Here is a 60,948-nt window from a genome sequence, read left to right on the forward strand (position 1 = left end):
TCCCTTCATCCCAGTCCAGCGGGAGCTCACTCCCTCTGGCATTTGGTTCTTCACAGCCTGGTTCCGGTCATTCTGAGCGGTGCATCTTTCCATTGTCACCAGCGGTACTTCCTTGATGCTGATTCCAGTGACGGAGTCACTAGGCTTTTCTTGACCTGGCTACCTGTTTCTGATCTGTTTTGCTTCCTTATATAGAGAGAGCGGGTCACACACACACCATGCACCCCACACTGTCCTGAAACTTCTGATCTCCTGCCTTAGTCTCCTCCAGGTGCTAAGATCAGAGCATGTGCTCCTTAGATAGATGTGAAGTCTGCAGTATGTTATATACAAACTCTGCTCGTCAGTATTTTATATCGAACATTCCTGCATTTTGATACCTTTAAGGGCACTTTACCCACTGAGCCTTGTCCCCATCTGCTTTTCTCTTTCTTTCTTCCTTCTTTTCTTTTTCTTTCTTCCTCTCCATTTTTATTTCTCTCACCTTCTCTTTCCTTCCTTACTTTCTCTCTCTCTCTCCCTCCTTTCCCTCCTTTCCTTTCTCTCCCTCCCTCCCTATCTTAACGTTTTATTGTCTGTGTGCCACCTGTGTAAAGAGGTCAGAGGACAGACAACCCTGGGCGTCGGTCTCCCACCATTCTGACTCGTTTAAGACAGAGTCTTATTGTTTACTGCTGTGTACAGCACGCTAACTGCCCCATGAACGTCTGGGAGTCCCGTTCTCCATCTCCCATTGCCCACGCCGGCAAAGCTCTGTGGTTACAGAGTGTGACAGCGCATCTGGCTTTAGGTGCGTTTTGGAGTTCTGAGCTTACTTCATGCTTCATGCTTGAGCAGCAAGAACTTACACATTGAGCCTGCTCCCCGGCCCTGTACCTTCTCTTTCTCAGGAGGCAGAGGTGCTGTGGCTCTACCCCGAATCTCTGCAGATGCTCTTGTGCGAATGAGAGCCCAGCTCTGTTTTCCTGCGCCTGCGTGGCTGGCTCCAGGACCACCTTGTGTTTGTGTTCCCTAGTTGCCTGCCTCATTTCCTTTCCTCCTCCCTCTGCTCCAATAGAGCACGGGTGTGGAAGCCTCAGGCTGTGATTTCTATGGAGCCCAGGCTAAGTCAACATTCCAGAGGATTTGCAGAGCAAGCAGGGGGAGGTCACTGCTGGAGATAAAAATGGGGAACTTAAAAAGCATAGACAGCTCTTGGTATCCATGGGAATTAATAATCCCATGACATCCTCCCCCCCACCCCCAACACTGGGTACCGAGACTCATAGAAAGTTAAGTTCCCTAATATAAAATACTACAGGATGAACATGCAACCTGTTCACACCCTCTTGCTCTAGATTGCTTATACTTAATATAATGAAAAAACGATATTTTTAATGCATTTATTTATTGTTTTTCAAAGACAGGGTTTCCCTATATAACAGTCCTAGCTGTCCTGGAACTAGCTCTTGTAAAACAAGCTGGCCTTGAACTCACAGAAATCTGTCTACCTCTGCCTCCTGAGTGCTGGAATTAAAGGCATGCACCATCACTGGTGGGCTGGTATCTTAAAGGCTATTGGCTGAAGGAGCTCCCACAGAACCTCCCCCTTTTGTTTAAATAAGAGAGTTCCAAATCCAATACAAAACTATGTATATTAGGAACAGATATCAAGTATAAAGTTAAAATTACAACCAGCATAAACAATATTAAGCAAAGAACATATCCTATTGTTTTAATAAACATTCTATCCTATGGAGTCTAAATCTTGTATTGTAAATGGCTTGGCTAGATCATAAGAGGAACAGTAACTACAACTATCTAATCTTCAACCCAATCGAAGGCCTGAGAAGGGAGATAATATTACTTGAGTAGACAGGAAGTGCAATCAAGCAGCTTCCAAAGTGTGCAGTAGATGACAGAGACAACCGGCTGCCTGAGCAATCACCCAAAGTCTCATTTGCAATGTTGAAGAAACCAACTTTGGCTAAGGCCTAGAGTAACTGACAGACCATTTTCAGACGCAGGAAAATTTTCAGAAGTGTCTAACCCTGTCTTGGCAAGATTTGACAGTCTTTTTTCTTATATCCTGCTTGTCCAGTCTGGACATCATGCACTTTGTCAGTGGTTGAGGCAGGGGCAGTTCCTTGCACAAAGGCCAGTTGTGCCAAGAAGAGAACAAACTTCAAGTGGATTGTCTTTGGTGCTCAACACTGTCTCAGGAATAGAACGGTGCTGCCAGGAGCAATTGTGTCTCACATCAACAGAATTCTAAGTTATTTAAATGCCATGTTCTACAGATCTTTGAAAATTACCTATCTATGCAGAATACAATCTCTATGTATCTAAAGAACCTAATTAGCCTGACTAAAAGTATAACAAACATGAATGACTATTGACCTATATTTAATACCTATATAACTTTAAGATTTCATATCAGAATATTAAACAATCTTTAAACAACTGTACAGTAAAGACCTCAAAATGTAAACAATGTACAAGTATCTTGATCAGAGGAAGAAATATATAATACAATATGATAGATATATCCTAAAATGGTATCAATATACAAAATGTATTAAACAGAGGTAGAAGCATGCTTGCATACAATCTAACAAAATAACTTTGCATAGGTGTACAAATATTGTAAACAGAAATAGTATATTCACTATAACAAATATAATTTGTACTTGTATCAGTATACAAAAATTTATACCAATGTAAATTGTCCATAAATAATAGCTCACAAGTATTCATTCTATTATTCACTATTATTATTGTAAGTTCACACTAATCTACCTATTATCCCATTCAATTTTCCCTATTTTATTTTGAGATCTCTGGGCCTACACAATTTCCACCCCAATCCTCGACCCTATTAGAGTTATAATCAACCCCTAAATGGTGTCCCTAACCATGAGGACAAACTTTGTTGGGAGAGGGGGTGTCATCTTCTAGAATAGCTTCCAGCTGTCGTGGGATTTCTATGGAATCCTGTAAAAGTAAAACGATGGTTAAGTTTCAAGATTGCTGTTTTGTATAATTGGTCTCTGAATAGTCAATAGGGTTTTTTGAAGTTCTTATTTGGAGTTCTGGCCAGAATGCTGTAAGAAGGTGCAAGAATGTTGTAAGAAGGTGCACCATTTTGACTGCTGGTACCCAAAAACCAGTCTCAAAGTAGCACTATCAGCATCTTGACATCACAACCAGGTGGAATCGTTGTGGGGCCCCACCTTCTTCCTGGAAGCTTCAAAGATTCCTGCAGGAAAATTTACTGTTCATTGTTGAAAACTTAACCATCATTCATATACACACATATTCAACAAAAGATACAATATGAACAAAATGGGCATGGAGAAAAGGAAAATATTTCCTTAAAATCTATCTTCTTTCTGTCCCATACCAGATGAGACAGAAATTTTGAATTTTTCTTTTAACAACATGCTTGGATTTAGAGAACAGCCACCATCCGACTCCAAAGTCAGCTCTGATTTTTAAGTATAGCTGTATACATGTCCAGATAATCAAATTTTGTCATGCAGATGATACAGCATCCTAAGTCAGATTTCTCTTTGCTTAGTGATCCTTTCTGGATAGCTATCTTTTCATCTTTAGGTATCTAGATGTCCAAGGTCTCTCAGCTCTTTGAAGATGAGTGTTTTCTGCAAAGACAGGAACAGAACCCTGCCCCAACCCTTATGAGGTTTTCTTACCACCTGTATGATTTGTCACCTCTGTTGATGAGCCGTCATTTCTCTTCCTCAAGAGGTTTCTCTTTTTCAAACTGAATCCTTGTTAATTTTGATGATATCCATAGCTTTTCTTCTCCTGTGGAAACAAGAGCAAAACCCCTTCCCCTATGTAGCCATCTGGTTTCCATTGTGAGGTCAACACATCCTTTAAATATACCAGTTGATTTAATTCAGAAGTTTTTCCTATTATCCAATGTCTCTCTGTGCTGTTGTTCCTTTCTCATTAGCGTTAAGAAAATTCAAGGTTAATAAAACAATATCCAATCGATTTTGGGGGGTATTTTCCATCTCTTTCTGTTTGTTTAGCATATCCTTTATAGTTCAATTTGATCTTTCTTTTTTTAAACATTATTTTATTTTATTTTTATGTGCATTGGTGTTTTGCCTGCATGCATGTTTGTGTGAGAGTGTCAGGTCCCCTGGGATTGGAGTTACAAACAGAGCTACCATGTGGGCATTGGGAATTGAACCTGGGTCCTCTGGAAAGATGGCCAGTGCTCCTAATCCCTGAGCTATCTTTCCAGCCCCTTGATTTTATCTTTCTATAACTGCCTGACCTATAGGATTGTTTGGTATAACTGTAATATGCTTTATAATAAGCAAAAAACTTTCATGTTCTTAGACACATATGTTGGACCATTGTCTGTCTTTATTTGTGCAGGAATACCCATGATGGCCATAACTTCTAATAAATGCATGATTACTGAATCAGCTTTTTCTGAGCTCAAGGTTGTTGCCCATTGAAAACCTGAATAAGTGTCAATGCTGTGGTGTACATATTTTAATTTTCCAAATTCTGTAAAATAAAACATATCCATCTGCCAGATCTTATTCTTTTGAGTACCCTTTGGGTTATTCCCTGCAGGTAAGGGTATCTGGTTATAGAAAGAGCAAGTAGGACATCTCTTTATAATTTCTTTAGCTTGTTGCTATGTAATACAATACTCTTTCTTTAAACCTTTGCTATTGACATGATGTTTCTTATGAAATTCTGAGGCCTTCAGCATACTTCCAATCAATAATCAATCAATTTCTGCATTACCTTGAGCTAGAGGACATGGCAGATCCATATTAGATTGGATGTGTGTTATATATGGGACAAAGCCTTTTCCTGATGTCTTGAACCTGAATGAATAATGAAGTCAATTCTGTATCATCTGGTATAAATTCAGCAGTTTCAGTATGCAAGACAACTATTTCTGCATATTGCAAATCAGTAACTATATTGAGAGGTTATTTAAAATCCCTTAGTACTATGAGAATAGCATATAATTCTGCTTTTTGGACAGAATTATAAAGGCTTTGTTCCACCTTCCTTATTCTTCTGCTTTGTAACCTGCCTTTCCTGATTTATTTGTATCAGTATAAAATGTACGGACTCCAGTTATTGGTGTGTCATGTACAGTTTGGGGAAGAATCCAAGTAGTTCTCTTTATAAGGTTAATTCTATCACTTTTGGGGTAATTGCTATTAATTTCTCCCCAAAAATTAGCATAAGCTCTTTGCCATGGTTTATTGTTTTCACATAATCTTTTTATTTCATCAGTAGTGAAGGTACTATAATCTCTGCTGGGCCTATACCTGCTAGTTGATGAAGTCTCAATTTTCCTTTTATAATTAATTCAGAGATTTTTCCACATAAGTTTTTAATTTTTTACTTGGTTTATGTGGTAAAAAGATCTATTCTAAGATAATATCTTCTCTCTGCATTAAAATTTCTGTAGGGGAAATTCTGAAAGCCAATATGACTAAAATACAATTAAGATTTGGATTCACCGTATCTACATGTGCCTCCTGTAGTTTCTCTTCAATGACTATCAATTTTTTTTCTGCTTCAGCTGTTAATTCCCTGAGACTACTTAAGTCTTTGTCACCATCTAAGGTTTTGTTTAAATGAATTATTAGACCAGGTGTTATCCCATAGATTGGAAATATCTCCTAACCAGCTTTGAAAGTCACTAAGAGTCCACAATCGGTCTCTCCTAATTTGTGCCTTTTGTAACCTAGGTAATTGACAGAATCTCCTCTTTGTATTTTTTCAGGAGCAATTTGTAATCCCCATGTAGGCAAAACTTTCTTTATTTCTTCAAACATTCTTTCTAAAGTATCCACATTTGAGTCAGATAACAAAATGTCATCCATGTAATGGTAAATTATAGACTTAGGAAATTGCTTGCATATTATTTCCAGTGGCAATCGCTGACTTACAAAGTATTGTCACAGGGTAGAATATTGAGCATCCCCTGTGGGAAGACAGGGGCTGGAGAGATGGGTCAGAGGTTAAGAGCACTAGTTGCTCTTCCAGAGGTCCTGAGTTCAAGTCACAGCAACCTCATGTTGGCTCACAACCATCTGTAATGAGAAACGAGATCTGGTGCCCTCTTCTGGCATCATCAGTGACAAATACAAGCAGAAAGCCTTGAGCAAGCCTAGGAGTGACAAACACTTTGGAAGAGATGGGTAACTCTGCCATCCACAGCCACTCTTTCTAGAAGAAAACAGAAACCTCTGGCAACCACAGTGCTGCGGGACAATGGTCTTGTACCCTCTAAAGATTTGTCTCTTGTACTTGTTTAGTAAAAATGCTCATTGGCCAGTAGCCACGTAGGGGGTATAGGTGGGACAACCAGAGTAGGAGAATTCTGGCAAGAGGAAAGGCTCAGACCGTAGTCATCACCCAGAGGCAGAGGAAGCAAGATGAGAATGCTTCACTGATAGAAGGTACCAAGCCATGTGGCTGACACAGATAAGAATTATGGGTTAATGTAGGATGTAAGAGTTAATAAGAAGCCTGAGCTAATAGGTCAACCAGTTTATGATTAATGTAGACCTCTGTGTGTTTCTTTAGGACTGAACGGTTGTGGGACTGGGTGGGGCAGAAACTTCTGTCAAAACCTACCTCTGCCTCCTGAGTGCTGGGATTTAAGGCGTGTGCCACCACCACCCAGCAAGCTCTTGTTCTTTGCCTGCTTACCCTCGCTCTTGCTAACAAGTTCATTCTTTCACTGGTATTAGAGTCTATTTCTTCAGGATTCCAGTGTATACTGAAAATCAGCTGAGACATCCAGCCTCATGGACTGAACAGTTCCTGAATTCTTGGATCTTCTGTTGATAGACAGCCATTGCTGGACTATCAGCCTAGAAGTCATTCCAATAAATCCTCTTTCTCTTTATAGACTCCTCTCAGTTCTCTTCCTGATTAATACACAGGTGGAGACATCAGCATTGTCTACCCCTTTCCCTAAGGTTCCAACAACAAAACAAGACATGATTTCGCTGAAGTTCACTCTGGGAAACCAATGTTCCTGGGTTTTGGATTCTGGTGTGGCTTAGGGTCAGAAATGGAATTTTAAAGGCAGCCCCACAGGGAGAAGCAAAGGAAGGTTAAAAGTTGTCTTTTGGAGCTTTTGGGTTAGGCCGGGCTTATTCAACCTCAGGAATTCTTGATAACCAAGGTCAAGGTCAAAGTGACTATGGACACCACTGCCCTCTGCTGGAGAGATTGGCATCCTGCCCAAGACCTGTGTTTGGCTCAGGACCAAGATGTGTGTGCATGTGTGTTTAACTCTTTTTACACTAGGTCCCTTTGAAAATGTGGAGAAAGCTTGGATATGCAAACCCGTACGGTAATGTTTGCATAAGGGCTGGGCTCATAGCTCAGTGGTAGAGTGCTTACCTGGATTCTTGATGCCTTAGGTTCTGCCCCAAGAATGCAGAGTGAGATTGATATACCTAGACTTACAGTGATTGACAGGCAGACCCTCTGGAACACATCCATGAATGACTTTAGAAGCTAAGAGGTCTGGGGGTCTAATTCCTGCACTCAGGAGGGAGAGGAGGAAAAGCAGGAGTTCAAGGTCATCCTCTGCTACATAGTCTGGGCTACTTTGCCTCCAAATAACCAAAACTAACCAACCAAATCAATAAACAAGAGTTTAGTGCCAGCTCAGGTCTTCTCCAGTTGTGAAACAGGAGCAATTAAGGAGACACTCGGTCGGACAGTGGTGGTGCACACCTTTAATCCCAGCACTCGGGAGGCAGAGGCAGGGGATCTCTGTGAGTTCGAGGCCAGGCTGGTCTACAGAGTAAGTTCCAGGACAGGCTCTAAAGCAACATTAAACCCTGTCCCCCAAACCAAAAATAAGTAGCCATTCTTTCCAGATGGTGGTAGCACATGCCCTTAATCCTAGCACTCTGAAGGCGGAGGCAGACAGATCTCTGAATTCAAGACCAGCCTGGTCTACAGAGTGAATTCCAGAATAGCCACAGCTAATAGAGAAACTATGGAAAAACTCGGGGAGAATAAAGCAGCCACCACCCAAACCTTTTAGTTTTCTGCCAAAAAAAAAAAAAAAAATCCCTATCATTGGATTCCATGTTCAGAAAGATTTTCTCTATTAAACACACTACATTGCTTAAGAAGCCATTGTCTTTAAAAAAAAGAATGAAAGAAAGAAAAGAAAAGAAAAGAAACATAGAAAAGATCAAGGGCCAGCACGGGGCATGGCAGTGCACACCTTAATTCCAGCACTTAGTGTAAAACACCCCCTCCCACCCCCCTACCCCCCCACCCCCCCACCCCCCCACCCCTCCCACCCCGGTCTCTGGCCTCCATCTTTGGAGACCCTGTCCCTATGTCCACCAAGCCTTGACCCCTCCCTGAAGGAGTGTCAAGACAAGCCACCAAAATCTTGAACACTCCTCCAGTCTACTTAAACTGCTTCCCCGAAGGTCCCCTCATGGCTCTTTCTTCTCCCCTTGGCGGGGTGGTCGCATGTTTGTGGCTTCCCAGTTCCCCCTTGGGGCCACCCAAGGCACAGGAATCCCATTAAACCTGGATATTTTTAATCTGGCTTGTTGTGATCTGGCTTGATTGGGATTTTTGCATCAGCAGAGAGCTCATGTTAAGAAAAATTCCTAACACTTAGGAGGCAGAGGCAGGCAGATCTCTGTAAATTCAAGAGGAGCCTAGTCTACAGAGTGAGTTCCAGGCAGCTGGGGTTAGAAAGAGGAAAAAGGGCAAGGCAGTGGTGGCGCATGCCTTTAATCCCAGCACTTGGGAGGCAGAGACAGTTGAATCTCTGTGAGTTTGAGGACAGCCTGGTGTACAAAAGCTAGTTCCAGAACAGCCAAGGGCTCTTATACAGAGAAACCCTGTCTCGAAAAATCAAAAAGAAAAAAAAAATTAAATTCCTGTTAATTATTAATTAAAGAACAATTAACTAAATGCTTGCCATATGCAACTACTGTGCAAATCATCAGGAATATAATATAGACCCCAGGCTGGTGGCCCATACCTGTAATCCTAACATTTGGAAGGTAGTGATAGGAGCATCAGGAGTCCTCTTCTACATAGCAAGGCCAAGGCAAAACTGGGCTATATGAGACCCTGACAGAGAAGAAAGGAAGAGGGATTGGAGAGATGGCTCAGTTGATAAAAGCACTGGCCATTCTTCTAGGAGACACGGGTTCAATTCCCAGCACCCACATGGCAGATCACAACTGTCTGTAACTCCAGTTCAATGTACGCACCAATGTTCCACACCAATGTACGCAAAATGAAGTTAAATTTAAAAGAGAGAGACAGAAAGAGAGAAAACAAAGGAAAAAAGGAAAAACAGAAATAATGAACCAGAGGAAGGCCCTGCCTTTGCCTGCCCTCTTCCCATCTTGCTACAGGAATGCTGGGAAGGCAGATTTGGCCATGAGACATCTGACTTTTTATTCCAGAGCATCAGGCTCACAAGGCAAGTGCTTTCAGCCACTGAGCCATCTCCCTGGCCCTTCATCTACACTTAGGTTTTTCAACCCCTTTTCTGTTTGTTTGTTTGGGGTTTTTGTTTGTTTGTTGTTTTGTAATTCGAGACAGGGTTTCTCTGTGTAGCTTAGGATCCTGTCCCAAAACTCGCTCTGTAGACCAGACTGGCCTCAAACTCACGAAGATCACCTACCTGCTTCTGCTTCCTGAGTGCTGGGATTAAAGGCGTGTGCCACCATTGTCCGTCTATCTCAGCACTTTTTTATGTGTGTGTGTTTGCTGTATATCCCCCCTCAGTGCCGCCACACACACACACACACACACACAAAGGGAGTCAAACAAAACAGTGGGTGGTAGCTATTCAACTCTGGGTGCATTCCAGAACAAGCACAATGATGCAACACCCTTTTTGGAGAAGGAAGATGGGGAAGAGAAGGTGTGAAGTCCCCTTTAAGAAGGAATTCATTTTTGATTGACAGGAAAGCATGAAAGGAGCCAAAGGCTCCTTATTTATGCAGGTGCCGTGCAATAAAGCCGTCTAATCACCCTTGTTAATGACCCTGACCTTACGGCCCAGTAGTCAGTCAGGGGGACTGTTTCCAGCTGTAGAATCAGTGAGATTAAAATCAACCCTACTTGTGGCACAGCTCTGGCTTCTACATTTTTCTTCAGTTCAGATACTGGTTGTCCTGATGTGAAATGGCTTTACCTCAGAAGTTTGTTTCACCTTTTGGAAACGCGAAACCAGTACCTGGAGACCAGAGTCCTGTTCCGGAGTGCAGCCAGCTCACTCCGGGATCAGTTAGGGTCAACTGCTCTAGGGTCACTTGTGCTCACTCAAAGTTTGGAGCCTGTGGCGGTGGCGGCACAGATCTGCTAAACCAGAATCTGGGAGATGGGCACAGGAGGACCAGGGATTCCTGACTAGATTTGGCCACATTGTGAATTCTAGCTTAGCCAGGGCCCTAGGGGATTCATCTAAAAAACAGAAGTGTGGGGCTGGGTGTGGGGCTGGGGGGGTTGGCTCAGCAAGACTACTCGCCACCCTCACAGAGTACCCAAGTTTCGCTCCTAGCACCCACATGCCAGCTTAGAACCCCCTGTAACCCCAGTTCCAAGGAATAGACACTCTTCTCTGCACACATCTCATGATGCACCTATACTCACAGGGGCGGGCATGCACACATGTGGACACACACAGACATACACCCCACACATACATGTAACTGAAAATCTTTAGTTCCTGGTGTGGTTGCAAACATCTTTAATTCCAGCACTCTGGAAGCAGCTGGGAGGATAGTGAAACTCCACACACACACACACACACACACACACACACACACACACACACACACTTTTTTTGGGGGGGGTTATGTGTGGTGATTTGAAAGAAAATGGCCTTATAGGGAGTGGAACTATTAGGAGGTATGGCTTTGTTGGAGGAAAATGTGTCGCTGTGTGGGTGGCCTTTGAGGTCTCTTATGTTCAAGCTAAGCTCAGTGTGTGACACACAGTTGTTTCTACTGCTTGATGATCAAGAAGTAGAATTCTCAGCTCCTTCGGTACCATGTCTGCCCGCATGCCGCCATGCTACCTGCCATGACAAGAATGGACTAAACCTCTGAAGTGTAAGCTAGCACCAATTAAATGCTTCCTTTGTAAGAGCTGCCACATGGTCATTGTAATGGTTTAGATAAACTGGCCCAGTTTATCTGTGGGAGACCATGGCAGGCCACGAGGGGAAGCCGGGTCCCAGGAGGAGCTGTGGTGGATGAGAGACAGAGATGGATAAGCACGCCATGCAGAGTGAGTTTGGATATAGTTTATTCAGTCAAAGGGAAGGGGCAGAGAAAGAGAAAAACAGAGAGGGGGGAGAGAAGAGGCCTCAGTTACCTCTTCTGAAGAGAAGAGAGTCAGGAAGAGAGAGCACAGGCTGGAAGCAGAAGGAAGATCTGCTTGCCTCGGTGGAAGGGGGGAGTGGGTGGGGCTTGTCTCTTAAAGGGACAGGACAGACCATTACAGTCACGGTGCTTTTCACAGCAATAGAAGTCCTAAGACAATATGCCACTGTCATCCTTTGAAAAGTTCCTGTTTTGTGACACAAGATACCCTAGATTTATCTTGTATCTTCCCTGTCCAAGCATGGGGTCTCAATTATTTTTCCAAGGACCTTATGTGCTTATTTATTTTTGGGACAGGGTCTCACTGTGTAGTAGTGGCTGGCCAGGAAAGCCTCTCCTGTGGTTTTAAGGGTATGCACACCATGTGTGCAGCTAATAGTGCCTTACTTAGGAACCTTTAAAGCAGTGGCTCTCAACCTTCCTAATGCTGTGACCCTTTATTACAGTTCCTCATGTGATAGTGACCCCCAGCCATGAAATCATTTTCATTGCTACTTCATAACTGTAATTTTGCTACTATCATGAATTGTAATGTAAATATCCACCATGCGACCCCTGTGGGGTCAAGATCCACCAGTCAAGAACCATTGTCTGAGAGACAGTGTGGCTATGTCTAAGGGGGAGAATAGCATACTCCCCAGGTTTGAACTCCACTGCCCACTGAAAATGGGGTAGTGGAGGCACACAGGCCCAGGAAATGGTATTTAGGATAAAGATCTAGGCTTGATTATCACTACTGGTTGCCACTTCAAGAAAGCCCTGGCTCTGGATGAGGTCAAGAAATAAGCATATACAGCCGGGCGATGGTGGTGCACGCCTTTAATCCCAGCACTTGGGAGGCAGAGGCAGGCGGATCTCTGTGAGTTCAAGACCAGCCTGGTCTACAGAGCTAGTTCCAGGACAGGCTCCAAGGCCACAGAGAAACCGTCTCGAAAAACCAAAAAAAGAAAGAAAGAAATAAGCATATACACTCACGTATACACATGAGAGCTACATATTTATCTAACTATTGTGTTTGTTGTATGTGTGTCTTAGTGAGTGTTCTATTGCTGTGAAGAGACCACAATCACAACAACTCCTATAAAAGAAAGTATTTAATTGGGGCTTGCTTACAGTTTCAGAGTTTTAGTCCATTATCGTCATGGCAGGGAGCATGGCAGCATGCAGGCAGACATGGTGCTGGAGAAGGAGCTGAGGGTTCTACATCTGGAGTCACAGGCAACAGGAAGAGAGAGCCACTGGGCCTGGCTTAGGCTTCTGAAACCCAAAGCCATCTCCCAGGGACACATTGCCTCCAACAAGAGCACAACCACTCCAACTAAGGCCACACCCTCTAACCCCTCTCGAATGGTCTCACCCTAATGACCAAACATTCAAATCCATGAGCCTCTGGCGACCTTTCCTATTCAAACCACCACAGTGTGCATGTGTTTGTGTGCATGTGACATCCAAAGCTGGCCATCAGGGGTCTTCGGCCACTCTTTGTCTTAGTTCCTTGAGACAAGGTGTCTTAGTTTGGGTTTTTATTGCTGTGAAGAGACAACATGACTATGGAAATTCTTTTTCGAGACAGGGTTTCTCTGTTGCTTTGGAGCCTGTCCTGGAACTAGCTGTTGCAGACCAGGTTGGCCTCGAACTCACAGAGATCCGCCTGCCTCTGCCTCCCGAGTGATGGGATTAAAGGCTGCGCCACCACTGTATCCAGGTTTCTAAGGCCCTTCAAGTTCCACCGGCAAAAGACATGTATAGCTGGGCATCAGACTGACAATTCTAAGAACAGGCAAACCATGGGGAGAAAGTGAACCATGTTAGAGTAGGGCTTCACTGTACATGGACCAGAACCACCGGCAGGGTCTAATTAGAGGAAGAACAAGACCAGACTTTTGCTGGTAGGATGAAATGTGGCAGGCTGGAACCAATGCCACAACGAAGGCCCTGGGTTAGAATAAGCTAGGCTTCAAAAAGAGACACCACTCCAATGGAACAAGGCTTTATTAGTTTGGGGGTTAAGATTTTCACAAATGTTTTACAAGTCAGGGGAGATCTTAAAAATTGAATTCCTTATTGTAAACACAAGTTTTACAGTGTTTGATAGAAAAGGTAGACACTTAATGATTTTTTTTAGATTTTTTGAGACAGGGTTTCTCCGTAGCTTTTTGGTTCCTGTCCTGGAACTAGCTCTTGTAGACCAGGCTGGCCTCGAACTCACAGAGTTCCGCCTGCCTCTGCCTCCCGAGTGCTGGGATTAAAGGCGTGCGCCACCACTGCCCGGCTCTTAAGGATTCTTATATACTCATACAAATGGGGTAGCCATTTCATCCGGAGCAATACAAGGCAACAGTGGTTCACATTACTTAGAAGCAGGGTTCTCAACCTTCCTAAGGCTGTAACCCCTTCATACAGTTTGTTAAGTCTCAAACCCAGGACAAAGGCTGAGGTGCCTATTTAATATATCAAAGTGGGCCTGGCTGCCAGATTCTCCCAGCATCCCTCAGTGCCTACCTGTTACAGGGTATGGCTAGCATACCCCACCCTTACTCTAAACACGGTGGCTGTCCTTCCCTATATAATCCAACCATTTTGGCTACGTGGCACCTTTGATCTACCCTTTACCTTGCTGGTCTCTTGGCCAGCGTCTTAGCCCAGGCTGCCCCTCTTTTGCTCTCTTTCCTCCTCTCTTCTCACATGGTCCAGCTCAGCACGGCCATGTTTACTCTGGACTCTCCCAGATGCCCCTTCCTCTGCCTATGCTCTCTCTTTATCTACAATAAACCTTTTCCTCCACCATACCTGGTAGCAGGCAGCTCCTTCCTTTTTCTTTTTGTTTTTTCATTCACTCAAGTTGTGGTGATCCCCAACCCATAAAATTGTTTCACTGTGTTGCTACTGTAACTATAATTTTGCTACTGTTAGGAATCATAATGTAAAAATATCTGTTATGCAGGATATCTGATATATGACTCCCAAGTTGAGAACCACTGATTGGTGTAAAAGAGCTTGGACGGAGGTAGGAGAACCAACATTCTCCACAGATAGAAAAATGAAAGTGAGTCCTGGCAGAAACTCAAAATCAGGGAAGAATGGGGTCATGCAGTTATGACTAGAGTATGAGACAAGAAGCTGGGGAAGTAGGGACACACGGGTTGAGGCTCCACAGGGTTTTTTTTGTTTTTTTTAAATCTATTTAAAAAAAATTCAGCGGGGCAGTGGTGGCCCACGAATTTAATCCCAGAGGCACAGGCAGAGGCAGACGGATCTCTGTGAGTTCGAGGCCAGCCTGGTCTACAAAGAGCTAGTTCCAGGACAGGCTCCAAAAGCTACAGAGAAACCCTGTCTCGAAAAACCAAAATAAATAAATAAATATTAAAAATTCATTTGTAAATTGTTCATATTCCAATAAATAATCTCCCACCAATCCTTACAAGTTACGCTATTAAATTTAGGGGATCCTGGCCAGTCCGAGGTGATGCATGCCTTAAATTCCAGCAGAGACAAGCCGATCCATTTGAGTTCGAGGCCAGCCTGGTCTACGAAGCGAGTCCTAGGGCAGTTAGGGTGGTTACACAGAGAAACCCTGTCTCGAAATCAACAGCAAAACCCCTCTGTGGATCCTATTAAAAAAGGGTGGGGGGCTTGTTAAGAAGGGGATCAGTGGATATGGGATGGGCATGAGAGATGGTAACGGAGATCGAATGATCAAAATATATACAAATATGAAACACAGGCGAGGGACGGCCTTCTGGACTCTGGGTGAAAATCAGGAAGCTGTACCTCTCCGCTACCTTTCGCTGTAGCTCCAAGGTCAGGGTCACCTCCGGCTTCCTGGCAACCTGTCACCTTGACGACAGAGCGACGACAACCGGAAAAGACGGAAGACACACGTGATCTCGCGGTATCTGGAGCGCCGGCTCCTGCCGGAAGCCTACGGCGGCGGCCGGCTCTCGCGAGATTGGCGATCAGGCGGAGCGCGGGGGCCGGCCCTGAGGAGCTGTGGAGTTGCCGGTGGAGAACATGTCGGAGTCCGACCTCGGCAGAAAGTGGGACCGGTGCATGGCCGACGCGGTGGTGAAACTAGGTAAGCGCTTTTCTCTCTGGTAGACCCCGTCCGGAGCCAAGCGGCCCGCGCGCGGACGGAAAGCCGTAGGGGTCAGGCTGCGGCCTGCTGCCGCCCCGCGGTGCGCACTGAGCTGCGGGGCGCAGACAGGTGACTGTCAACTCGGGTGACGGGGACGGCTGGCCGAAGGGCGCGGGCGGCCTCCGGGTTAAAGGTGGTGCAGGCCGGGAGGCGCAGTGGCGCTCTGGGACAGGGAAAGAATGCGGGACGCGCCGTGCAACTCTGCAACTCCATGCCACATGTCCCCTGGTCCGGGCGAGCAGCCTGCCTGAGCCCACCCCGCTCCCCAGCTGGGAGAACGCTGCCTTTGGAAGAAGGTCACAGGGGCGTTATGTAGCCTCCTCCGGGCCGCGGTGGGCATTGCTGTCAAGCGGGACCTCATTTATCTGAATCCGGAGATGTCGGGTCCGAAAGTGGAGACGGTGGTGATGGTTCAGAAGAACTCTCCCAGACAGTGTGATCGTGGGCCCTGCAGCCCTCCCTTGTTACTCCAGGTTGTCTTTTCAGCACGCGTTCTGTGACGAAACACTTTATGAGGTCATGGGGTTGGGGAAGGGGGAGGTGATGGAATCCCACTTAGCGTGGTACAGATGGTAGGCGCGTTGTTTAGCACGGTGACTCGTGGTTTTCCACGTTGTGAGTTGGGAATCCAGGTGAAGGAGTGTGCCTGGAATCGCGTTTCTAATCTGTGGCATAGTTGAATTCCCCCAGGATTTCTGGCTCCGGGTCTGGAGCTCGTTGCTGGTCCTCCCCTCTGCATCTTTCTCTTGTGTGTATGTGCGAACCGCTCAGCTGTGTCTTGCGGTGTTGGTATGTAGGTCAGAGGTCGATGTTGGGTATCTTCCTCAGTAGCGATTTACCTTTATTTCTTGAGACAGGATCTCAGTATGTAGCCCTGGCTGACCAGGAAAACTGTTGACCAGGTTGGCCTTAAACTCAAGAGACCTCTGCCACTGCCTCGGGAGCGCCGGGATTAAGGGTATGCACCACCACATTCGGCTCCACCTTCTGTTTTGAGCGGGAATCTCAGAAATTAGAACTCACCAATTTGCCTAAACTGGCTGCCAATTGAGGTTTTTTTTTTTTTTTTTTTTTTTTTTTTTTTTTTTTTTTTAATGCTGGGCTCCCCTTCCCCAGCACTAGGATTTTTGCTTAGGTGCTGAGGATTTGGGCAGGGGTTTTACCCACCAAGGTGACTCTTCTGTATTAATATTTATTATTGAAAATTAGATTTGTTTTTCCTTCAGACAACTTTTTCCTAGCTGGCCTCGAGTTAGCAGATCTTCCTGTCTCTGCCTTATAAGTGCTGGGAGTGAAGGTGTGCGCCATCACACATAGGTTCATGTTTTATACTTATTGCATGGAGATCTATTTAAGAGAATTTAGGATTATATCCTTAGATGGTGAGGTCAGGAAAGAATAAAATCGAAGCTCGGCAAAACCAGGTGTGTTTCCCTCCGTCCCAGAAGAGTGTAGTGTAGAAATTATTAAGGACGAATCAATATGTGAACGATCTGATGATCACAGTTACTTCCAGATTTTTCCCCACCAGTTCTGCAACAAGGGGGTAGCTAAGGCCCTGTGCCTGTTTGCCTGGTTTTAAGTTGTCAGTGACTATTGCTACCTTAGAGGATCTGGGAGAGTTCAATAGCTGCGTTGTTATTAGAAATGAGTAATTCTGGAAGTGGCCAACAATATTGCTGTTACTTAATGTAGACAGGTGATTTGCCTGTGTGCGTGTCTGTGCATCATGTACATGTCTGCTCCCGGAAGAGGTCAGAAGAAGGTGGACCTGCTAGAACTGGATTATTGAAAGTTAGGGGAGTTAGGAATTGAACCTGGGTCCTCTGCCAGCAATTCGAGTTCGCAAGTCCGTGGAACCTGTTCCTTGAGGAAGAGACCTGGGCATCCTCATCAACTCAGACCATGAAACCCAATATAAACGGGCTGCCCAGGCATGCTGCAGCATTGCTGGGGGCATGTTTCACTATTTCACTTCTGCAAGAGCAAGCAACAAGTGCTCTTAACCATTTGGTCTTCCCTTTAGTCCAAAATATTATTTTTCCAGGTCTATACAAAAAAGGAAACACTGTCTCGAGGAAATAAAAAATAAAAAGAACAAAAAGGAAAATTAAGCTGAGCGGAAGTGACGCACGCCTGTAATTCCAGCACTTGGGAGGCAGATGCAGGCAGATCTCTGTGAGTTCAAGACCAGCCTGGTCTACAAGAGCTAGTTCCAGGACAGGCTTCAAAGCTACAGAGAAACCCTGTCTCGAAAAACAAAAAACAAAACAAAACAAAAAAAAAACGAAAAGAAAATTTTAAAAAATTTTAATGGTTTGCAGTTTGAGAGAGGAGATTTAACATTTATATCCCAGCATTGTCCATGAACAGTGTGATGGGGAGTTTAAAATGCTGCTTGAGCTTATACAGATGAGATTTAGTCACTCGCTTTCTCGTCCTCACCAGTTCGTGTTTTTTTTTAAATCTCTTCAATCTGAAATGAAGATTAACCTAAAAAATTTGTGTAAGTGGTGGTGGCACATGCCTATAATCCCTGCACTTGGGAGGCAGAGGCAGGCGGATCTCTCTGAGGCCCCAAAGCTACAAAGAAACCTTGTCTTGAAAAATCAGAAAAAAAGAAAAAGTAAACTTGTCTTCCGCATTAATCCCATCACTCTGGAGGCAGAAGTAGGAGGATCACTGTGAGTTCCAAGCTAGTTTGGGCCATTTCACAGAGAAACCCTATTTCACAGAGAAACCCTGTCTTGGGGGGGGGGGATAGAGCAACTGAGCATGGTAGCACACACTTTTGATACCAGCCCAAGAGGTAGATGGCTCTCCTCCAGATGGAGGTCGGCCTGGGCTACATAGATTGACCCTCTCCCCCAAACAAACACCACCTCCACGTCAACCTCCAGGAGAACATAAATCCTTAGCTAGCAATGCTTCAGGCTGCCGCAGGAGGTGGTGGTGTGTGGTGTGCTCATGTTGCTGGGCATCTGAACTGACTTTGCTGCTGCCAGGGGCGGGGCAGGCAGAAGTGAGGGCTGTGAGGGCACTGGTCTCTGCGCCTCTGAATTGACTAGAGAGTGACAGAGCCTTCCAGGGATGGACATTTGTTTGATGACTTGAATGTGGGTATTTGGTTTTTTTTTTTTTTTTTTTTGGTTTTTCGAGACAGGGTTTCTCTGTAGCTTTGGTGCCTGTCCTGGAACTAGCTCTTCTAGACCAGGCTGGCCTCGAACTCCCAGAGATCCGCCTGCCTCTGCCTCCCGAGTGCTGGGATTAAAGGCGTGCGCCACCACCGCCCGGCTGTTTTTTAATTTTTAAATGAAAAACTTTGCTTGAGACTGCCCTCAAACTTGGTGTTATGGGGGCCTTGAATTCTTGATCTTTCTGATCCTCCTCCTGATCCTGTCTCAGCTTCCTCAGCAGGACCAGGTCCTCTAGACTGATGCAACTTGAATGGGTTTTTGTTTGTTGTTGTTTTCTGGTTTTTCAATACAGGGTTTCTCTGAGTAGCCCTGACTGTCCTGGAACTTGCTCTGTAGTCCATGCTGGCCTCTGACTCACAGAGGTGCACCTACCTCTGCCTCCTGTGTGATGAATTAAAACCGTAAGCCCCATGCCTGGCTATAAGCACATGAAAACTTTTTTGTTGTTGTTTTTCAAAAGTTTTTTTTTTTCTTTTTTCTTTTTTTTCTGTGTAGCTTTGGATCCTGTCCTGGAACTCTCTCTGTAGACCAGGCTGGCCTCGAACTCACAGAGATTCACCTGCCTCTGCCTCTCAGTGCTGGGATAAGGGTGTGCGCCACCACTGCCTGGTCATGAAAACTTTTAAGTCATCCAGTCTTCTCCTTAGAACAGGAACTCAGTCAAGGTGATTGTCTCTCTCCTTTCTCATCTGGTTAACTGCCTTCATTTCCTAGAAGGATAGCACCAAGGCTGGAATTTTTCTTTTTGGTATTTTTTTTATTTAAACATTTATTTTGGGGGCTGGAGAGATAGCTCAGTGGTTAAGAGCATTGCCTGCTCTTCCAAAGGTCCTGAGTTCAATTCCCGGCAACCACATGGTGGCTCACAACCATCTGTTATGAGATCTGGCACCCTCTCCTGGCCTGCAGGCATACATGGAGGCAGAATGTTGTATACATAATAAATAAATAAGATCTTAAAAAAAAAAAAACATTGATTTTGTATATGTTTGTTTGTGCCATAGTGTGCATGTGGAGGTCAGTGGGACAACTTGTAGAAATCAGCTAAGTCCTTCATAGTGTGGGTCCTGGGTTTCTAACTCAGGCCACCAGGCTTGGCAGCAAGCATGTTTGTTTACCTGCTGAGCCATCTCCCTGGCCCAGTTGTAAAGTGCTTGATCAGCATTTGTAAGTAAAACAGAAGGGGTACAGATAAGTCTCATCAGTAACAAGATGGAACTGATTGCACATCCCAGAGCATACCAGACCACAGTGAGCACAGGCCATGGATTTCAGTCACTTGTAGTGGTTGGGTTTGAGCATGATCCAGTAACTCTTTTTTTTTTTTTTTTTTTTTTTTGGTTTTTTGGTTTTTTCGAGGCAGGGTTTCTCTGTGGCTTTGGAGCCTGTCCTGGAACTAGCTCTTGTAGACCAGGCTGGTCTCGAACCCACAGAGATTCACCTGCCTCTGCCTCCCAAGTGCTGGGATTAAAGGCGTGCGCCACCACCGCCCGGCGATCCAGTAACTCTTGAGAAAAGGTTCTCGAGTTGAGATTCCAAGTGGGCTCATCCACTGATAGTGGGCTTAGAGAAAGAGCAGACACATAAAGCAGAGGAGGTATTGGAGAAGCATGGCTGCTTGTTGGTTCCCAGCTGCCTGGCTAGCTTAGACACAAAATAACTACAAAGAAACTGTATTATTTAGATCACTGCTTGACCCATTAACTCTAGCTTCTTTTTTTTTTTTTTTTTTTTTTTTTTTTTTTTTTTTGGTTTTTCGAGACAGGGTTTCTCTGTGGTTTTGGAGCCTGTCCTGGAACTAGCTCTTGTAGACCAGGCTGGTCTCGAACTCACAGAGATCCGCCTGCCTCTGCCTCCCAAGTGCTGGGATTAAAGGCGTGCGCCACCACGCCCTTAATGGCTAACGCTTACATATTAATTTAACCCACTTTTATTAATCTGCATATATCACCACGAGATTGTGGTCTACTAGCAAAGTTTCAGCACGTCTATTTCGTTGGCGGCTCCATGGCAGCTCCCTCCCAGCATACAGCCTAGCTTTCCCCACATAGTTCTGTTTTTCCCTGCCATAGGCTCAAAGCAGTTCTTTATTCATTAACCAATAAAAGCAACACACAGACAGTAGGACCTCCCACACCAAGGAGGCACAGCAGGTTGTGCCTGTTGGTCTCCAGACTGGGGACCCTGCTCTTCTGCAGCTCTCCTCTCCCCAGCCCACAGGTAGCAGTGTCACTCTCTGAGCCTCCTCGCCAAGTGCTTTCTTTCCTAGCACTTCAGAATGGAGATGGCGCCTCAGGGAGTGACAGTTTGCCCTGAGATGGGAGTAAGATGCAAGCAGGAAGGGTCACTGCAGCTTTCAGTTCTATTTGATGGTGATTTTGCTCTGGCTCTGTGGAGTGCAGAGAAGCCACTGTGATTGGATGGAAGCCACTGTGAGCCCCTCAGTGCTGGTGATGGAATCCAGGCCTTGCACTCTACCTCTGAGCTATACCTCCAACTGCAAGAGGGCTATTTTTATTACAACTGGGCACTTTTTCTTGTTTTTTCGAGACAGGATTTCTCTATGTAACAGTCCTAACTGTCCTTGAACTCACTGTGTAGACCAGGCTGGCCTCAAATTCAGAGATCACCTTCCTCTGCTTTCCCAGTGCTGGGATTAAAGGTATGTGCCACCACAGCCTGGCATAACTGGGTACTTTTAAGAACTGTTCTTAGCCAAGCAATGGTGGCACACACCTTTAATCCCAGCACATGGGTGGCACAGGCAGGCAGATCTCTGAGTTGTGAGACTAGCATAGTCTACAGAGCAAGAGAAACTGAAAAAAACAGAGAGAAACCTTATCTGGGGCGGGGGAGTGTTCTTCAGGCTGGAGATGGGCTCAGCAGTCAAAAGCACCTGCTGCTCTTTCAGAGGACCTGAATTGGTTCCCAGCACTTCCATCACAGCTCATAATCACCTCTAACTCCCACTCCAAGGGATCTGACGCCCTCTTCTGACCTCCTTGGGTACTGCACTTGCATGTACAAACCAGCTAATGCAGAGCCAGCTCTCCAGCCCTTTTTTTAAAAGATTTATTTTTATGTTTGTGTGTGTGTCTTCCTGTGTGGACCACTGAGTGTGGCTATCTACAGAAGTCAGACAGGGTTGGAGCCATTGAACTAGAGTTTGAGGCAGTGGTGAGCCATTTTTAACCACTGAGCTGTCTCCCTAGTCTCCAAGAGAAACAGCTCTATTTCCCCTGTTAATCCTAGCTTAAAATATCTATCTTGTTGCAGTTAGTGTTGAAGTATTAGTAGGTGATTTATGAGATAACCTGACATGGTTCCTGTCTTTGGATAGACAGAACACATCCTTGGACAGACAGTACCGAGGGACAGACAGAACACATCCTTGCTCATTCCATCCATTTTTCACATTTCCTCTCCTCGACCCTTATTCCTTTCCTTTTGTCCTCTGCCCCGACCCCCACTTGGGGGCCTCCTCCAGCATCTGGCCCTAGAGCATGTTAAACATGTTCTCCATGGCAGACCACATCCCCCACCTCACATTTTTACCGTCTATAAATATGATACTGATTGTGCTGACGACCCTATTGGTACTTAGGAAGTTCTTTAGTGTCCTGTATGCTGAGGTCAAAGTAATTTTCACTAGGAGTGGGTATTGTTAAGTGAATGGCATGTATTGCTGAGAATTTTGAAGCCCATGTTCTCTGTCCACATCTGAGATTAAGAGTATGTTTATTAAGCAGTCTTTTTCTCTTTTGGTTTTTCAAGACGGTTTCTCTGTAGCTTTGGAACGTGTCCTGGAACTAGCTCTTGTAGACTAGGCTGTCCTCCCTATTAGTATTTAAATTTAAAAAGTTAACTATAGCCGGGCGGTGGTGACGCACGCTTTTAATCCCAGCACTTGGGAGGCAGAGGCAGGCGGATCTCTGTGAGTTCAAGACCAGCCTGGTCTACAAGAGCTAGTTCCAGGACAGGCTCCAAAACCACAGAGAAACCCTGTCTCGAAAAACCAAAACCAAAAAAAAAAAAAAAAAAAAAAGTTAACTATATTTTAAGTGAATTTTTGCTAGTTCACATGTGTCTTTGAACTCTTGAGGATTTGTTTTTTTGTTTGTTTTATTTTTTCGAGACAGGAATTGCCATAAGTTCAAGTCCAGTCTGGTCTACAGAGTGATTTCCACACTAACCAAGGCTAAATGACAAGACCTTATCTCAAACAAAGAAAACTAAAAAGTGGTGTAAGAAATATTTGGGAGTGGCCGAGTGAGAGCAGAGAGCACTTTGGTATTTAAACAAGCAAAGGATGGTGTTGCTTTAAGAGAAGTGCCAGAGCCTTATTGCAGGAAATTAAAAAGGAGAGAATATTGCATTTTATGAATGGCATGTTCCGTTAGTTTTACATGAATGCGTCATTAATGGTTTTTACTAATTTTATGGATTTATTTTTAAGTTTTATAAGATTTATGGGTTGCTCTGGCTTTCTCCCCTCCTTTTCCTTTTATATGCTGAGTGGTTTATCCTATACACACCCACGAGCATGACAGAGCATGGCAAAGGCATACAGTGGTTTCAGTTTGTTTTTTGAGACTGGGTTTCTCTGTAGCCCAGGCTGTTCTGGAACTCACTGTGTAGACCTGGCTGACTTCATCCCAGAGATGGCCTGCTCTGCCTCCCCAGTGCTGGGGTTAAAGGCACGCCTCCACCACTCAGCTAAGGCACACAGTCTTTGTTAGTGGACATGGAGGGCAGAGTACCTGAGGACTGGAGGAGGCCTGATTGTTCTGGTCTCTGCAGATCTGGTACCCTCAGTTTGGATTTATCACTATGGGCTGCATGGGAGATTATTCATTTTCTTTGTGTGCATGGGTGCTGGTGCATGTTCCAGGTGTGTGTGGAGGCAGGGAAGGACCTTCAAGGCCAGCCTGGTAGAATGAGTGTCTGTCACTAGACTAAAATAGTGTACTTCCTCAAATAGTTTAAAACTAATCATTGTGATAAGTTCTGGGAGTGGAGGGGAATGCATGCATATTGAGGTTCTAGGAAAGAAGGGGTGACTTTTCTATATTGAGAATATGTAGACTTAGAAGGTGCATTTGGAGAAGTAAGTACTGCGTTCCAGGTCTTAGAAACTCTCCTGTGTCTTAGAGAAGAGAAGCTGGACGATGGTGGCGCACACCTTTAATCCCAGCACTCAAGAGGCAGCGGTAGATGGATCTCTAAATCTGAGGCCATCCTGGTTTATAGAGTAAGTTCCAGGACAGCCAGGACCACACAGAGAAACCCTGTTTTGGGGAGGGGGAGAAAAAGGAAAAAGTCTGGGTCATCGCAGGACGATAGGGTGGCAGCAGTGACAGCTCTTCACTGCACTCAGCTTGCAATCTCACTCAGCTCCTGTGCTCTTGAAGGGCATCGCTCAAATGGTGCCCATAGGGCTGAGAGCGCTAGCTGCATAGTGTGTTCAGCCCCTTTTGTCTGCCTCCCTAAGCCCATACTTGTAGCTACTGTTTATTAATGCTGGAGGCATGGGGAATATGTTAAAGAGCTCCTGTCGGAGAGGGATCAGAGTTGAGACAAGAAAGGTAGAAGGGAGGAGGTAGTTGAGGTGAGGTTGATCTGTTAATTTGAGGCCAGCCTGGTCTACAGAGTGAGTTTCAGGGCAGCTAGGACTACACAGAAAAGTCCTGTCTCGAAAAACAAGGAAAAACAAAACAAAACTCAAGCCCAAAACCTGCTTTGTTGAGGTGTATTTCAGGCACTGTTTATTCTGTTTAAAGTATTTACTCACAGAGTTGTGCATCTACCTCAATCTCATTTCAGAGTATTTGTTCCTACGACAGAAACCTCAGGCACCCTTGCTCCCATTTGGAGCTCCCAGCCCCAGCAGCTATTCCAGACATTTTGTGAAATGAAAATATACTGCATGTGGCATGTCATCAGTGTGTTACCAGCTCATGCTGCTAATCTCCACGCTCAAGGGGCAGAATCTGGAGAATTGGTTGGGGTTAAAGGCCAACCTGAACTACAGTGTAAGACCTGTGATCCTTGGTGTCTAGGGTATTTCACTTAATTTAATGTTTTCTTGATCTTTTTATGATTTATTTGTGTGTGTGTGTATATGTGTGTGTGCGCGTGTGTGTATGCGTGCAAGAGAGGGATTGGGGTTACAGGTGATTTTGAGCAGCCTGATGTGGGTGCTGGGAACTTGGGTCCTAGATGAGAACAGCACATACTCTAAGCATCCATTTCTCCAGCCCAGCTTACTGTTTTTACAGTCCATCCATGTGGTAGTATGTGCCATTATTTCATTATTTTTTGTTATAAATGATATGTAGTAGTTGGACAATACATGTCTTGTTTATTCATTTAAGTTGTTTATGCTGTGTGTGAGAGAATGTAGGCAACATTGAGTGTGTATAGAGGTCAGAGGACAACTTTCAGGAGTTGGTTAGTTTTCCTTCTACCTTGCTTTGAGGCAGAATCTCTTCTACCACCTCACTGTGGAAGCCAGACTTGCTGGCCGGCTGACTTCTGGGCGATTCTCCTGCCTCTGTATCCCATCTTGCCAAAGGAATGCTAGTTTGGTACTTTGTCCAGCTTTTTACCTGGATATCAGAAATCAGAACTTGGTTGCCAGATTTGTGCAGCAAATGCTTTCACAAATCACAGGGCTGTCCCCTTGATACTTTTGGCTGTTCTGAATAATGTTGCTATGATAAAGTGACAAGGGTTATGTGGACAAAGGTTTTTCTTTCTCTTGGGTATGTACCTAGGAGTGGAATTACTGGATTGTGTGGCAGCTCAGCTTAACTTTGAAGAAATTGACTATTGAGCCTTAATGGTAGAATTTCACATTTCAGAAAAATCATTCAAGCACATGAGAATAAATTGGTGGTGGGGCTATGGGTTATTGTGTTAAGATAAAGTCCTGCTGAGAGGATGAGTTGAACAGCAGAATCAGGAGCAGGAATCCATGGACAGCAGACTTAACCTGAATATGGCTGTTGTTGACTTGTGGCCTGGCTGCAGTGGGCCATCTGCAGCTTGGTCAGAGGTGGAAGTTGCCTGTTGTTTTTGTCCCTGAAAACAAGCCTTGTCCCTCCGTTGCTAGGAAAGCAGGACACTACGGTCTCAGCTTCTCGTTTAGCCTGCAGAGCCAATAATCAAGTTCACTTAGATTGATTGTTTAAAGCTGTTTACTAAACATTTTACTGAAAGAGGCCTTTGAATGAAGTCATGGAAAAAGAAAGCAGATTCATATGTTGCTTAAAGTACCAGTTAGTTCATCTGATGAGTTTGGGTTACCAGCATTGGTGGCTCACCAGGGAGTGCCTTTGGGTAATCCATGTTTGCAAACTGATGATGCCCGACTCTTCGTGGAGTATTATCAGTCAGGCTAAATACTTGAAAGGCTGTTGGTTCTGTATAGTTCAGGTTTCAAATTAGTCCCTGAGTTGAACTGGTGTTCACGCTTTGTTTGCTGTGTGTTTTCAGAGCAGTGTGAGCAAACTTTTCTGTTCGTAGCAGCAGTGCAACCCTTGGCCATTGTGATCTCGCTGGGGAATTTCCTGCAGGCATTACAGAGTAATGTAATTTGGCGCTATATGGGACTTGAAAACATTGAAATTTTGTCCTGCTGTGGTTTTATGCTTTCCTGAAATGTGGCCTGAAACAGTTTATTAGTAAATATGCTGAATTGCTTTCTTTGGCAAGTGAATTTCAGGATTGAGTCCAAGTAAAAATTTAAATATTTACTTATAGAAGTTTTTGGTGTGGTAATATTTTTACCGTGGCTGTTGACCCCCTAGTGAAATGTTAGGACATCGCTCCACTGGAGCTTGTCTGAGACCAGGGAGGGAAGAAGCAGCTAACAGTAATAGAATGTTACTGTGTTTAACTGCTGCCTGCTGGGTACGTGGACAGTTCACCTACTTGTTTTTTTCTTTCGTTTCTTTCTTTCTTCTTTTTTTCCCCCTTTCTTTTTGCTTCTCTAGAAACAGGGAGATTGATAATCTCTTCTCCTTTGAGAAAGGGTCTTACTCTGTAACTGTGGCTCACCTGCCAGTCCATGTTGGCCTCTAACTCATGTTTTTCCTGCCTCAGTCTCCCCAAGTGCTGGATCACAGGCATGTCCCTCCACACCCTGTTAGGTTTTTTTGTTGTTGTTGCCCCCCCCCCCTTTTTTTTTCTAGTGAGAGAATGACGTTTAAAACTTGTATGGGAGTTCAGAGGCTGACTTGTTGGTTTGGGTTTGAGTGCTGTGATTAATCCCCAGGCTGTGCTGGGTGCATGTTTGCTGTGTCTGCTGTATTCCTGAGCTGCCCTTCCTGACTTAAAATCTGCATGAGGGATAGCAGAAACTGTCCAGTGGTTGAGGGCACCGGCCACCCCTACAGAAGACCTGAGTTCGATTCCCAGCACCCACATGGTGGCTCACAAGCATCCATAACTCCGGTTACATGATTTCCAATCCCTTTTTACCTCAGTGGGCACCAGGTGTGCACATGGTGCACATACTTGCATGCAGGCAAAATATTTATATACATAAAATAAATCCAAAATTAAAGTAAGAATAAAATCTATGCAAAATGATAAACAGTTCAAATTCACAAAGGAGTTGGTTGTTACTTTGTTTTTAGACAGTGTCTCACTTTAGTTCAGGCTGGCCTTGACTTTGGAGCAATCTTCCCAGCACTAACTCCCAAGTACTGGGATTACAGGTGTTAGCAGAATAATTTTTAACAAGAACATAGCTGGAGACTTAATTATCCTGCTTAAGTACAAAGCAGGGTGGTGTTAGAGGAAGGATACACACACACAAGAATGTGTGGCCAGTTCACTTTTAACACACACAGTTTAATGGGGAGAGGAAAATCTTTTCAACAAACTACAGGAACAGCTGTGTCCACACAGACAGAATGGGCCTGGTCTGAGGGGAAAAGCTGAAGCTGCAAAACCTTCAGCAGGAAAAGTGGAGAGGAGTCTGTGACCTGAGGTCAGAGGGGCTCTTAGGACACGAGAACAAATAGCTCTTACAAAGACAAGGTGCACTGATTTGTTCACTTTAAACTGATTTCTGAGTGCTGGAGATTTTAAAGGCCTTAGAATGGGAGAGGATCCTAGCAGTGCATGTAGCTGACGGGGATTTGTTTCCGCATATGGGGAACTGAATCACAAGAACAGTTGTGGTAGGACTCTTGCAAAGAAGCTTTACTTACAGTTAACTGAGTACAGAAAGGACAGCTCCATCTGCACTCACAGGGGAAGGTGTGGTAAGATTAGGAGCTCCACTGCCAAGCTTTACAAGCTGTACAGTAGTGTTGCTGAGATAAGGGGCAGGAAGTGACGCTGCATACCTCTGGGGGAAGCGTGTTGGTAGGGACTGCCTTGGCCCAGGTCAGTGGACTTTTTTTTTTCCTCTTTTGTTTTTTTTGAGACAGGATTTCTCTGTGTAGCCCTGCCTGTCCTGAAACTCACTCTGTAGACCAGGCTGGTCTCGAACTCACAGAGATCTGCCTGCCTGTCTCCTGAGTGCTGGGATTAAAGGCGTGCACCACCACCTGACAAGAGTTTCTTATGAAGTGTGGTGTAACCACAAGGAACAAGGATGACACTCAGGAATGTTCCTAACTGCCCCAAACAGGAGACAGCTTAGGTGTCTGCCTGCTGAGGAGAAGACAACCAACTGTTGTGGACCAGCTTTACACGGAACTTGTGTGTCTCTGACATATATTTCCAGCTATATGTAAAACTCTAGAAAATATACTCAGCAATATAATGAAAGGAGGTAGATAAATGATTTCAGAAGACAAAGGGAGAGGAGGAATGAGGTATAGAGGGTACCAGTGATGGCGTTTGTGGATTTTAGTTCTGGCTGCACAGGCATGTACATATGTCAGAACTATAAAGTTTGACATTGTGTGTGTGCATGCTTGCACGTGAGGAGGTCAGGTCAGGTCAGAGGACAGCTTATGGGGATTGGCTCTCTACCATGTGTGTCCTGTATACCAGATTCAGGTCTTTCGGCTTGACAGTGATTGCCTTTACCTTGCTGGCCCCAAGCATGTATGGGGAGGCGGGTGTTGGGGTTGGGGATAGAATCTCATGCATGCTGGTCCAGTTCTACCACTAAGCAGCTGTATTCCCAGTCCATGCTTGGGTAAGAAAGTCTAGTTGGACCCAGTGGGTCACACACAAAGAAGATGTGAAAGGAGCAGGAGACTTGATGGGGGAAGAGGGTTTCAGCAGGAGAGAGGAGGGGTGAAAAGGATAAACAGTGAAAATTCAGACTATGACAGAAAACAGATGAGAATAGTGTTTTAAATCTGTATGTATGATTGTATATGTGTTCGTGTGTGTGAATTAAGCATGTGTGTGTCAGATGTGTCTAGAGGATAACCTTGTCTTGGTTCTTACCTTCTACAGGGTCTCTTGTTCCCTGTATGTATGCACAGCAGGCTAGCTGGCCCTGAGTCTGGAGATTGTCCTCCTTCCGCCTTCCTTCTCGCTGCAGGGGCACTACGATCACAGCCATGCACTGCTACCACATCCCTTTAAGCTGGTGCCAGGTCCTGAACTTGGGTCTTCATGCTTACTTAGCAAGTGCTTTGCCCACTGTGCTATCTCCCTATCCATAGACGAAAACCATTATTTATTTATTTATTTATTTATTTATTTATTTATTTATTTATTTATTTATTTATTTGGTTTTTTCGAGACAGGTTTCTCTGTGGTTTTGGAGCCTGTCCTGGAACTAGCTCTTGTAGACCAGGCTGGTCTCGAACTCACAGAGATCCGCCTGCCTCTGCCTCCCGAGTGCTGGGATTAAAGGCATGCGCCACCACTGCCCGGCTGAAAACCATTTTTAAAAAGAAAAAATTGAAACAGTGTCTCTGGTAGTTTGAATGTAATTACCCCCTCCCCCCCTTAAGCTCATGGGGAATGGCACTAGTAGGAGGTGTGGCTTTGTTGAAGTTGGTACGGCCTGTGGAGGAAGCATGTCACTGGGGCCAGGCTCTGAGGTTTCCTATGCCTAAGATACTGTCCAGTGTCATAGTCCACTTCCTGTTGCCTTCTGATCCATATGTAGCCAGCTCTATGTTTGTCCACATGCCAACATGCTCCCCTGTCATGATGATAATGGACTGAACCTCTGAACCTCAAGGGAGCCACCCCAATTAAATGTTTCCCTTATAAGGGTTGCTGTGGTTGGCCGTGCGGTGGTGGTGCATGCTTTTAATCCCAACACTTGGGGAGGCAGAGGCAGGCAGATCTCTGTGAGTTCGAGACCAGCCTGGTCTACAAGGGCTAGTTCCAGGACAGGCTCCAAAACTACAGCAAAACCCTGTCTCAAAAATCAAAATCAAAACAAAACAAACAAAAAAGAGTTGCCATGTTCATGGTCTCTCCACAGCAATAGAAACCCTAAGACTGTCTCACAATGTAGCTCTGGCTGTCCCGGTACTTGCTATATAGACCAGGCTGGCCTCCAACTCAGAGATCTACCTGCCTTTAATAGTTACTTTTGCTTGTCATTTTTAAAAGTACAGAAAGCTAATTTGAAATATTGGGGCAGCGCAGTGGGAACGAACTCAGGGTAGACTTGAGCACACAGGGATGAGTGCCGGTGGCTAAAGGAGTGTCCCTGGTGAGGGGGCACTCTCAGAAGCTTCTGGATCACTGGTGATGCATGAGGGGCCTGTAGGATAGAGTGATTCTCTCAAGCACTTTAGTCTTTCCGAGATAGTGAGAGGAACTCAGTGTCGACGGTTTGGAGAAGCCGAGCCCCAGTGCTTGCTTTAGTGTTTGCTGTCTGACTGAAGTCAGAGCACCTAGACTCTTCTTCTGCTTTGCTTTTCTTTCCCCTTCGATTTTTCAAGCAGGTTTCTGTGCGTAGCCCTGACTATTTTTTAGCTTGCTCTGTAGACTAGGCTGGCCTCCAACTCGGGGATCCACCTGCTTCTGCCTCCTGGGTGCTGGAAGAGAGGGAGAGCTGTTGAGGACAGAGAGAAAAGTGTAAGTTGCAGGAGAAGCTGCACACTGCTCCTAGGGGCTGTGGAAGAGCTTCTCCTAGATGCTTAGACCCTGGGTTCCAAGAGCTGTACCCCCAAATCAATCTGCCTCTCTGGAGGGAACTCTGAAGTCTGGATCCTTTCTTTCTCCTGCTATAGGGCTCCCCCTAACTGTTCTCTCCTGTCCTTTATGGTGCTTCTTGACTCTCCCCATCCTGCCAGAGCCAGCTGTGTAAAGTGTACATCTAATGGCCTTTTCTCCATTGTGAGCTTCTACCTTCCCCATTGCTCAGTGGGCAGCGCACGAGGCTGCAACTGTTGGTTAGCATGACTCTGGGTTAGCTCGCTTCATCTCCTCCCTCCAGCTGCATAACTTAGCAGCAGGGAGCTCCTGACAGCAGCTTGCACCTCCTTCTGCCGTGGCTCTTTATGCTTCCAGTTTCTGGTCATTCCCCATCTCCACACTGGACAGTGCACTTAGATGGAGATGTCATTGCCCAGCACTTAGAGCAGTTTGTATAATTAAGGGAATGTCCAAATTATTGCCCAGAATGTATTTTGGAAGGGATTAGTCTCTTGTGTTGAGTCTAAATTGACTATAATGGTTAAACACTTGCCAGTTTGGCCATGTGTGACCAAGGGCAAGTATTTAACCTTGCTGTGCCTCACTTTCTCTTCTCTTCAATGGGGCTCATAGAAGTTTATTATAAAGATTAAGTAAGGAAATCTAATCCAATAGTACAAGCACCTTCCTGGTGAGGGTTTTTCCTTCTGCTACTATGCAGTTCCTGAACACAATGTAAAAAATGTGTGTTCTGCCTGGTTACGTCTGTATACCATGTGTGTGCAGGCCTGAAGAGACCAAGAGAGGGCATTAGATCCCTATGAACTGGAGTTACAGATTGTGAGCTGCCATGTGGGTGCTGGGAATCTAGCCCAGGTCTCTGGAAGAGCAACCACTGCTGAACCATCTCTATAGCAACAAATGCTTTTGACTGTAATAGCATCGATAGAAACATGATTGACAAGAAAATGTGCCTATTATAAATAGGCCAATTTGTTTCAGCCCATTTCATTGCTGTTTTATTGAACAAGACAATGCTAGGGAAATCTTTTTACATTTTAAAGCAAAATGATATAGTTGAACAATAAAGCTGAAGGGATTCTCTGTTAAAGAAAAGAGTAAGGTGTGGTGGTTACATTATATAATCCTAGCACTTATGAGTTTGAGGTTCAAGGCTAGCCTGAGTGACATAGCACGACTGTATACACACAAACACTCACCCCTGATGTGTTCATATTGCTCTGAGTAGGAAAAGAACAGATTTTGAGCTGTGACTCATCTGATCAAAGTGATCCTGTGTGAGTCCGTGAGTTACACTCTGAGATAGAATGAACTATTATGCTTCTGACATCTTTGAGACCTACTAGAACAATGACAAGCTACTACTTCTTACTGAGCCTTTCTCTAGGCAGCACTAGAGACTGCAGTGCTGTTCTTGCTGGGGCTGAGCAGGCTGGGCTAGGGCTGGGAAAGTAACTGACCCAAGGTTGGAAAAGGACTGGGTTTGGTTCCCAGCACCCACATATGGTGGGTCACAGTCATCCTGTAACTCCAGTTCTGGGGGATCAGGTGCACACTTGGTGCACCTACATAAATGAAGACAAAACATCCACACACATAAAAATCTTTACTGTTAAAAACAAATATGCGCCTGGCATGGTGGCGCACACCTTTAATCCCAGCACTTGGGATGCAGAGGCAGGCGGATCTCTGTGAGTTTGAGGCCAGCCTGGTCTACAGAATGAGTTCCAGGACAGCAAGGGCTGTTACATAGAGAAGTGCTGTCTTGAAAAACCAAAAATAAAAAACAACCAAACAAACAGGCAAACAGTCTCAGACCAGTAATTGCTTAGTGGGTAAAGGTACTCAAGTTCTATCCCCAGGACTCTCAGGGTTAGAAGGGAGAACCAGCTCTTGTAGAGTCATCCTTAGGCATGCGCACAGGCACAATAATAATAATTTAAAGACTGGTACCAAGATGGGCAGTGGTGTTGCATGCCTTTAATCTCAGCACTTGGGAGGCCAGAGGCAGGTGGATCTCTCTGAGTTTATCTCTGGTCTACAGAGTGAGCTCCAGGACAGCCAGTGCTACGCAGAAAAACCCTGTCTTGAAAAAACAGTAACAACAACAACAACAAAGAACCCCTCAAACCCAGCACCAGATGACCAGTTAAAGAACTGCTCCACCCCAAAGAAGTGTTTCTTTGCGGATTACTGACACTCTCTCAGGTACCAAGCTTCAGCTTGTGCGGTTAAAATGATCTTGAATGTCTTTGAAAGAATTGGTGCCAATTCTTTTTCCTCTCCAAAAGAAATGGCTGCAGAGAACTTGGGCTCTGGGCCTAATGTCAATTCCATAAGGCTCCTCTGTTGTTTTTTCCCCTTGTCCCTCTTTGCCATGTGAGGATGTGTGCTGATAAGCCGCCCTCTCTGTACCTGAAGGTTCTTTGTCATTTCAGACAAGCATGGGCTTTTGAAAACGCCAGGGAGGCAAAGTTATATAAACTGCATTCATAGTTAAATATTTGCTTCCAGGTGGAGGTGAAAAATGCTTTGTACTTTTCTCTTTGGCTTTTTTTCCCAAAAGAACTTGTCGTGCAACAACAAGAAAAAGTGGCCAACGGCAGAGAAGGCTCTTCTCTTTCTGTGTTGGTTTGTTTTTATTGTAAGGCAAACCTTTCCTGTTGTATTGTTCTAAAGCTTAAACCTGGCCTAGAGGTGCCAGTCTTGAGTGGAAGCAGCTGCAGAGCCGTCCCGGGCCAGGTGGGACTGGCTTTGAAGCAGCATGCTGTCTTTTCAAAGAGAACTGTGGGAACTAGCGAGGGCTTGATTCCTAGAGCTCATCAGCATTCCTCTGTCAGCTCTGACTGCAAGGTTGATATTACAGGGGAAAAAGATAGAAGATCCCTTTTCATGTACAGAGTAATCTTATTTGTATCTTAAAAATACAGAAATGATGGGGAGTCACAGTTAAGAATTAAAAATGTAGCAACCCCATCTAATTAAGACCACAGCGAAGGTTCCTTGAAAACTGGGTTTGGCTTATTGCCTGAGATGTTGAGCTTGGTTATACTTTCAGATAAGTGCAATTGTCAGGAGTGGCCAGCTGGTCACATATCTGGACTCTTGAGGTGGGCCTTCTGGATTGGTGTGGGCATGTCTTATCCTTTGATTGAGTGGTGCTGGCAGCAGTGGGCTGAGCATCACTTGTGGTCTGCTGCTAGGAAGCATTGAGCACCAGAGAGCTTTCTCTCCTTGGGGAAAATGGAAGAGACAGGCATGGAGGCAAAGGGACTAGGAAAATGCTGAAATAGTTTCCTCTGGGCTTTGATTCCCTTGCCAAAATCTTGCCTCCAGTCGGATGCACAAAAACTCAGGTTGGAGGCCTACTTGCTTTCATTGGCTTGCCTCTGTGAGCGAGACCAGTCACCTCATTCTCAGTACTGACCTTGCTGACTGCGAGGAGTGAGGCAAGTTGCCACAAAACCGAACCTTCTGCTATTTTGCAAACCAAGCAAGCAATACCAGGTTCCTGGGCTTGGTATAGCATAGCAGTGGCTTCTGTCCTCTGAGGTTCTTGGGTCAGTCCTGCCAGGTAGACTAATTTGGGTGACATGTGTGGTAGGGTGACTCTGGGGAGAAATCTGAGCAAGCCCTGTTGGCTTTGTGTGGGCTTGTGACTAGCCTGGTTGCCTAGCACTCTGGCTGTTACATGGAGAGCATGGCTCATGTTTTGACTGTATCTTACTTCACTGCTTCTAGAAGTTTCTACTAGCATTGGTGGGTGGAAAATAGAGGAGAATCCTGTGTCTGGATATACTGGGGACAGTGGCTGAATTGAATCCGCTTGGCTCTGTAAGCAGCAGGTTGTTCTGGGCACACTATTTTCTGGGAACAAGATAATCTACCATAGAAGGCAGTTTGGGGTATTGTTTTGACAGGGGTCTCGTGTAGCTCAGACTTGTCTTGAGCTAGCTCTGTAGTTAAAGATGGCCTTGAGTTCCTTACCCTCTTGCCTCCCTTTCCCATCATTGGGATTTGTACTGTCACAACTGAGAAGGTTGTTTGTTTTAATTTTCTTGGGCTGTCTCAGTAGTTAAGAGCACTGGCTGTGTGTATGTGTGTGTGTGTGTGTGTGTGTGTGTGTACACGTGTGTATGTGTTTGTGCACACATGTGCATGTTCATGTTCAGATTCGATTTCCTGCACCCACATGGCATCTTAGAACCATCTGGAACTCCAGTTTCAGAGGATCCAACACCTTCTGGTCTCCATGGACAATAGGCCTGCGCATGGTGCACAGACATGCCTGCAGGCAAAGTACACATACCATAAAATAAAAGACTTTCCTTGGAAAGGAGGTGCTGGGTACTCAAGAGTAACATTCAGTGTTAATTCCCTTTCCTTTTCATTATGCCATCCTCGATTGGCTACTTACCAGACCAACTTTGGCAAGCTACTTTCCCATGAATTTTTTTTAATGGAAATTGGAGCAGCATTACTGGTTTTTCAAATACTGCATTTTAAATTTGGCACCAAAATACTTAATAGCACAGGGTCTATTGAACAGTGCCACCAGTGATTTTAGTTAAAATTCACACGACATAGAGGCGAGCTGTGTATCCAGTGTGTGTTAGCTGTGCTGCTGTGTTCTTAGAAATGTGTCCTTGAGCCGGGAGGTGGTGGTGCACGTCTTTAATCCCAGCACTTGGGAGGCAGAGGCAGGCGGATCTCTGTCTGTGAACCTCAGGAGCACATTACTGTGCTGCATGCTGTGATGTCGCTAACACTGGCAAGTGTCTGCCCAAAGCCATCTGAGCGTAAGACAAGGAGTCTGACCCCTGAGCCGTCACTACAGACTTCACAGGCATGGATGGTGTGCTCAGACTACACTTGTTTAAAATGTTTTTTTCATTAACAATGATCTCTTGGTATTTTGTTTTTAGAAAGAGAACAGACTTATTGGACACAGTGTAAGGAAGGGTCAGTGAGTGACTGGTCAGTAATATAAGTACATACAGCCTCACTCTGCAGCCTGGCTAGCCTGGAATTCACTCTATAGACCAGGCTGGTCTGAACTCACAGAGATCCTCCTGCCTCTGCTGGAATACAGACCACCATTTCTGGCAACCTTTTTATTCTTTTGTACTCGCATTTAGCTTAAAATACAAACACACTTATATAGTAAAAGTGTTTCCTTTATATTTGTATTCTGTAATCTTTTCTTTTTAATTTTTGTTTTTTAAGATAGGGTTTTTCTGTGTAGTCCTGGCTGTCCTGGAACTTGCTTTTGTAGACTAGGCTGGCCTCAAACTCAGAAATCTGCCAGCCTCCACCCGAGCGCTGAAAGTAAAGGTGTATGCCACTATTGCCCAGCTAATTTTCTTTTTAACATTAAAAATTATTTTTTGCTAAAATTTAAGACAGACACACACACACACACATACACACGTGAATGCATTGTCTTAGGCCTGAACCTATTCCTAGAGTCAAACTCATTCATAGAACCTTCAGCTCACACTCCACTGGGAGTTCAGCTGCAGTAGAGCACAGGGAGCCGTCCCTTCCTGTGGTGACACTGACACTTGTGGAGCACCTGGACGACCAGATTGAGGCGTCCTCTTTAGAAACACCAGGGTGCTTTGCTTTGCCTTTTCTCCCTAGTTTTGCTGGTAACAGAGAATGCACTATGAACAGCCTCTTGGTGGTGGTGGTGGTGGGGGTCCTGTAACTCTGTACAGAGCTAGTTGAATCTTCAGAAGGAACTGCCAAGCCCATCTTGAGGAATTCTCCTGACTTGTCTTCCTGCACTTGCCTTCCTCTGGTATCTTCTTCCACCTCTGGTTCCCGTTCCAACCCCATGGAAATCTATGGTACCAACATTACACTTCTGGCCTGTTCTTGCCACATGTTTTGTACTTGTCTGTCTAATGAAAGAAATACATCGTGGCCCCATGTGTGGTAGAATGATCAAAACCCGCTGAGCATGCTGGTACATGTTTTGTTGTTGTTGTTGTTGTTTTTTCTCCAGACAATGTTTGTATAACAACTCTGACTGTCCAGGCTGGTCTCGAACTCACAGAGATCCACCTGCCTCTCTTTCCCAAGTGCTGGGATTAAAGGTGTACACCACCATCACCAGTGGTACATACCATGACAGCCAGGGCTGCTTAGCAGGATGCTGCTTCAAAAGGCAGAAGAGCAATGAAACCCACCAGATTTTAGCAGCAGCACAAGTTTGGGAGAACCAGGACTTAATGTGATTTACTCATAAAGAGGTTGGCCCAAGGCTCTACTGGGCTATGGGACAGACACAGAACTTCAGAATAATCTGGGCATGGTGGTGCAGCTTAGAATCCCAGCAACACTGAGTAGGAGGATTGAGAATCTTTGTCTCAAAATCAGAACGGAGTACAGAGTCCATGAACTGAATGTGTTGGTCTGTAGAGGTTGGCTGTGGGGGAGAAATAAATTCTTGAATGCTTATGTGCAGTGAGGAACTTGTGTTGGTAGACAGTGCGGGGTGAGCCTTGTGAAGTGGTGCGGTAGCAGTTTTTCATGCATTGATGAGAACACAGCTAGTGCCTGAGCTAATCGCACCGAGTGTTATTTAAGTTGGGCTTCAGGTTACTCACGGATGCAGTATGTCTTTTTCTCTTTAAAAAAAAAAAAAAAATTAAATAATGGTGCAGGTTACATGTGGGCTAAGCAGAAATTTAGAAGCTGGCATCAGAAGTAGGGTTTGATAATTCTGACTCAACTTATCCTGAAAGGCAGAACTTTTTCTGAGCTGAGATCAGAGTGAGGTGTTACCAAGGCTCGGGTTGTAGTTCCACGCCACAACCCTTGCCTGTTATGTGAGGGCTTGGGATCCCTGGCTCCGGCAAAGGGAAACGCTTCTCCCTCTGTCTGGACCCTGACTTGTGTGACAGTGCAGCCGTAGAAAATTGTTCTGGATCATTTCTTCTTCCTCCTAAAACGGTGAGCATCACCTGGAGAAACAAAGTGACAAGGGGAGCTTCTTAGTGACTCCCGTGTGAGGTGAGTGCAGTCTGTCTGCAACAGTAGTCTTGGGGTCCTCACCCTCCCACTCTGCGGCACTCCAGGACAAAATGATAGGGAATAAAGGTTTTCATTTTCTTTTGGGAGGAGCGAGACCGGAGGCATCTGGAGTGTTGCCGTCAGTGAGGAAGGTTAGAATGGGAAAACAGGCTTCCAAGTCCTAAAAGTAGTCTGTTGTGTAAATCTTAGTTGAGCCTGTGTGTGGGGTCTCTGTTACTGCACTGTAACACTCTCTTCCGTTTCTGCAGGTACTGGTTTTGGATTAGGAGTTGTTTTCTCACTCACCTTCTTTAAAAGTAAGTGACTGTCCCCAGCTTCTCACTGCAGGGTCTGTACAAATGCTGCCAGCCCGTCCGTTGTAAAATGAGCTAGACAGAGACTGTGGACTCAGTCTATATGGGTTGGACATCTCCAGTGTTCCCTGGGGGCAATGAGTCAGGGTTGTCTGGTGTCTTAAACATGACATCCTTTCAAAAGCCTACGTTTCATGCTGGCCAGTCTGCATGCCCACATATTTCTAAAGTGAGTGACCCAGAGATGTGGCTTGCTGGTAATAAAGGCAAGTGGGAAAACTTAACTTTGAGTATTGACTAGAAGCCAAGCAGGTCAGCTTGACCTCTTTCCATGGAGAACTGGGAAGGACTGGGACTAGGGAATTGTAGATGTGTGTGAGTGAACTCCACAGCTTTCTGTGTATAACCAAAGTTTGTGGGTGTTGATTAGATTAATAATTCAAACACCTTATCAACATGTTCCTTCTGCCAAGGCTAGGAAGCTAGTTCAGGTACACAAAGATGCCCGACCGAGCTACTTGCATCATACTTAGCAGCCCCAGGCACTTAAACATGCTGGATTACAGTGCTGTGTGGGAGCCTGTCACCTGCCAGTCACCAGTGTGATGCCCACCAAGGGTTTGTGAATGCCAAGCACATATGCTGGGTGGATGCTTTATCTTAATAATTCCCTGTTGGGATTTCTCTCTTTGTGTTCACTAGGAAGAATGTGGCCATTAGCCTTTGGTTCTGGCGTGGGATTGGGGATGGCCTACTCCAACTGTCAGCATGACTTGCAGGCTCCGTATCTTCTACATGGAAAATTTGTCAAAGTACGTACAGAATTGATAGTTCTCTCCCTTGCAGAATTCTTCAAATTTTTACCAATTTTTTTTTTGCTTTGTGTTTATTTTCTGAGTATGGGTGTTTTGTTTGCATGTATGTCTGTGTATCAGGTGCATGCTGGCATCCATGGAGCCAGAAAAGGAGCATCAGATCCCCTGGACTGGAGTTATAGATGGTCGTGAGCCACTAAGTGGGTTTGGAGCCCAGGTCCTCTGTAGGAGCAGACAGTGCTTCTGTCTGATGTCAGTTCAGGAAGACTGACCTGGGGCAGACTGTTCCGCTCTCCCTGCCTCTTCACCTTCCTGGCATCAGAGCTTGGCTGAGGGTGGACAGCAAGGAGCAGGCATTGGGTCTTTCTATTGTTGTGAGTGTTTCCATTGTTCCAAGCTAAGTTGTCGTGGGTGATGGATCAGAGGTGATTGTGTGTATTAGATGTTTAATGGCTGGGAGGTGCTGTGGAAAATATTACGTTTTCTACAGCCTCGCACATGCTGCTCTAAAATGGCCTTGTAACTTCATTTGGACTTGAGTCTGTGCCTGGATGTTGTCATCCTTCTCACATGGAGGAACACCATCCCACTGGGGGCTCATGCAGCATGGCTGTATTGTGATAACTGCTGGCCAAGCCCTGACTGAGCCCTGTGCACCACCCTGGGGACTTTCTTCATAGCCTTTTCCCTCTCACTTTTCAGTGGATGATGGGAGAGATATCCTCACTCAGCAGAGGGGGAAATTCTTAAAGAGGCAAGGCCTGCCAGTGACTGAAGTCAGCAGCTGCTGGTCGGCTGTGCTTGGCGCTCACCTGTGACCTCCTGGGTCACAGCTGAGTGTCCAGTCATGCCTGCCCCTTCCTGTCTTTTCCCTCTCAGACTGGGGTCTCTGATGCAACAGATGCCAGCAGAAAGTTGGCTGTGATTGGAGCCCTTGGCCCTGGGATCTGACTGAGGCAGCAGCCAGTGATGTAGGAACATCTCCTGCCCATTTTAACCAAATGTCCTTGCTTCATAGGAGCAGTGACTTATGCTGAGAACATCCCAGCGGGAAGAAGGAAAAACCATGTTTATTCCTCAGGAATACTGAAGTGCCCTGGAGTGCGCTGACGTCCTGTGACAGTGTCCTCAGCAACGCTTTCAACTCCAGCCACTGTTTATGTGTTTGAAACCAAGTCTGTTTCTTTTGTATTTTCTCTTTGGAAATTGTAAGGAGGTGATCTTAAATAAATTAAAAGTGGGAAGCCAAGTGCAAGGCCTTCATTCCTTTATGTGGCAGGAGGATTCTCTTTGAATTGGCCTAGCTGACCTCTTCTCTGACCTCTTGAAGCAACAGTCAGGTGTGTCCTCCCCATACCCCTAACGCACGGCCCCCCATCCTTCCTTGAAGACTGGTGGTACCCTTGTGCAGTGATGGCCATGATAAAGTCTTGGTGGGTGCCCTCCTGATGCTGCTCTAGGCCTGCGCACTGCTCACCAGTGGACCATGGCTGGTCTGGCCATACCTGCTGTGCTAACATCTATACCATTGATGTCCATCCCAATACTGCACAGAGCTTCCTGCAGTCTCAGCTCCTGCTGGCAGTGTGGAGCTGGTGGCCACAACCTGAATGGAAGGACATGTTGAGGTTTGAGGACAAAGGGCCACTTCCTCTTGTGGGCTCGTGTGAGGCACGACATAGAGTGTTATCCATTTTCTTCTGATATGTCCAGCTCCCTTGTGCTCAGGCTTTTGTAGGTGTCCATGGTGGATGCTCTGGATGATGGATGTGCTCACAGCTGCGAAAGGACAAGCAGTTCGTGAGCTCGAGAGCAGGAGAGGCCAGAAGTGGCCGCTGAAGGGCCATCAGCCGGTGTCAGGACCTCAGGCTTTGAGTAAAGTCAGGGTGGCCTCTCCCCTCCCTCTGCTTTTTCCTCCCTTATTCTTTGTTCTACTTCCCTTTCCAGAAACATGTGCTGGGCTGTGAACCTGAATAGGCGGCAGGGATGCTCTGCCAAAGACAGGCTGTGCCCAGGCCAGCGAGTCCTGGCCATGGCATGCCTCAGCCACTTGGCTGTTTCTCACACGGCACAGCCCGTGCCATTAGAAGGAAAGGGCTGGGTTCTTCGCTTGTAGCTCTCCGTGTTTGCTTTACGTGTTGGTATCCCTTCTCCCAATTTTTCTGCCTTCAGAGTTAAAAATGACAGCCCCTCTTCCATCCGAAGAGACAAAGGGAAAGCTGCCCTACGTCTAGAACACGGCAGAAACCTGGCGTGGACAGGAGCGTGGACTGAGCTTCTGTCTCATCTCTGGCTAGGTTTTAGGCCTCTGTTTTGGGCATCTGGTCCCCCAGCACCCTTGAACCTCTGCTGAAGTGCCCAGGAACCAGTCCTCTCCATCCTCCCTCCCTCCCCAGAAGGAAATGATTCTGGGCTGAAGCCAAGCAAAGGAGCATCAGCTGTTTGTCTTAGTCCTAGCGCGTTTTGTATTCCCACCTTGTAGCTCTTAGCAGAAAGCATTAGAAGACAGAGCATGTGTGTGTGTGTGTGTGTGTGTGTGTGCGCACGCGCGCACGCGCGATCTCAGACAAGCCTTCACAAAATCCCAACTTGTTGGCAAGGAAAGCATTCTGTTCTACTTGAAGTTTCATTTGAAATTCAAGTCCTCTGGGGGCCCTGGACCCTCGTGGGATCGTGGAGCTTTGAGTTCACCTCTCCTCTGCCTTTCTGGAACCAAACACAAGGGGATACATGGGTTTAAGGAGCCAGTGATGGGAACCCAGCTGGGCACAGGATCCTAGGGCAAGGCTGTGGCGCCCCAAAAGTGGCCTGCGCTGCCAACATACATAAATACATACAGTCTGAACTTGACACTGTGTAATTTGGCCCAGAACAATATGTATTTTGAACTCATTTAGGTGAATGACTTTTGCATTCCGAGTGGCTGGGGAGCCTTTATTGGGACACATTTGCTGTCTAGAGAAGTATGCCTTTGTTCTGAGAAGTGGCCTCGGAACACTTTGCTGAGCTGTCCCTTTGAGTGAATGTCACCCTCTCATTGGTTTCAAAAGACCCAAGAATGCAGTCCCACAATCCTGCAGGAAGCAGACACTGGGGTGAAGGAGATGGCTTTTGTTTTTGCTGTTGGTTCTCAAACCTCTGTTTACATCTTTTTTTAATGTAACCAACCCATAATTGGATTTTACTTGTCATGGTTCAGTCTGATTGCATTGTTGGAAGGACTATTTTTGAGCCTGTCCAAATAAACTCTGCAGAGTATTTCCACAAGGATGTAGTCCACAGAGCTGGGGCTGCCTTCCTCCGGACTGGTCTGAGACTCAAATGGTTTCCTGTTGCATGCTTTCTAATTGCATAAACGCACAGGGGTGGAAGGGAGAAAGTGGAAATTCTAAGTGCCGAAAAAAAAATGTTAAATTTAGGATAATAAGCTCATCTGGAAGCCATCACCACTTCCTTCAAGTGTGCTGAGAGCGCCACTTCAACTCTGACACCAGTGAATGGTGTCAGGACACAATGTGGTCCTGCACAGGCGCAGGGGAGATGTCTGTGTCCAGCAAGCAAAGCAGCTCTGTGTGGGATAGGACCGTGATAAAGAGCAGGAGGAAGAGGGCAGATGAGCCGGAGCGGAGCGGAGAGTCAGGGCTGGACAATGGACTGCAGGCCTATAGGCTTGACTGTCAAGCCCTGGGCCTAAGCTCTTGCTCCATCCCTCACCAGCCAGGCACCAGGGGGAGGTTCCTAGCCTCCAGACTTCAGTTTCTTCTGTAAATGAGATCAGGGGAAATTCCAGCCTGTAGTCTTTGAGGCTCAAATGGGTGTGCTATTAGTACAAGCTTAAATACAAGCTTATAAAAATACCATCTAGGGCAGGGCTTGGTGCTCAGTGACACGCAAGGCCCCAGGTTCCATCCTTAGCACCTGGACAGCGGATGGTAGGGAGGACAGGTAGGTGGTCAGATTGTTTCAGAAAGGGTTGAAATCTGCACGTTCCCAGAGAGAGAGAACAAACGGGGTGAGCAGTGTGAGCCGTTCCAGGGCGGCCCGCTCAGTGGAAAATGCTCCATCCTCACCCTTCCCGCACATTGTGCTTCACTGTGGTGCGTACTCAACTAGACCACCGCGATTTCTGTCCTGAAATCCTGCGTAGCTTTCGGACTGTGTTGAACACATGGACTTGGTCAGTACCAGGCCAGGATGGGAAGAAGGAAAAAAGAATGGTAAAGATGCGGAGACCGTAAAACAGCTTCCAGCCTGGGTCGGAATTGTGCCACTGCACAGTCCAGGGTAGTAGGTTTTGGTTATTTGATCCTCACTTTGTGGGTTCAGAGCCAGAAGCCCAAGCTGTGTGTGTTTGGGGGAGATGTTGAGAATTCTTGGAGGAAGTGTGATAAATGAGGCCCTTCAATAGGGAAGAGAGAGAGGGTAGAAAGTTAGTGGCAATACCTTTAAGTACTCAGGAGGGAGAGGTTGGTGGATCTCTGAGTTCCAGGCCAGCCTGGGCTACATAATAAGACCCTGTCTCTATAAAAATTTTCTTTTAAAAAGTGAGAGAAGGCAGGGGGAGAAAGTTCACTTTTATTACCACCGTTTTCTCTTGTGTCTCGCCAGTTTGAGCCAGCATTACACACTTTGATCAAAGCCTTGGATGATTATATGGTTAACACTGAGCGTGTCACCCGGGCTAGTTACTGTTCTCACGTGTACCACACCCAGGTGCCATAGCAAACCCGTGAGAGAATAGTGTTTTCCTCTCTTCGTGAATGAAGGCAGGTTTCGGGAGCTGAATGAACTTAAGAAAAATCAGGTTGAGGGCAAGAATGCAACAATGCCTTTGGCCTCGACCCCACAGCCCAGACTCTTCAGCAGGCTCTGTGCTCCTCAGAAACACTGGGATGGGTTTGATTGTGTTTAAACTTGATTTGACTTAAACCAGTTTAAACATGATTTGGCACAATTAAGTCAGGTGAAGTTGGTAATGGCCCATCTCATTGAAATGAAATTGGTAAATAGTTCCAGTTTGAAATCACCTCAGATTCTGTTTGTTTTAAATGTCCATTTATTTTTCAGAAATAGTTTTTTATTTTGGTTTGGTTTTTCGAGACTGGGTTTCTCTGTGTAGCTTTGGAGCCTGTCCTGAAACTCACTCTGTAGACCAGGCTGGCCTTAAATTCACAGAGATCTACCTGCCTCTGCCTCCCGAGTGCTGGGAGACTCCGCTGCCCGACTAATTCTGTTTTTTGGTTTGTTTGTTTAGCTTTATTATTTTATTATTTTGTGTGTGTGTCAGTATGAGCTTGTGTGTCCAGGCGCATGCAGTGCCAACAAAGGGCACTGGATCCTCTGGAATTGGAGTTACAAGTGGCTGTGAGCTGCCATATGGCTGTTGGGGATCAAACTTTGGGTCCTCTGCGAAAGCAGCCAGTGCTCTTAACTGCTGAGCCATCTCCTCGGCCATGCTGGGTTTTTTGTGTAGGTTCTAGGGAACTAACAACTGTCTGTAACTCCGAGATCTAACACCCTCACACAGACATACATGCAGGCAAAAACACCTGCACATAAAATAAGTTATTTGCACATAAAAATAATTAAAAAAAATGTTTTCCATCTCCCTTACGTGATTTCATGTTTTACGTATTACAGGTGAAAAACAGATTATCCAAAGCCACTCGCTCCAGATTAGCAGGTGGTAATGCAAGATGGTCTTCCCAGACAGTTTTTTCACTGGCGGGCTGCAGGTTTGATTACAAAGGAAGGACCAATCACTTTACTACTTACCTTGGAAGGTAATCTTATAAGAAATATTTTATAATTTATTTGTTTTTATTTTATGTGCAGGAGTTTTGCCTGCATGTATGTCTGTGTGAGGGTGTTAGATCTTGGAGTTACAGACAGTTGTGAGCTGCCATGTGGGTACTGGGAGTTGAACCCAAGTCCTCAGGAAGAGCAATCAGTGCTCTTTAACCTCTGAGCCATCGCTCCAGCCCTCTTAGAAGGAACCTTAAAGGAATCACAAACCTAAATGTTTATACATGGAAAACATCAGTCAGCTCTAGTTTCAATCTTTAGGGTGCATACCCACTCATCGATAGCTTTTTCATCAGGAGATTGAGGGCAGAAATCGGTACAAGGAATTAATCATTATTTTTGGTCACCAATCAATCCTCTCAAGGAAAGTACGTCAGTTAGTAATAACTGGGCTGCTTTCTTTTTTGATCCCTAGCCTCAAAGCTATTCTCAAAACATCTTAATCTAACCTGAGGTCATCCTAAGGCTTCGTTTCAGCTGTGATGCACTCTGAAACCTGTGAACACATCTCCCAACATCAAGATTAAAAGACTTTGAGCCAGCCTGGCTCCTGGGACTCAATTGTTTTCCTTAATCATTAACCTGAACTTGATATCTCTACAGGTCCTCAGGTGAAACCCATAGGTTCTAGCTGTTTGACAGTCCCTTGTATATATTTTTAATCATCAAAGCTCCATTTAAACTAACACTATTATCAGTTAGCTGGTACAGCTTAAGAAATCATCTTCAAGATAATCTACAGGTAAAAATACCCAGTAGAACAGGATGTTTCCGTGAGATAAACACACTACATTACAGGGAGTGGGGATTCCCACACCCATTCACACCATGCCAGATAGCAGAGAAAGATGGCAACGGGAACCATGTGAAGAAGGCACAGCAGACGCAAAAGATATTCTGGAGTCTGTGATCTCGGGTCCTTGCCTACCCGAGACTCAGCCATCAGGGACTTTCCTCCCAGTGGGCTGACACCTCGAACTTCAGTTGCCAGCTGCTACTCCTACAACACGGCCACTGGCAGCAGAGCCCACGCGTGCTGTTTCCCGTGCACGGCCCTCAGTGGATCTTTCACGATGTTATCTATTCAAAGGTGGTACAAGTCTTTAGTCCCAGTATGTTGGAGGCAGAGGCAGGTGTTTGTCACTTCGAGGCCAACCTGGTCTACATAGAGAACGCAAGTCATCCAGGGCTACATAGTGAGATCCTGTCTAAAGATTAAAAACAAAATTATTCATTTATTCCCAGGGCTGGAAAGATGACTCAGGTTAAGTGCACCGTGGTTCTTCCAGAGGACTTTGATTCAATTCCTAGCACCCACATGGTGGCTCCCAAGCGTCTATAACTCCAGGTCTACTAAATTCAATGACCCCTTCTGGCCTCCGTGTACACTACATATGAGTGGTGCACAGACATAGGCAAAACACGACGCACAACAGAACAATTTTTAGAAAGTGTTCTCAATTTCATACATAGTTACACTTCACCATATTTCCCTGTTTCTTGCCCGTCCTGCTGAATCTGTCCTCCTCAGTAGGTTCCCTACAACTTTCATGGCTTATGGATGTATGTATGGATATATTTCTGTGACCCACATTACATATATTTTTATTGCTTTAATCATTTCTGCATGGGGGAGGGGCCTGGGCATATGAGTGCAGGTTCCTGAAGAGATGAAGCCTCAAATGGAGCTGGAGTTGCAGGTGTTTGGGAGTGTCCTGATGTGGGTACTGGGAATCCAGCGTGGGTCCTCATGAAGAGCAGTGTATACTCATTACCACTGAGCCACCCCTCCAATCCTGACCCAATAATTTTTTTGTTTTGTTTTTGTTTTCCGAGACAGGGTTTCTCTGTAGCTTTTGGAGCCTGTCCTGGAACTAGTTCTTGTGGACCAGGCTGGCCTCGAACTCATAGAGATCCACCTGCCTCTGCCTCCCAAGTGCTGGGATTAAAGGGATTAAAGGCCTGTGCCACCACTACCTGACCTGACCCAATAATTTAAGTAGCGCTGCCTACTCGAATCAGCGCACTTACCAGTGCCAACACCACTGGAGAAGATGCCCCACCCCCAGCCTTTAACTGCCTGTGTCTCTCCGTTGTGTCTCAGGAAATCACTGAGGTTCCTAATTGCCAGATGAGGATACTGAGGCTCAGCAAGTGCATCCCTGGAGTAAGGCGGGGAGGCTTTGTGCTAACACACCTGGACTCCATCCAGAGACTCTGAGTCCGGCGCCTCTGCTGCACTGTATATACGAACCTCCCTAAAATAGCTTTCATTTTATGGAGCACGTGCTGTTCTCCAGGAACTGTGCCCAGCATTTCACATCCATTTATCTCCTTCAATCCTGGCTCCTTCTCAGAATCTCACCTCAACCGTCACCTCTGCCTTGTTTTCTGGAAGCGGCTCACTAGCTCTCCCCTCCCCCACCACCTTACTCATCCCCGCTTAGTTCTCACTCACGAGCATGAAATCCTCCCATCTGTTGGCTTTCTATTATAGCCTCCTCCTCTCTGTTCTTAGGTTTCTGGAACGTTGGGTCTTTATTGGCTTAGTCCATTGTTGGGTCCCCAATATCTCATAGCTGCCTGGCACATAGGAGACCCAATAAATATTCGTTAAATGAATGAATGAATGCTAGCAACATGCCTGGACTATATGCTCTTCCTAACTGCATTTGACAGATTGAGAGACCTAGGCACAAGCATGGAATAGTTTGCACGGAGCCCCGGAGCCCGTGGATGATGAAGAGCGTGGAGACAGATCATGCAGGGAGACACCGGCTCTTCTCATCAGCGCAGCGATGACCGGGGTTCTGTGGATGTTTTCAGGCTGTGGGCCCTGAGCAAGAAGGAGGGCTTTTGGCTGCTTTCACTCCTCTTTCTCCAGGAGGCTGCAGAGGTTTGGACCCCCAAGGAGGCCAGGCTGACAGGATTAGAGGAAACAGCTGGCTCAAGCCCCATGCCCTGCAGGAGGGAGTTTACATTCCCCAAGGACCCTGGAGGGGGCAGCTCTTTGCAACCCAGTCACATTCCAGATCAGTCGTTTTCCCCGAGCCCAGATGTTTGCTAATGAGCTGGGGTGAGGGAGCATTCAGCCCTCGGCTCCAGCTCTGGGCACCGCATTACCTCGGCCCCAAGAGACTGGCCTGGGGCCAGCAGGCTCTGGCCATGAGCCTGTGCCCTGTGCCAGCCAGGCCTGCCTGGGCAGCTGGAGCTGTGCTGCCAACCAGGTGTATCTCCTGGAGCTTGAAGACTCTGACTTGACAGGTTCTACCTTTTCGGCTGGGGCCCCATTCTCCTGGATCCCAGGGGTGCAGCATCCCAATAGGAGGGGCTCAGAGGCAACCAAGAGTGTGGGGTGAGCACAGGACCATGGCTGTGCATTCAAATCGAGCCTTTGTCAGTCACTACCGATGTGATGATCTTGGAGGGAGGGAGTGGCTAATAACACTTTTTCCTCACTAGTACAACGGAGCAAGGGATTCTGGTAAAGAGTAGATGAGATTCCCAACAGACAGACTGCTTAGCTGGGTATAAAACGGTAGCTGCTAAAAAAATTTTAAGTCCCTTTTCTAGGTCCCCTACCCACACTGTAGCTTCCTGTCCATCCCTGGTCTTTGCCAGGCAGATATAATCAGCTGTAAACACCATGCCCTTGGGTAGGGGTTTGGAGCTGCTCTGGAACCTCCCTGTGTTTGAGAGGGTGCCGGGCTGCACTGCCAAGGGCACTGGCTGGGATTCCAGCCTTCTTTGCTGCTGCTGCTGCTGCCGCTGCTGCGTGTGATCTGATGAGCAAATTACTCCGCAGTTAGCTTCCTGCAGTGTGGGAATAGGTTCTTTTCCTGCTTTTAAAATTACATTGATTTAGTTTTCCTTGTGTGAGTGTGTGTTTGTGAGCACACTTGTGCCACAGCACAGCTGTGGAGGTCAAAGGACAACTTGCAGGGGTCAGTTTCCTCCTCTCACGGTGGATCTTGGGGATCAAACTCAGGTTGTTAGGTTAGGTGTCACTGAGCCCATTGAGCCATCTCACCAGCCGCTCCTTGTTTCAGACAGCCCAAGTTAGCATGGAGCCAGTTAAAGCTGGCCTTGAACTCCTGACCCTTCAGTCTCTGCCTTTCCAAGGTAGGGATTACAAGCATGCGTCACCATGTCTGGTGGGAGCAGGAGCGGGCTCTTACAGAACTTAGAGAACGTGAGCATCCACTCCCATCCTGCCCAAGGTCCACAATGACACTGCTGGCAAGCTTTGGCAGTAAATGTCCTCCTATGGTCCAATGCTCAAGACTGGTGTCTGTAGTACACAGCCTCCAAACCTTAGCCTCTTACTGTGTAACTTTTTGGTCGTGCAACTTAAGCTGTTTCTGGGCCCTTTGCATGTATTAAATGGGAGGTAGCACTGACATGAGATGAAGAGCCCTGCCTTGGGGGGCTGATGGAGGACGTCCTAAAGAGAGAGCAGCATAAGAGCAGTATCCCAGGCTGCAAGATCACACCTGGAGAAGGAAGACATGCGCGCTACCTGCGGGTCTTGGGAAGGCTTTCCACCCTGGTAGACGAAGGCACTGAATGAAGATGGAGGGAGGGGGGGAAGAATGTAGACTAAGGACAGCATAAGAGCTGTTGATTTGGAGAGCAGAGGGCCTGGGACAGCCGTGGCATTACCCCTAGGCCACTAGGAGGCCTCCTTGCCACCATCACCCCCAACCCTCCACTCCCCCACTTCCCCCACCCCCGGCCTCATGCCTGAAAACATCAGCTGAGCAGGGCCGAGTCCATCTGAGCTCCTTAACTACAAGGCATGGATGACTGATGCCGATGGATCTCCAATGTTCACCATCCTGCTCGGTGATGCTCTGGGCTGTCACCTCCATGGAACAAGGACACTACCTTTGTCCTCTTCTTAGGGTGGCCTGGAACTGGCTGTTTGATTGACCCTGGGAATTGGGTGGGCACTGCTGGAGCTGGACCCAGTCATGGATAGAAGCCAAGGCTTCCTGCATACTAGGCAAACACTCTGCTAACTGGGCTACAGCCCCAGTCCAGATAGATCCTCTTATTCTGTTGGAACAGGCTACACCAGTGCGATTCACCTTAGTGGATTTAGGTAGCCCCTCCCTTAGGGAAGTTGCACTGTGCCCTCTTCAAGGAGACAGCGAGTCGCTTTTGGCTTTGTCTGGATGCTCCAGCTAAGTTGTTTGGAGGCAACTGAAGGTCAAGGAGCAAGGAACACATCCCAGATGGGAACCCAGCCTCCTGAGGGAAGATTGGGCACAGCTTCGAATAGGCTGCTGGTGCTGGAACCCCAATAGGCTGGAGCGCTACACAGCAAGTGTCGAAAGTTTTGTCCGCTATTGTCACTCCAAGGCCTGGCAAGACCCGACAGTCCAGAAGAGCCTGGCGGAGGGGAATCAAAGCCTGCGAAGCGGCCGGGCACCTGGATCGTGCCCTTTCATCTCTGTTCCGGCCGTCGGGAGAGTGGGGCCCGCGGCCTGGGCGCCCCTGCTCGCGCGCGGAGGGAGCGGCTCTCGCCCGCCCGCCCGCCCTGCCCGCGCGTCCCTCCCCTCGCCGCCGCTGCCCCCGCCCTCGCTCCCTATTTGGAGCTGAGACACCCTGACGTCGGAGGCGCTCGGCCCGCCGCTCCCCCGCGCCTCGCGCCTGCCCGGGGCCGCAGACGGCCAGCAGAGCAGCCCAGCCGAGCTTCGCGGGGCCGCCCCAGCCCGAGGACCCCGGGTCTGTGACCCCCGAGGCCCTCAACCCCCTCCCAGGACCCCCAGGAGGACGCGCCGCGCTCCCCGCTAACGCTGCGCGCGGTAAGTCTCGCCCGGGCCCGCAAGCTGGAGCGGGGTAGCCGGGGTCCCCTTGCTACCGCGCCCCAAAACGTCCCTAGAGCCCCGCAATTCCTCTCCGCGCCTCGCCAGACCGCGATCCCGGCGCCGCGCAGCTCAGCGGCCGGTCCGGCGCCTCCGATAGCCCGCGCTGGGGACGTGGGCGCGGCTCCCGGGTGGCCAGGGGGCACCGGCGGCGTCCTGAGCCGGTCGCCAGCCGCGCCCCGGGGCTCCGTTTCTTGTAGGAGTTTCACCGCCTGGACTAAGAGTGGGAGGGAGAGCGTCGCCCGGCGGGTGCCGGGCAGCGCTCGGGCTCTGGGCTCGCTCGTCCACTGGCTCTATCCTGGTCCCCCAACTCGGTCCCTGTCTCCCATCCGCAGGTCTCCGTCATCCCACCACTCCATTTCCGCCCCCACGCTCTTTCAGGAGTTCAGTCTCTCCCGTTGTCCCCCCTCGTTTCTCGATTTTCACTTTCTCTGGGCTTATGTCTCTGCCTTCGTGTTTTCTCTCGGTGACTGAGCGCCTCCCTGACCTCCTAACTTCAAATCAAAGCATCCCGCCCCAGCTTCCGAGGCGCGGTCCCCCAGTAGAACTCGTGCAAAGTTTCTCTGGCACCACGAAAGTCCCCAGTCTCTCCTCTTGACTGCCCCAAAGTCTGTCTGGTGTCACCCCCCCCCCTCACCCCCGCAGGGGCAGAGAGGGAGAGGGGAAGCAGGCGTGAGCGCCCGAGCTAGCTAGCCTTTCCAGGGGCTATAGCGAGCCTTGTAAGCATTCCACCCCAATGAGGCAGTGTTCACCGCAGGGCTCTGCTGCCGGCCACCTGCCCTCCAGCCGGCTCTGGCTCCCGGGCCAGGCGATGATCTTTTACAAGCGTCACTAAAGGGGGCAGCTGCTTGCCTTGGCCTGACTGGGGTGGGGTGGGGTGGGGTGGGGTGGGGGCGGGCGGGCGGGCATCAAGGGAGAAGGCCACATTTCCAGGCTTTCCGAGGTCCTTGCCCAGCTGGAAGCCACCAGCCTGCAATTCGGAACACCCCAGGAAAACAGCCTCCTGGCACAGGCTGAGAGTGGGGAAGTAAGTTGTCAACAGGCAGCCCCCCACTCTTTGTCTCTAAGCAGCCAGCCCCCCGAGACTCCCACGGATGCTGGAACTGCCTGGGCGGGTTTGCCTTGAGTGAGAGCCAAAGAAGAGACAAGGCTGGGGCGTTTCCTTGGTGACCCCCACCCCTTTCCACTCTTCCCTGAAAGCCAGACCTCTCTCCTGGGCCTGTGTGTTGAAGGGGTAGGCAGGGGAGTGGATGCTTTTCCCGTAGCCGGGGGTACAGCCTCTTTAAAGTGAAATTTCAGCTCCTTTCTCCTGCTGGCAACCCCAGGGGTCGGAGGCTGTGGGGTGGGTAGGGTTGTTGGTGAGGTCTGAGGGGAACTTCTGTTGAGCAGATGTGAAAGCCTGCCCTACAGCCGGTAGTTAGCGTGCGTTTGTTTTGGAGACTGTTTTTTGGTCTGTGGGGCCTGACTGCCTGCATAGAAATACCCAGAGCCGGAAGGAGGAGCTGCCTGGTACTAGGAGGTAGGCCTGGGTGGCATGGGATGGACCCTGGGTATCAACCCACTGCACAGTTGGTTCATGCTTTGCCCTGGCGCTGAAGGAAGGAAAACCACCCTGTGGTGCTCCTGGGGTCATGGAATCCTTGTGGCCTTAAGCAGCACACTGGAGCCAGACTCTCCCCAAGGGAATCTACTAAGCCAGATGTTCCCAGGCTAAGCCAAGGTCTATTTCACAGGTGGGAAGTGTAAGGCTTACGGAGGTGAAGCACAGGTCACTGACACGGTCTGTATGAGCAGCCCTGCCCCTAGGCCATGCATCCTGAGACAGCCCCTGTCCCTCAGCACCCAGGAACCCAGAGCTGGGCCCCACTGATGTGAGCTGGACCTCGGGCTGGAGACTGCTTTGCCCCCTCCCCAGCAGCATTTTTCTGTTGCACCATTCAAGGAAGTCCCTGCTCTCATTCCAAGACCTGGAGGATTGCCCCACCCTACTGATCCCCAAGCCCAGGGCAGCGGCCACAAGCACCACACCCTCTCCACCAGCCGCATGCGCAGTGGGCACCAGGCATAGCCCGACTCTCTATAGCTAGGTGGGGGTGGGGGTGCACTCTCAGGGCTGCTGTCTTCCAAAGGGGTAGAGTTTGGATCAGGTCTTGCCCCAGCTTCTGCTCTGGCAAGCAGGCGTGTTGGGTGACACTTGACAGCTTGTGAAACTGTCCCCAGCCATCTTGCTGCTTGCTTAAGTTTCAACTCAAGGATTTAGGTATCCCCCGAAATCCCTATGGTGGCAGATGTATCCCAGATTGAGAAACACTGGGGATTAAACCAGATCTGGAGGAAGGAACATAAAATGGCTAAGTGACTCCAAGCTGCGCTCACGGTGACTTTCTGGAGCTGTAACCCCACAGTGACAACCTCTCCAGAGCCTTCCTTACCGACTCCTCAGGTCAACTCACAGCTGCCTAGGCGAGAGGGCTTGCTTTACTTACTCTTTCCACATTGCGGACAACCAAACAGACGCACAGACATCTTCAGGTGGCTGAGCTGAAATTTGAACCTGAGCCCGCAGTAGTGGTGGGGAGCGGAGATTTCCTCCTCCCTGCATGTGTGTGAGATTGTATGTATATGTGTGTGAGGGAGGTGTGTGTGTGTGTGTGTGTGTGTGTAAGACTGGGGGTGTAGTGTGGTACAGCCTACCTTGAAAGTCCCGGTGGAAACTGATGACCGACTCTTCAGAGTTAGCAAAAGAGGAAATGGGGCGGGGGAGGCATCTTGGTACACATCTTTAATTCCAACACTTAGGAGACAGAAGCAGGCAGATTGAGTTCGAGGCCAGCTTGGTCTACCGAGTGAGTTCTAGGACAGCCAGGGCTACACAGAGAAACCCTTTCTGGAAAGTTGAAAAAAAAAAAAAAGAAGAAGAAGAGGAAATAGGCATCAATTGTTCCTTCAACACAGGTCACCTCTTGGCTTTAGCGGGTGGGTGCTGGTGGCAACTGTCCTTGAGAGTTAGGTCCGCAGAGCATTTAGAACACCTGTTACAGGCGGTAGACCCCAGTGGTGGGACCGAGAGCTCCTGTCAGCCATGACATTAAGGAGGCCATTTTTCTGGGGATCTGGGACCACACACGGCTCCTAACATGGCTGTGCCTCAGAGTCATGCGGGGAACACAGACAGATGCCCCTTCAGGCCACAGCCCGGGCTCTGGTGGTTTGATTTTGCAGGCTAGGCCCAGGCACTTCTATGATTCTGGTGAGCGCCTCAGGGCGGCTGCTGGAGCCTGGCAGGTGTGCTGTGGGCCAAGCCTTGTGCGCTCCCAGTCCCACCCCCTGGCATTCCTGAAGGGCCTTGTGAGTCAAGGGCCTGGGAAGCTACCACAGTACTTCCTGCCTGGGAGAGATAGGTCGGGCCTTTTCTTGACCTGTGTGTGAAGACAGGGGTCAGCCCATGGGTGTTGCCCTGTGGGGGCTTCCTTTCTGTATGAATGGCGGCAGTTTGGAAAAGGCAAGGCACAAGAAGGCCTATGGGGAGCTGGAGAGAAGGGCTGTGCCTCTCATAATCCAGCAGGTGCCCTGATAGGGTCACCAGAAATATCCTGCCCACCCCCAGGTCTGAGGTGTGGCCAGGGTGGGCATCTGTATGTGCTCCACTGTGCTACTGAACTCAGCGGACACTTCCCTCCAGTACCCAGATCCAGGAACCAGGTACCGCCATGATCACATGCTGACCTTTAGGGAGCCAGGAACGGAGCTCAAATTCTGGTCTGTGGAGCAAGGTTCCAGATGAGGCAATGGTTAAGCACCAGAGTTCTGACATGGACCGGAAAGCTGCCCCTACGGTACCCCAAATCTTGTTCCAGCTCCTCATTCCATACCACCATTCCCGGACACCTCTCCCCATCTCTTGCCTTATCTTTCTCTTTCTTCAGCACCTTCAATCTGTGAGGCTAACTGCTGCTCACCTGATTTGTTCATGACCAGGCCTCGCTTTCCTATTGTCAGGACATGTAAACTCATCTAAATCCCAGCTGCGGCCTGCTTCCATTCTTCAAGTAGAAAGTGGGGGAGACAGGGCCTATCCAGTGGAGTTATTGTGAGCTGACGTGCTGCTAGGACCAGCATTTCCCTGCTAGGCAGGAGAGGCCATGGGGCTGCCGCTTGTGATCCCCTCTGTCGGCTTTTGCTCCCACAGTCACCTCAGCCAGGAGCGCCCTCCCTCGACCTTCACCATTACCCAAACACCATCCTCTGCTCAACCCAGAATGATGAATTTCCTCCCCGCTCACTCAGGCATGTCTGCATTTCCCTGTGGGATCTGAGCTCTGGAGGGAGTGAGTGTGGCCTTCCTGCTTCCCTGTCCTCGAAGGCCCCCAGACAGGGAGTACCAGCTATGGGGAATGAGTGGCCCAGGAGGGCATGGTGTCTCTCTTGCTGGAAGTGCTTTGGGACTGACAAACCCTGCCTGCAGAGCCTGGGTGTTGGTCTGACGGATGGCTCACTTCTGTCCTGCCCTGGCACTCTGTGTGACCTTCAGGGTGGAAGCTCTGAGGAGCTGGGTGAGGCTCCCAAGGCCCAGGAAGGAAAGTCCAACTGTTGCTTAAGCAGAAAGGAGCTGAGTTGCGGGTTGAGGACACACACAAAAAGGGTAAATCAATAGAAGATTAAGCCTGCAAGGAGCCCACCCAAGGGTGGGGAGGGCATCATGGCCTCTGGGCAGGGTGTGAGGGCTTGAGGAGAGGGGTTCCTAATGATACCTTTTTGACCTCCCTTCTGACACTGCCCAGCCTTATTCATCTTCCAGAGATAGGAACTGGTGTTGGTAGGTGAATGCTGTATACTGGGTGGGTGGGTGCTAACTGCTGGGTGCTGGGTGCTGGATACGAGGTGCTGGGTGCTCAATGCTGGATGCTAGGAGCTGGATACTGGGTGTTGGATGCTGGGTGCTGTTATAGGAGCTTTTTAGTTCTAGAAAGGATCCACGTTCCTTCTTTTCAGCCAAGGGAGGCCATGAGAGATGGATTCTTCCTCACAGGCATGCAGCTCCTAGGCTGCAGACTTCTGACCCCAGACTCCAGGGGCAGGGGGTGTCCAGTCTACTGGGGCTTCAGCTGCTGATCTGGGGAGGTCTAGGGTGATTGCAACATTCTGCCCCAGGTTCTGGTCAGGTTGTGGTGGGTTGGGGTACACCACTCTTCTGAGGGGCATGACTGGCCCTTGTGCTTGTGCCTGCTGGGGCCTCTGAAAAGCAAGATAAAGGAGGTGACCTTCTGAGGCAATCTACCTTACCTCTCAGCTTCTACAAGATCTGTCTAATAACAGGGCCTAACCTCTGGGCCAGTGACACTCTAGAAATGTCCCCTTGTCCTGTCTCCAGGTAGCCTCATGGCTAAGCTCCAGGCTGGGCTCCCCCTGAGCCAGTCCTGACTTCAGCAGCCTCCACCTCCATCTCTCCTGGTTGCTGGTTCAAGGCAGACTCACATGCCCATCTCCTGACTACTGTCGCTACAGCTCAGATCTCAATTCCAGTGCCTACCAAGACCTTAGCTTCATGTCCTGCCTGGGTCTTATTGATTCCCTGCTTTTCATTGCCACGAAAGTGTCCCAGACTCAGGGATCTCTCTGGTGTCTGGAGGGGCCCGTTCAGCGCAGGGAGGGTCCAGAGCTCTGGTCTTCGATGGACTTTGGAGCTCTTTAGAAGGCTGTGGTCACACCTTTGCTCAGGTTAGTTCTTGAGGGTAGACAGAAGGCCTATCAGGAGCAGGAGGCCTGCTGGATGCTGGGGCTGTTGCCTACGCTCAGGAACGAGTCCAGTCGGTCCCTGTGGGATGTGCTTATTCTAAAAATGTGGGTTTTGTCGTTGATCTCATGGGTGAGTCGGGAGTGTGTGCTGAGTGTGGATCACAGCAGAAAGTCCTGGGATCCGGGCACACTGTCCAGTTCTGCCCCCAACTGTCCCTTTCCCCATCAAGCCAGGGGCAGAGGTCATCTCCAGGGACCAAGACTTCTGCAGAGAGAGGAGCAATAGCTGGGGCCCTGCCCAACGAGCCTGAAGGCTGCTCTACCCTCCCTGACAGTCTTCTCCCTCAGCCCACTGGATTCTCACTGCAGACATTGTCCCTTCCACTGCCACCTCCCTGGACAGTTTTCAAAACGCCTGTCATGGCCACCCCCATCTCTTTCTGGGGATGGTAGGTCCAGGGCAGGGCTGACATCCAGAGGAGCCAGCCTTCCCCACTCTTGGTTCCCGATTTCCAGAGAGCTGGTGGAAACACCCCTCTCCTCTCTCTCCCATTCAAGCTCACCCAGGCCCCTCTTGGGACAATACTAAGACACATTTCCCAGTTGTCCAAGCTGGGGTATTTCCCTGTCTGGTTGCCTATCAGGTCTTTTTAGGAGGCATGGACAGTGACTTCCTCTAAGGCTGTAGAAGTGTGATTCTCATCCCATCCGAAAGCTTTCACTCTTAAGTCCCCAGAGAATTCTGATGCACTACTACTAGATTTGAAGGTGCCACTTATTTTACAGGTGGAGAAACTGAGGCTTGAAGGTGCCAGGGTCACCAAGCATTAGATAGATGATATATATATATATATATATATATATATATATATATATATGATAGATGGATAGATAGATAAGGATAGGTAGATAATGATAGATAGATATATGGTAAATAGATATAGATAGATAGACAGACAGACAGAGACATACATACATACATACATACATACATACATACATACATACATACCTTTCTCCAGTGTCCTGTTTCAGATGGGGTTTGGGGACACCCTGCCTTTATAAGTACTTCCCTTTGTTCAGGTCTCTCTGAAACCCCCTTCACTACTTTTGAGGTGTGTGTGTGAGGGATTGATTGGGAGAGGGGGTGAAGCCTACAGAAGCTAAAGTTGGGGAAGGTGACAGAAGTCCCCCTCTGAGTGGCTCCTATACACACAGATGCTGTCCTGCACCGCCATCTTGTGGCCAGCTCTGGAATTAGTGCCTTACTCCTGAACCAGAGACCTTTGTGTTTGACTCTGGGGTTAGGATCCTGCTGGGGGTAAAGACGTGTGGGGATCTCTGGTGGCTGGACACTCTGGTGGGGAACCCTAAGAAGAAATATATCTGCCTCAGTGGCGTAAGGTTGCGAGGCAGTGTCTTTTTAGGAGGCATGGGCTATGGCCTCCTCTGAGGCTGTAATCAGGATCACTTTGGATTTATGACATGAGGGATCCAACCCAGAGCCCCTGCTTGCACAAGTCAGGCACACACTGTACCACTGAGGCACATGCCTAACCTGGCACTAGTTGCTATCCCACTGAGGACTGTTCAGTCGCTCCGTGCCATCGGGTGCGGTGTTACGTACAGCTAGCTCCTTTTGACTGTTAGTGTACCTGGAGCTGGGCATGGTGCTACCTGCCTGTCACCCATCAGTGGGATTGGGAGGACCAGGAGTTCAAACTCATCCTTGGATACAGACCTGAGGCCAGCCTGACCTACATGAGGCTATGTTTCAAAAAAAAAAAAAAATAAATAAATAAATAAATAAATTTGTCTGTGGAGAGCTGGTCCAGAACTCGCACTTGGAATACACCCTGCTCCCCAGCACCTAACTTGGGCTATCCTGCACCTTACTCTGCCATTTGTGCTCAGTTCCAGGGCTCTGGACGTCACGGGCACCATGCTTTGGGTCCTGGTGAGGGCTGTCCTCCCTGTCATGCTGCTGGCTGCCCCACCACCCATCAATAAGCTGGCCCTGTTTCCGGACAAGAGTGCCTGGTGCGAGGCCAAGAACATCACACAGATTGTGGGCCACAGCGGTTGTGAGGCCAAGTCCATTCAGAACAGGTGGGGCTCTGGGGGAGGGAGAGGGTGAAGCCTGGGACCGAGGGGCGGGGAAGGAAAACCAGGACGGTCCACTCCTGCCTCCCCTCTGGAGATCCAGGCTCAGGGCCATTTCATCCCGCAGGGCGTGCCTGGGACAGTGCTTCAGCTACAGCGTCCCCAACACCTTTCCGCAGTCCACAGAGTCCCTGGTGCACTGTGACTCCTGCATGCCGGCCCAGTCCATGTGGGAGATTGTGAGTAAGGTTCTCAGTCCCTGGCCTGCCGCAGGCAGGAGGCCTGGGGTACTTCTTGACGCTTCATTGCTGTGTGAGCTGCAGGGTTCCTGCTGGGAATACACACGGGGGGGGAGGGGGGGTTGTAGCGGATCGCAGATATTCCTGAGGCCCCACCCATGTTACAAACAGTGCAGTCCTCCAGTCCCGACTCACTGTTACAGGCTAAGACCCCCACCCCCATGCCTGGGTGAATGGGTAGGAGGGGCAGGGATGCCTGTAAGAAGATGAGATTGGAGTTCCTGCAGGAGCTCACCCCCCCCACCCCCATCCCCCCACCCCCACCCTCCACCCCATGGGTCCACAGGACACACTGGGCTGGCGCAGGTGGACTCTGGGATTCTTGGTCTCCAAGGATGTGTTATTACTGGAGTCTCTAACACCTGTCCAAGCCTCCAGAACAAATATCCCTTCCCTTCCTTCTGCCCCACCCAGGTGACCTTGGAGTGTCCCGGCCACGAGGAGGTGCCCAGGGTGGACAAGCTGGTGGAGAAGATTGTGCACTGCAGCTGCCAGGCCTGCGGCAAGGAGCCCAGTCACGAGGGCCTGAGCGTCTACGTGCAGGGTGAAGACGGACAGGGCTCCCAGCCTGGACCGCACCCCCACCCCCACCCTGGTGGCCAGACCCCTGAGCCCGAAGAACCTCCTGGAGCCCCTCAGGTTGAGGAAGAGGGGGCTGAGGACTGAGGGCCTCCAACTCTTCCTCCCCTCTTGTCCCCTGTGGAATGTCGGGTCCCACCCTCCAGGGAAGAGGGAGGGGAGAGGTGGAAGTCCCCCCCACCCCCTTTGGCACTGGATGGACTTGGAATGCTGCCCGGTTGTCATAGAGATCCGAAGGGAGGGGCTGTAGCTAAGCTGCACAATTTAATATATGCAAGATGGGGGGAGGAAGCAGACATTCTCAGGCCTCTTTTTTGGAAGGTGAAGTGTGGAGCTTCGCTTTCTAGAGATGGGTCCTTGGGATGGAGAGGAAGTGGGCTGAGCTGCTGAGAATGAGCAAGACCCTCAAACAGGCAGGCCCAGGCCAGGGTCCACACAACTCCTGATGGGGCAGGATCCCCAGGGATGGGCAAGAGGGTGGGTACCATGACAGCATCCTCTTTGCAGGAGGGTCTGAGCTGGGAAGACTGTCCTCCAGCCCCTGTAGGCCTCCTTCACCTCCCACCTCCAGGAAAGCATCCCCTTCGTTGGGGTGGTTTAGGGGTCAGGCTGGGGCAGGATCCCCCCTGACTCAGGTGCCAGAGCATCATTGAAGAAGAAAGCCCATCCTTCCTGTCTCTCTCCCTCCAGAGATCTTAGCACTGTGCCTGCCATGTTCTGGACCCTTTGGGATGCAGAAGCAGCCAGTCCCACCCGTTGGGGCGGGTCTTTCTGAACAAGGTGATGCTTCGTTGATTTCCATCACCTGGGATCATAGTGGACAGGAGGCCCCTCGCGTAGGGCCCCTGCTGACCTTGACTTTCTCTAGCTCCCCATTCTTCCCTCTCCTCCCGTCTGCACTTTAACCCTAGGGCAGGGCAGGTAGTGAGGAAGAGCACTCTGTCTCTGATGTGTGGGCACCATTGTTTGTGTCCGGGGGGGCTGCTAGCTCACCCCCTACTTGGGGGTGCCCCAGCCCATGGCTGTTTGACGAGAGCCTTCAAGCTTGTAACCAGTAGCCCATTTTCCCCCGAACCCAAGTATTTTCATGAATAAATACCTTCAATGCCTCCACTCTCTTTCCTGTGGGCTGATTGTTGATCCAGGCGGTTGTGGATGCAGGAACCGGAACTGGGTTTGGTCTAGCCAGTGTGGCTGACCTTAATTATTGCTGTAGCTCCTCCCTGTATCTGGCTCTCTCGCTTCCCTGCCTTGGCCCCGTGTCTGGCTCACCTCCTCTCTTGGGTTCCTGTGTGCGTTTCTGCCTTGCTCACACGGGACTGGGCCTGGACAATTAGATTTGGACACTTGATCCCTTGGGGTCCCTCTGGCCATCTCTTTACTCTCAGTCACCCAGTACATGTCTGGGTCACATTTACTCTCAGGGCCCTGGTACATGTCACCAGCCTGATCCAAGCCCAGGAGAAGAGGAAACAGATGAATCCTAAAATCAAAGGTTACAAGGGTGGTCCCTGGGCTAGGTCATTTGCATAGTTATCTTGCCTAGCCCTCAGTCTCATTTTGATCTAGTCCTTATTTTTTGTGCA

The 60,948-nt window shown here is 47.9% G+C and overlaps 2 protein-coding genes across 2 annotated transcripts; both read left to right on the top strand.

The window, feature by feature from the left end:
• The first annotated feature begins 15,309 nt into the window (after positions 1–15,309).
• Positions 15,310–40,220, top strand: Micos10 (mitochondrial contact site and cristae organizing system subunit 10). The gene is made up of 4 exons (XM_057784379.1): positions 15,310–15,465; positions 38,111–38,158; positions 38,858–38,967; positions 39,989–40,220. Exons 1-4 carry the CDS (start codon positions 15,402–15,404, stop codon positions 39,995–39,997), a joined length of 231 nt encoding a protein of 76 aa, XP_057640362.1. The 5' UTR covers positions 15,310–15,401; the 3' UTR covers positions 39,998–40,220.
• Positions 40,221–50,383: 10,163 nt separating this feature from the next.
• Nbl1 (NBL1, DAN family BMP antagonist) lies at positions 50,384–60,475 on the top strand. The gene is made up of 4 exons (XM_057784389.1): positions 50,384–50,585; positions 58,296–58,490; positions 58,612–58,723; positions 59,198–60,475. The coding sequence occupies exons 2-4, from the start codon at positions 58,324–58,326 to the stop codon at positions 59,447–59,449; spliced, it is 531 nt and encodes a 176-aa protein (XP_057640372.1). The 5' UTR covers positions 50,384–50,585; positions 58,296–58,323; the 3' UTR covers positions 59,450–60,475.
• Positions 60,476–60,948: the final 473 nt, after the last annotated feature.

Source organism: Chionomys nivalis, chromosome 11 (assembly GCF_950005125.1).
Source record: "Chionomys nivalis chromosome 11, mChiNiv1.1, whole genome shotgun sequence".
NCBI classification, from domain to species: domain Eukaryota; kingdom Metazoa; phylum Chordata; class Mammalia; order Rodentia; family Cricetidae; genus Chionomys; species Chionomys nivalis.

What these genes read in the sequence shown, in the direction of transcription:
- Nbl1 (XM_057784389.1), top strand. Translation starts at nt 58,324, where the DNA reads ATGCTTTGGGTCCTGGTGAGGGCTGTCCTCCCTGTCATGCTGCTGGCT. An exon ending in GCCAAGTCCATTCAGAACAG is followed by an intron (nt 58,491 to 58,611) that starts GTGGGGCTCTGG and finishes TTCATCCCGCAG; the next exon opens with GGCGTGCCTGGGACAGTGCT. An exon ending in CCCAGTCCATGTGGGAGATT is followed by an intron (nt 58,724 to 59,197) that starts GTGAGTAAGGTT and finishes TGCCCCACCCAG; the next exon opens with GTGACCTTGGAGTGTCCCGG.
- Micos10 (XM_057784379.1), top strand. Translation starts at nt 15,402, where the DNA reads ATGTCGGAGTCCGACCTCGGCAGAAAGTGGGACCGGTGCATGGCCGAC. An exon ending in CGACGCGGTGGTGAAACTAG is followed by an intron (nt 15,466 to 38,110) that starts GTAAGCGCTTTT and finishes CCGTTTCTGCAG; the next exon opens with GTACTGGTTTTGGATTAGGA. An exon ending in CTCACTCACCTTCTTTAAAA is followed by an intron (nt 38,159 to 38,857) that starts GTAAGTGACTGT and finishes TGTGTTCACTAG; the next exon opens with GAAGAATGTGGCCATTAGCC.